Source organism: Psittacula echo, assembly GCF_963264785.1.
Source record: "Psittacula echo genome assembly, chromosome: 6".
Lineage (NCBI taxonomy): Eukaryota > Metazoa > Chordata > Aves > Psittaciformes > Psittacidae > Psittacula > Psittacula echo.
This window is the reverse complement of record NC_137743.1, coordinates 18,793,709-18,865,797: the sequence shown is the minus strand read 5'-3', so window position 1 is coordinate 18,865,797 and position 72,089 is coordinate 18,793,709. Positions and strand designations below refer to the sequence as shown.

Here is a 72,089-nt window from a genome sequence, read left to right as displayed (position 1 = left end):
CCAGATTCAGCCTTAGGACAGACCCCTAAGGTCTAGGGGTTCCTCATTAATCCATAGATCACGACTTTGTGGCCATCCAAGAGGGTTCCACAACAGTTCTTCTATAACATTAAATACTTCAAACTCACTAAATACCCAACAGTGTCAAGAGAAATTTCTAATTAGACTATAAAAAGGTCCTTGGAAGTGTTCAAGGCCAGATTGGATGGGGCTTTGAGCAACTTGGTCTAGGGGAAGGTGTCCCTGCCCATTGCATGGGGGCTGGAACTAGATGATCTTTAAGGTCCGTTCTGCCCCATATCATTCTAGGATTCTATTTGGAAACAGTTTTCTCAAGAAAACAAGAAGCTTTTTTACCCCCATCACCTTCCCTGCATACAAATTCTTCAGATCACTGAGCAGCCTATAGCAGAGTTATTTCTTTATTTCCTTCCATTAGCACTCATTTGTCATCTGTTGTATCACACAGATTGCCAGCTTCCTTTGGGTCTGACTTTTTATCCCAGTTCTGTACAACATTCAGCACAATGGATTTAGGGGCTCCAGAAACAGAGATGAATAATGCCTGTACACAACACTGCTAGCTTTTCAAGTGTAACTCTTGGGGGTGTCTACAAAAATCCAAATCAATATTGTTTTACCTCACTTTTCCCCTTTCACAGGGGCTGTAGAGTGAAATCTCTCACTTCAGAGCTGTTGTACCACTGAGCCAGTTGCCCTCTCAGTAATGCTCCTGAGAAGAATGGGCACAAAGGGAGTCTTCTGGAGTGTCACTTCTCATGGGTAGAATAAAAAACTGACAGCCACTTCCTAAATGTACCATTGTGCAGGAAAGAGATGTTACCTACTTCACATGAAAATTGTTTTCACGGAATGAGTATTGTTCACATGCATATGAAATATCGTGATTTTTTAGCTAGCTGTCTTCCTGAATAGTCTTACGTACTTCATGAAGAGTACAAAATACACAAACAACTCTTTTCAAGAAAACTCACCACTCTTAAGGCAATGCATGCACAGCCATTCTTTTATTCTGGTAGCATAGAGTCGTTATAAGCATAAACAAGTGATAAAGTAAAAAGTACTAAAAAAACCCTTCATAGCTGTCGTTCAGCACTTTACTAAAATTGCTATTTACAATATAAGAAAACAGAGGGTAACTTTTCCAGATTAATTGTTGAAGTTACAAACCTTTACCTTCGTACAGGTTTTGCACTGTTAATTTTGGGAGCGCACCTTTTAGATGCAATGACAAAGCACATCTATTTTTATAACAAATAAACAATTACTGTGTGCAAATCTAACCCTGCTGGTGTTTGCATGGTATTATATTCAGCAAGACATGCAGTTCTGTGCACTCAGCATCCCTCTTGCGCATATCAGATGTTGTCAATGTTTTGGCATGGAACTCGCTCAGTCCCACTTTGTGGATCCATGCTCATGGCCCCGAGGAGCCACATTGCTCCTATGGGCAGACAGAGCAGACAGTTGCATCAGCCAGCTCGTGCACCTGTTCTGCATCTATTTACTTTGTCTCTTCTGTGGGTGCTATACTGACACTCAGGCAAATAATGGATATTGAGTAGCTTAATAGTGATGTGTAGAGTATTTTGCAACACGGGAGTATAAAAGCACAAGTTTTAATGGTTATGACTAGAATTATTAAAATGAAAAGCAATAGAGAAGCAAAGGAACAAGTTTGATTGGTTTTTTCATAACTGGCAATTTACTAAGAAACAGATTGTTGTATAATGAAACTACTCATAAGGGTAAAATGGGCAGGAGTTGGCTTTACAGCTCTCTAAGGCTGAAATCTAATCGCTTTGGTTAGTTTGTTATTTATCTGGAGCATTTTGTTTATTACCTTATTGTCCTTCACAGGTAAATGTGTATAAATTTCTTGGCTCCCTCTTTTCTGATTGTATGACTGTAGAACCTGAATGTATGAATTTAAATAATTCAGCAGATGCCACTGTCTGTAACCACCATTTCAAACAGGGCCATGGGTATTTTTTTCTAAGAGGCTTGTCAGAACAACTCGTCTTTTCTGGGTGCTCTCTTAAACCACAGTCATTGTGTGCCACCCAGAGTTGGGATAGCAGAGGCAAGGCACAGAGTGGATTTGGATAGGAGGATGAGTCACCATGGTCCTTGTGTGTCAAGCATCCCCTCCCACTCCTCCTTAGAGACGAGTGACTTCAACCAGATAAAATATAAATGTGTCTTCCCGTGGCAAAACACGGAGGGAAATAACATCTTCAATTTCTTCATCATAGGTATGATGTGTGGCAGAAAACTGATGCTTAATATGGTGCAAATGCTTACCTATGTAAGTTTTATTTACCCATGACTCACTTCTAAACAAGTCATCTCTTATCCTGCAAGGGACAGAGTCGAGAGAGAGATAAAGAATGTGGACCCAGTCCCATCTTATCTTGCTGGCAACACAAAAAGGCTTACCTTAAATTGCTCAATGCTATATTTTCCTTCTTCTGTGGTGACTTCTACTGGGACTGACATTCCATCTCCCCTTCTGCATGTGATAACACTCTGCATTTCCAAGTGCCCAACAGTATTTTTAGCACATATTGCAATTCCTTAGATGGGAAGCAAAACCACAGTGTGGTATCTCAGTCCTGTGGTATCACTTCAGACCACTGCCAGGAGCTGGTACTTAAGTCATACATCCTTAATTATATCAGATATATACTAGGAAAGCATTCTTTCCCCTGGAAGGTTACTGTGGTATGTCATGTGACAAATCACACCACAAGCAAAAGGTATTTGATGTACCTTTTTTGGGCAGTTCTTACAAAATAGAATATATGTGCACATTCTGTGCTGTAGGCAGCTGGGCACCAGAACTGAACCTGGGCTCTGAATCTCAGGGGTGACCTGCCTGAGTGTCCCCCAGTGACTGATTTAGTTGCCCTTTCCTGTACAGCACCTACCTCAGTGTGGTGAGTTCCAGCCTTGGAGCTGGTGCCTGACCTTCAGGCGCTGCACTGAGCCACTGCTGAGCCAGGCCCTGCTGCTGGCCCTCACTGTCTTTTTATGAATTATTTGCCAACCTTTCTTGGTTTTTCCCTGATTTAAACATAACCAGCTCTCCACATGACAACACAAAACACCACAGAAGGGGAGTGGTGGGATGACAGCAGGTTGCTGGAGGGTGGGGAGGGGTGGAAAGCTTCTTTCAACATCAGAAATAGTTTATTCTACCTGAAAGCATTCAGGAAGCCACAGCACTGCTGACTAGCAAAGTATGAGTAACCTACAAAAAAAAAAAATCCAGTTTCTATTTGTCTCACTTGGAGACAAGTACAGAAGAAGCTCTTGGGAACTTGAATGCTCTGGCATCAACCATAATATGTCCTGAGCGAAAACATTACAATGCAACCTGGGGTTGAATTTGAGGCTAGAAAGAAAGAAACTGCAGTAACTAATTGAGTAATGTGAGCTTGAAACAAGTCTATGGGCAGGTATTGTCAGTTTCAAAGTTGTGCAGAAAAAGGTGACTTATACCTTGAGAACTGGATTCTGACTAAAATACTCTTTGTCCCCTTGCTAGCTCTACTGCAAAAGTAAAAGGCAATGCAAGGCTGGTTTTGGGGTTTGGTTCGGGTTCTTTTTTCTTTAAGCAATTCTTACTATGGAGTAAGGAGGTGCTTTCTAATTAAAAAAAAAAAAAAAAAGAAAGAAAAAAAAACAGGCGATCACTGAAACACAAATGGCAATTATGTATGAATGCAACAATTATGTGTAAATGATGTCTCAGGATGATAAGAACAAGTAGTGATATTACAAGGGGTAATGGCTTTAGAGGAGAAGAGGGTAGATTTAGATTAGGTATAAGGAAGAAGTTCTTCACTATGAGCATGGTGAGACATAAGAACAGGTTTCTCACAGAAGTTGTGGATGCCCCATTCCCAGAAGTGTTCAAAGTCAGCCTGGACAGGGCTTTGAGCAACCTGGTCTATTGGAAGATGTCGTGCCCATGGTAGGGGGGTTGGAACTAGATGATCTTTAAAGTCCCTTCCAACCCAAACCATCAAACCATTCTGTGATTCTATGCCGACATAGCAGCAGCAGATGATGTAAGATGTGAAGATCCCTACATTCACAGGGCTCCTAGAGATGGTCTAAGCAAAAGATGAAACAAACATTGATTCTTTTGCCTGAATTTGCTGGGATGTCTCATTTTTATGTACATTAGAAAAAAATGCAATCTCTATATTTTCATGTATCTTCTCAAAAGCCAAGGGTTTGATAAAAAACAATCCTTTGTGGTTTTGGGGTTTTATTAATTTGTAAAATTACTGTAACATTTTGAAATTATTAAAAAAGATTCAGATTTATGCCACATTGAGGCTTGTTTTATTTAACAAACATGATTTGGTTCAACCTCCAGGTTTGTAGAGTTAAGAAAACAGATCCCTGAGTTTTCCATAAATAAGCTTTTACAGAAATAATTCACAGAGCACACAATGACCAGAAAACATGTTTGCTATTTCACAAGGACAACTGTAGCAGGAGGAGAAGAGACTTCCGACCAGGTTTCCATCAAATGATGACGTGAGATATATGACCTTCCTAATAGTATACTGGAGCATCTGTTTGAATAGCAAGCTCCTGCTGGCATGATTTCAAAACCTGAGCATAAATTATTCGTCATCCACAGCTGTCTGAAAGCCAAAGAAATTAGCTTGGGTTCTTCACATTGTTTCATTCTGACAGGAAGGACTAAAACAATTGCATGTCATGAATACTGTAGGCAAGTGTTGTTAAATCTTGACTACTAAATAGATCTTGATATGGTATCATTATCTATTATTTTCCTTTTATTTATAGCTATTATACAGCTGAACATTATATAGAGTAAATTTTAGAGGAGAATTTACTGATTAAAACCTCCAGAAAAAGTGTTGAAAGTCTACCATTCCTCAGAGGAAAAAAAAAAAAAAAAGGATTGACTATTGGATATGTATTATGTCTAAGCAAATCCTTCAAGTTTATGATCTTGTGTCTGGTCTTTATTCATACATAGGTCAGGCTGGTTTCAGTGGAATGAAAGCATCTAAACTTAAAAATATTTGTCTGTAACCATTCTCTTTGTTTTACAAACAGATGGAGCATGTCTCCCAAGAGGGGTAGAATAAAGTAGTCATGCACATTAACTCATATTGGCACAAGTCCTTCTACCCCGAGTAAATTGCTCACTGGGAAAAGTATAACTATGAATTTGAAGATCATGTTACATGAGTAAGTTCAGATGAAACCTGATCACAATCTTTGCATCCTGTAAGTATTCTTAAAACTTAGAAAATTAACAAAAACCTACATATTATAATATGAGACACTATATTTAAATATGCTTGCATATAAGTATGATCGGGGGCTGGAGCACCTCCCATATGAAGGCAAGCTGAGCAAGTTGGAGCTATTCATCCTGGAGAAGAGAAGACTGCATGGAGACCTCATAGCAGCCTTCCAGTATCTGAAGGGGGCCTATAAGGATGCTGGGGAGGGACTCTTCGTTAGGGACTGTAGTGATAGGACAAGGGGTAATGGGTTAAAACTTCAACAGGGGAAGTTTAGATTGGATATAAGGAGGAAGTTCTTTACTGTTAGGGTGGTGAGGCACTGGAATGGGTTGCCCAAGGAAGTTGTGAATGCTCCATCCCTGGAGGTGTTCAAGGCCAGGTTGGACAGAACCTTGGGTGACATGGTTTAGTGTGAGGTGTCCCTGCCCATGGCAGGGGGGTTGGAACTAGATGATCTTAAGGTCCTTTCCAACCCTATTCTATGAGTCTATGTGTCTATGAGTATATATGTATATAATAAGTATATGAGGGCAGATCGTGTTTACATCAGTATGCCCTCTGCTGAAGGTGTTGGCAGGACATTCTGCAAGAAAGGTTCTGTGTTTTATAATCTCCTGGTTTTGTTTTCTAGTCTACCAGAGTGCAGGGTTATTATCAGGATATGGCAGCATGCATTTCTTTGCCTGTGCAAAATGAAGCAAATGGGATCACCTGTGGTTTGGTTTATTCCTTGGGGGCAATTTTTTACCATTCAAACAGTGTCTTGAAGATAAGTTTTCTGAATTGTGGTGCCTTAGACTTTAATATATATACTCAATAAATATCATGGTGGCTTTAGAGGTGTGCTCAGCAATAATCCCTGGGAAAAGGTTCTTGCTTGTCTAAATGGGATTGACAGGGAACCATCACAGTACTGAGGATTTTGTCTTCCCTTTCACTGTGCTGTCAAAAAATAGCTCGTCATTTGATATCATAACACTTCAGGTGTCTTCTGATTTTTTTTTCTTTATGGTGACTCAAAGAGTATAGTTTTGTTTCACCAAAAATGACTGCTACTTATGCCTGTTTTCAGGGCACACCATCTCTGGATTACTACTCCTGTGTCATTACTTGTTTTCTTACTCCTCACTGTTCAGAACTGTTATGTTGGGGAATGGAACAGGGAGGGAGGTGACACAGTAAGCTTTTGTATAGTTGAAAGAGCCAGAAAACTAAAGCATCTGCAACCACTGCATAAATAATCCATTTGACACCTTAAAAAGCTTTAACTTAGTCTATTTTTGGAATAAAACTAGCATCTGTGCTGACAGCTTATATGCCAAGTTTCAGCTTGATGCAAATTTGAAAAGTCCTGAATAAAAACTGCTAAAATTTAGGAGTGTATAAACACTACCTGATCCTAACTGACATTCAAAATAGACAGTAGTTAAGCTGCAGTATTTATATAGTACACTACTTCATATGCTGGAAAGATAGAAAGTAATCGCCTTCTTTAGAAGTGCTTTACCAAATGTACGATTGGGTCACTTGAAAGGTTATTATAAATAGAACTACTTGGCTGAATACAAATGACGATATAACTTGGCACCAATGTCTTAGGAAGGAGCCTATACTCCTGCAAAGCTTTTCTTCAGCAAATCGGACACCTCTATATTCAATAACAGCAAATTCTGCAATATCAGCTGAAAATGTGGAAGACTGTGCTATAAGCACCAGCTCAGCCCTTTGGCGGGAGCAGGGCAATCCTCACCTGGCTTCCCCTCTGCACCCTTCCAGAGCGGGCATGCCTGATTCAGGTTTTCCAGCAGGGGAAGGATCTACGCACATCTTAATGCTTCTTCTGCTGGACAGAGGGTTCACAGGAAGCTCTGTGAAGTTTTCCTCTGCCTCTCTTCTTTTTCCAGAGAGGTCAGGTGGAGCAGTGCAGGGCAGAAGACCAGGATGAGCCTATTTTGTCAGTCAGCTTGAAAAGGAAAGTAATGTCCTGCTCATGCTACCAGCACTGTCCAACAAAACCAGAAGCAGAAGGCAGTCTCACTAAAAATGCTTCCAGATTTATTGTCAGTAGACAGAGTTTTCACTTTAAACAATTGCAGTAATTTATACAGGGATCTGGTACAGCTGTTTTAATATCTCTTCTATATGAGAAGTGTTTTGTAACTATAGGATTCTCTGCTGCCTTACTATGTGTCTCAGGGACTCCAGTGAGCATGACCCTATTAGAGATTACATAGAGGTGAGGATCCTTTGCGCAAGAAAAGTACAAAAGGAAAACATGTCTTAAAAGGGAATTATTCAGGAAGAATACAGACATACCAATGCTATTATCTAGACCAATGCTATGCTTTTTATAAAGTCTCCACCACGAGAGTCAAACACTGTGGTGGGTATTTTTTTTTTTTTATACAGGGATTCTGTGTGGGGCAAGGGCAGAAAATGTTATTATTGAACACTTGGTGAACATTTCCTACGAAGATGACAGAACAGCATTATTTGATCATTTATTAAGACAATTGAGTCACCATGACATTAGTTGTGTTTGCACCAGTCTTTTTGTTCCACACGTACCAAGTGGAGTTTTTTGTGCTCTATGTTGGACAAGGAGGTTTTACTAGAATAGTTTAGGAAGGAACAAGTTATGACTGACTATGAGTATTTATGCAAAAGAAGCCAGCCAGTGCCCGTAAGACATATCCAGATCCTACTTACATTGGTGCATTTTTTTCAGAAGCCCCTGGGGGAGTACACCAGTGTGACCTGCACTGGAGCACCCTGTCTGCAGCTATACGCCAGCTGCTCAGGGTGTTCCACTGGAATCCACGCTGCACAACACAGAGATGCCTGTCTGCTTTAGACATTACAAAGGGGATACCACATACTTCATTAAAGATGTAAAATTCTCAACAGTCTTCAAACATCCAGCTCTTAATCCTGCTCAAACTGACATAGCAGATTAATTTTGACTATGCCATTTGCCATATCAGTTCCCTGGATACACATACAAATTATTGTATAAACGATCTGATCCCACATTTATTATCTCTAAAGCTCAAAATCTACGAATTTCTACGATGTCAAACATGTCTGTGAGCTAATGAGCAGTTTTCGAACGCTAGGCATCAGGAGCGCTCCCGTGCGCGGTGCCGGGCTGGCGCTGGAGGGAGCTGCAGCCCCGGCTACCGCCGCCGCCAGCACCCTCCCGCTGCCCTCGCAAGGGAAGCATCTTGGAATTACACGTTATCCTTCGCTGTCACTTCAGTCCAATAATGTTCTCTTTTTAAAGCAATTGGGCAATTTTTTTTAAGAATTACAAAGCCGTGCTAAACAGAAACATCAATTCTATCAGCGGTTTACAATTTTATGGGTCACATGATGACACAGGTACAGAAACAACTTTCTGAATTAAACATTATTGTCCTGGTTTCAGCTGGGATAGAGTTAATTTTTGTTTCTTAGTAGCTGGTACACTCCTGTGTTCGGCTGAAAACAATGCTGATAACACACCGATGTTTTAGTTGTTGCTAAGTAGTGCTTACTTAAGGACTTTCCAGTTTCTCATGCTCTGTCCTTGAGGAGGGGCACAAGAAGCCAGGAGGAAGCAGAGAGAGGCCACCTGACCCAAACTAGCCAAAGGGGTATTCCATACTACAGCACATCGTGCCCAGTATATAAACTGGGGGGAGTTACCTGGAAGACACCAATTGCTGCTTGGGGATAGGATGGGCATTGGTGAGCAGGTGATAAGCAGTTGTATTGTGCATGACTTGGTTTTCTTGGGGTTTATTCCTCTCCCTCTGTATTTCTTATTATTGTTACTGTTTACTTTATTTCAACTATTGAACAGTTCTTATCTCAACCTGCAGGTTTTACCTTTTCCCAAGTCTTCTCCCCATGCCACCAAGGGCGGGGTGGGAGGTGATAGCGAGTGAGCTAGTGGCTCTGTGATACTTAACCAGCTGGGCTTACACCATGACAGTTACATACTGCCTCCTCATTTGAACCTTCTTTAGCATGGCGTACTTGTTTCTTATTTCAGTTTGAATAGAAACTCTGTATGTAATATGTGCCTCTACCTCACTTAAAAACAATTTCCAGATCAGACATGACAAATTTAGAGGGTTATTTCCTACCCTTAACTTTTGTCCTTTGCTATATGCTGGGGCAGATCATGCTACTGATATATCTTGTAAGAGTTTCAGAGAAATTAACTGAAGTTTAAAGATTGAATAATGAACACCAACTTTTTGGAGAGAAGAAATGGAAATCTTAGTAAAAGTTGTGTGATCACTAAGTTAATTTTCTTCACTTGGTGAATTTTCCTCTTGCTGTGTCTGTCTTCCAGTTTTTGCATACACTGCATTCACAGACCACCTCACTCTGAACATCACTAAAATACCCACAGTGTTTCTAAACTAGAGTATAATGATTTCTTTTAACCCAAAGCTCCTGTTCCATGGCAAGCTTATTCAGGCAGACAAAAAAGAGCTAATTACTAACATAAAAATTAAGCTGTTGCCTAGGCATCAGTGTCCATAAGCCTCTTAAGTTACCTGGCACAGATGCTGCACTGCAGCAGTCAGCAATGACAAGGAACCCAAAGTGCAAGTATTATGACGCAGATAAGATACAACTGCTGATTACCTCTGATTTCCTTTTCTTTCTCTGTACTAGGAATGCCCAAGCAGGATGCTTCCCAGCTGATGATGTACCTTCAATCAAAAGTTTACCATTTGCCAAAGAGAAAGATGTAATTGAATATCTGCCAAGACAAAACAACAGCTGGGTAACTTGCATTTAAGTGCCTCTGGTGAATTAGCTGAGGAGTCCTTTGAACCACTTTTCTAAATGTTTATAAACTCTTTAAAAAATCAGGTTTTCCAAGTACTGGAGGATAGCCAAAGGGTAAGTATATATAGATTATATATAGAGAGCTATAGATTAATTAATCTAATGTTAGTCATAGGGGAAATAGTGTGAACCTAGCTCAGGAGAGTTTGAGTGCACCTTGCATGTGTGCTCCTGGAAAAGAGGGACATTTCCTGGACCATATGAAGGCATCTGATCCAAGGACTGAAAGACAGTGATACAAGCTCAACTTTTACGTCATTTCCTATTCCCAGCAAGAATAATAAACATAATCGGGCTAGCTTGCCAGCACTGGTAGGTGGATTCACAATCATTTGGATTCTTTGGGACAAAACTCCCCAAATCTATGCCTTAGTCCAGCTTCAAGAGAACTGGGTGGCTGTCAACAGGGGAGGTCATCCCTTACAAGCTCTGAGACTATGCATTCTAAGAACAGTCATGACTTGTGGGCAGACATGAATTTCCACCTTCCCTAATGGGTGATGTGTGCAGGTGGCACACAGAAGGGTAGAGCAGCTTGGGTGTTAGCTGACCAGGGAGTCCAGAAGTCATGCAGTCTCTGATTCACAAGTGTGGCAAGCTCTCCAACTGAGTTGGAAAAGTAAACAGGTGGATTTCAGTGGCAACTTGCCTGAGTTCTGCTAAAAGGTCATAGTAAAAGATGCTTCTTTGTAAAACATTTCCAGTTCAATGAATCAGGTCTTTCTGTGAAATTGAAATGTTTTGCTGAAAACCTGTTGTACTGGAAAACTCCCAACCATCTATCTCTCTCCTGCTCCCATAGAGAGAAAATGGATTGTCTCCAGCCATTGCTGGTTCTTTTAACATTTCAGCCATTCTGTGCTTCCCCTTGAGTCCACTGAGGGTCCATCTCACAAAAGCACACATCTGTTAAATTGCCCAAATATTTTGTACAGGGAAGTGCACAAGATCTTCAAACAGTACAAAGAGAAAGAAACAGTACTACTTGATAAAAGAGAGAGACACAGAGAGAGACACAGTGTTGCTGCATGATGAAAGTGTATCATCAACTGAACAGGAAATTCAGCCTACCTTTTCTCTAGGATACAGGTCACTTCAGTTCCTGAAAAGCCACTTGGCACAGGGATCTTTGACACTCTTTGACTGCAATCACTAGTAAAGTATCTGAGGGCCAGGGAAAAAACTGCAATAGGTCAAATCCACCCTAAATGTTACTGAATTAAACCAGGTCTGATTTTGACTATGGCTGCATTTTGACTTCTGACTGCAGAGGAACATGTGAGGTACACTCAATTATTTGTCATGAAAATACTAGCCAGGGAATTTAGCCCTTTTTATTTTTTTCCATTTGTGCATCACTCCCAAATGCCAGTCTCTGTGAGTGTATCTATTACTTGTAAGCATTTACTAATCGTTTGTGAAAAAATGTTAGCATTTGGTTTGTTTCCATCTGTCATTTCCTAGTGGCGGTCTGTGCCTGGCCACGTCATTGCACAGAGATGTGCTGCTGACTTCTTCCCCTTCCTGACAGCTCAAACTCTTTGGAATAGAAGAAACATATTTGTGAATGGTTAAAATAAGCTGTCAGGAAGGTTTTGTTCTGGATGAAAGGGTCAACACCCTGCTAAGGCAGAACTGTGCTCCCGTAAGTACAAGAAAACATGTTTAGGGTCATGTACTGCTTGCACCCCCTTCTGTAGTCATTCAGGGGTGTACTTACGCTTATCTGAGCCAGTACCGTGGCATGACAGTGAGGGGTCCAGCACAGGCTCCAAACTCATCCAGGAACCCATGTGGATGTGTAGGCCCAGGCAGCATGAGAAACAGGTTTGGGTTGAACTTCACCTTTCCCCCACTCACCAAAAAATACTGTGAAGTAGCTGGCACCATGTGATTTAAGATTTTTAAGCAGCTCAGAAGAGATTAAAAACAAAAAATAAAGGAAAGAGTCCTTGGAAGGATAAAGTAGGGAATATAGTAACAGTTGGAGATGGAAAAGCAACCACCGAGGTAAGCAAAAGCATTATTAGCCTCAAAGAAAGAACTGGAAGCATTATGAAAGGTGATGCAGACAAAAAAGCCTGCACTTTCAAAAAGGCATTGAGTGTGCATGACCCTTTATCAAAGCTCCCAGGCCATCTGGCCAAAAATAATGGTGAAGTCTTGTAAAATGGTAGTTTCATACCTGTTTAATATTTCAAAATGTTGTATATCCCACAAACCTTTTCTGTTAGAAGACAGACTATCCTGTTTTTCTGACTTCTCCATTGCCCGCTACCCTGGTTTATCACTTTGGCAACAAATGATTGCAGGGGTTATGTGCATTGCCTCATTACATGTAGCACTGCTGCACCCAGCTAGCATCCAGCTGCGCTAGCAGATTGAAAGCCAGTTTAGACATGCCTTTCCCAGCTGTGGTTACATCTTCGACTCCCTATTTTTAGCTACAAACCCTAGGCACCAGAGGCATGCTACCTTTGTCAGAAGTAGGAAAACGCATTTGCTTCTTTCAGTATGTGGTCTTTTTGCTCTCTTATAAAAATAGGAAGAAAAAAAATTAACAGCACTTTTTTGCTATTTTCATAATTGTCATGGGTCAAAATACCTGAATTAGTTAAGTTCAACATAGTACTTCTGCTTCAAATAGCACAGGACATTATGGACAGTAAAAACCGATGTCTTTGATGATGCATTAGCTTTTTGTGAAATAATCTTGGTAGAAAGGCTTTTTGATGCTATCAAAAATCCAGCCTTTATTGCTCATTGGAATTGAAAAGAAAAAAAAAAAAAAAAAAAAAAAAAAGGCAGCATTATGAATTTGTTTGAATACTTGCTTTCCTACATTTGTACTTCCCTTTGTCCCTTTGCTTCATCTCTCTCTGCAGGCTCAAGGGAGCAGATCTTTCCACGTTTCAAACTGGCACAGCTCCACCAAACAGCTGTGCCAATTACTTCCAGTTGGGGACTGCCACTGGATGTATAGCTGCTTGTACTCAAGTCATTGCAATTACTATCATTATGTTATTTCTTGGCATGGAAAGGAAAAAGATGAGTGAGTGTTTGGAGGGCTTTGTTTAAGTACAGCAGGTCACTTATTCATGCAAACCACTGAGAGCAACTGAGAAGTAAGCACAGTGAGGACTGAACTTCTTGGAAAACCAGCTCTCGTATTTAATTTGGTAAGAAGACAAAGTGATTTCTTAATGAAACCTAATAAACTCCAGGTCTGCCAGTTCCCTCAAAAAAGGAAAGCATTTTTCTATGTGTTAGATTAACTCTGCAGTACCTATTATGCCCTTGCTTTTATGCAGCTTGCAGAGATCTTTACCACAGCTCCAATCTGCAGGAGCCTACTTGTGTAATGCCAATACTGAGAAAAGCCATCATGTGGCTTTACCTCTATCTGGAAAACAATTTGGAGGTTTGTTTCAAGTGGTCTGTAATGCTATTCACTCTCCTTTGATCCTGAAGCTGGGAGGGGAATTCTTCTCCAGTCAAAAATTACAGTGGTCTGAGAGAAACTTGTTTCATCTGGCAGAGAATGGTTTAAAGGGTTTAAATCTTCTGTAGCTTAGCATACACAAGCATTGCATCCCTGACACGCAGAAGGACTCCCATACCTGTACATACCCAGCCAAGTGGTAGGTCAGTACCCACAGACAAATGCTGCATTACATCTAGTCTGGATGTTGTATTGCAACCAGTTCAATATACCTTGTGAAGATGATTTTTTAATATATATTATTACAGCAAAGCTTCAGCAAGCCTGGGCTCTGACAGTGGGTTCCCAAGACCTGTCTAAATGAAGGGCCAGGACCTGCCATCGTTGCACAAGCCCTGGCACCGCGCTGGCTTTGCCAGTGGAACAGGCAGGACTAAGGTTTTTCACTTCACGTCTATATTTTCCCTGTTAGAGCATGACTTGAAGCCGTGATGAAGGTACCACGAGGTAATGGGGCGGTGTGTCACTAATGGGGCAGTCCCTACCAGCGATGAAACACACAACCCTGGCCCAGTGTGAAGGAGGAGCAGGAGTGTCCCGCCGGTCCCCACACTGAAGTCCTTTCACCGCAGTTTTCTATTCTACTCGTGTATTTCTTACTCGTGTATTTCCTTGCTGCCATGACCGGCCTGCCCCCCTCGCCCCGCAGGAGGCCGCTCTTACGACTTCAGTGGGAAGCGGTCGATGCCGGCCGACAGAAGAACCGTTACCGGGGTGCGTGAGGTAGATGACACAGGGTGCCCCTAGCGGTGCCCGTGCCTCAACCCCGGCGAGCCCCGCGGCGCCGCGGTTGCAGCGGCTGCGCAGAGCGCGGCGGTCAACTCCCGCCGCCGTACGCCCGGCGGGCATCGCGGCTCTTCCTGCGCTACGAAGTTTCCGTAGCCGTGTCCTCCGCTGCCCCCGCGCGGCGCCCCAGGTCGCCAAGTGCGTTTCTATGAGCCGCCTATAAACAACATGGCGGCGGCGGCGGCCCCTTTTCCCGCCCGCGGTCTGTAGGTGGCGCGGTGGTTGAGGGGGCGCTGGGGCAGCCCTGTCCGGCGGCGCCGGCCGCCTCCGCTCCGTGCATCCCGCGCTCCCTCTTCTCGCCGGGCCGCGGCGGGGGCGGCAGGGCTGCGCTCCGCCCCGCCGCGCGGGGGTGTCTGAGCGCCCGGGAGCAGCGCGGCTGCTGCATTGCCGCGGCGGCCCCGAGCCGAGCGGAGCGGTGGTGCTTGGAGTGCCCGCGGGGGCTCCTCGGAGCCGGCGACCAGAGGGAGGAGAAGAAGAAGAGGGCTCGGGTGTCCGGCGGGAGTTGAGGGGCTGCCGTGAGCAGAGGGCAGCGAGGCCATGTCGCTGCAGAGCCCGCCGGCGGCCACGGCTGTCGCCGACCTACCCCCCGACCCGGGCGCGGAGCTACCGCCGGGCGCGGAGCTGAACCAGGGCAGCGAGGAGCCCCCGTCAGCCGAGGAGGGCGGCGGGGATGCGGAGGAACAGGAGGAAGAAGGGGAGAAAGAGAAAGAGCGAGAGAAACTGCTGCCCATCCCGTCGGCGTCCAGCGCGGCTGCCGGGGTAGGTCTGCGGCCGCCGGCGGGGCCGGGAGACCCGTCAGCCCCCGGGGTTGCCCCGGGCCTGGCCCCGGTGAGCGAGACCGGCTTTGCGGTCCCCGCTGGCATCTGCTGTGTTTGCCGCTTTATTCGCGGTGGTGGAAGATCATCGTGTTCCTTTTCTTGTTCTTTTCTGTCGAGAGCCTCTCATTCAAGTTTCTTAAAAATAACAAGTGCGTCTGTAACTAGTGACATAATGAAGCTATAAATTCTCCATCTACTTATAGTTCTTTAACATTTTACAACGGTCTGCTCTTTTGGGTTAGTCATGACTGAGGGTTTGCAGCTCTGTGAATGTTCGTTAAGGGTTTTCGGTGGCGGAGGGCTTCAGCTCTTGACACACTTAATGGCAAGACAGCTAACTGGAAAATACTTGTGTATTTTTAACTTTTTCTTAAGAGGTCTTTTCTGTTTTTTGCTTTGTGTTGAAACAGAGATAAGAAAACACTGATAACTGGTGAATGAGTTAACACGGGTAAAAAACTCTGAGAAGGATGTTTCCCAGAATAATCTCATTTTGGAAACCTCTTCTGAGATTTTGAATTTTACTGGAGTTATGATTTTTCTTTCTGCTGACCATACAATATTATGAAACATAAAATTTTCCTGGCATGAGCTGAGTATCTTGCATAGCTCAGTGTTAAAGCTTCCTGTAAGTTACTTCAGTTCAACAACAGCAAAAATTTTACTAATCCTGTAGTAAGTAATGCAGTTAAGAGATTTTAATTCAGCAGTTCTGATAAGTGTCCGACTCCCTAGAAATTATCATTTTACATAATTTGTATTTTAAAGATTGAGTGCCTGATGTTTGACTGTCATGGAATCATTGTAATGTTAAATGAAGTAATCATAGGCAAACTGCAAACTCCTTTGAGCAGCTCTGCCAGTTTTGTGTTTTGCCTACAACGTTCCAATTTTCTGAAAGACTCTCAGCTTTGCAAATCTGCCTGAATGCGGAAGAATGTGTTTGTTCTTGTGATTCACATACAGATTTGGTGGGAGAAGTCGGTAATGGACAAGTGCCCAGGAGTTATTTTTATCTTTGAAAATCTCCAGTTCAGATTTTGAATGGCAAATGGCAGTCCCTTAGAGTTGAGATATAAGTGCTGGCCTAAAATGTGTTAGGCTTATCTCAGCTAATGAAAATGAGTGCAAGAGGGCAGCTGTGTGAAATTCCCACTGCCTGAAAGAGTCGGGAAATCTTGTCTGTAGCTGAACATCCTTCATGTACCACTGAGCTGCTGTCCACAGACCTAAGTTGTTGAAATTGACCTTTTGCAAAGGCGCACAGGTCTGGCTAGGTTTAATTGCTTGTCTAATGCATGTGGGATCTTTAATATGCGAAGAGCTCTGTATGGGTTTTAATAGTATGTTACAGAGAGAGTTTTATGGGCAGATGTAATAGACATTTCCATAGCCCTGGATTTCTCTTTTTGTAGCAAATGCAGGTTTTGATGCAAATACACCAAAAAAGGAATGTAGGTATGCTTTTGCGAGACCTTTAGGAGTTGCTGCAAAGAAGGTGTTGGACTACTGGTCTGCTAAACCCTGGTTGTGACCAACCTACACATCCAATTTCAGAGCTTTGTAAAGTATGTTGTGTGATTCATCATATATAGCATGATCTCAACGTAAGTTCTTGTGTTAAAAGTTCTGATTGAACATCAAAAAAAGAGTGTTACTTAATCAGCTCTCAAACACTTTTAAAGTGGGAAATATGTTCTCAGCTTCCTTCTTGTTAAATTAGGGAAGAGTTTATAATATGATGACAACAGAGGGAAATTCCTATCTTTTTAAAAAAGTATCTTTGCTTATTCGTGTTTTTTTTCCCTCCTCCATTAGAATTCCTTTCCTTTAAAAATACATGCCTAGTTCAAATACAGTGATATGCCAGGTGACCTTAATTTTCGTATTCTCTCTGCCTATTATTTCTAAATGTATAGCTGTCACATGATGACTATGGTGATACAGATACTATACCCTGTTTCTATATGAAGTGAGCCTCAGATATCCTGGTCTTTGAACATCTCCCTGGGCTTTGTGTAATTGACAGTGCACTAAAGACCATAGATTTGTGCAACTGACATAGCATGACTAGACCTTCCTCAAAAGCAACATGAAGGTGTGACATATCCTTTAAGCAGTTTCCATTTTTCCACCATAGCTGTGGAAAAAGTCAGAATTTTAGTAAGTCAGTAGATAATAGTGGTAACCCTTTACTCTGAAGATCATGTGCATGAAAGATGTCTCATCTAGCTGCAAGTTGGAATAAAGGGATTGTGTGACTATTGATACTATCATTAATACTGTGGCTTTTTTGGGCCAAGGGCCATTGAGGATTGGGGGTGGGGGGTGAGGGCTTTTATTTCTAAAGAAAGTTGTGAAGATTCAATTAGTCCGTGAATAAATTAACATGATCCTCCTGCAAGGAGTTCAGAATTTTCTTATGGGCCAGATGGTGATTAGAGACAGTGGCCTAAGGGGTAATGGATTCAAGGTCAATATTCAGATTCTGAAAAGAAACTTGTAGGAAGCTAAGTAACTTGCCCACTAGTAAGCAGGGACAAGTAGAGGCTTCTGTAAAGGAAAATTGGTCCTATGTTACACCTTTCAAGACAAAAATGGAAGGGAACATCCTGTTTCTTGCATAGGCTGTTGCATTCACAGCTGCCTTTAGGTAATCTTGAGTGGCCCCCAAGTCTGCTTGCACATGAAGCCTTTTACTCCTCACTGGCCTTTGCTTGCTACCTGTAAATGGGTCTTGAGTGAGTTATGTTAGGGCTAAAGAGCAGGATTTTCAAGAAACTCTTCTGGGTGGTCTTTTGCCTTTTCCCAGAAAACTCTCTGTATGTGCTTTTTACACACAGTTTCTTGCTTTTAAGTCACTTTGCAAACAGTGACTTACTTTCACCATCAAGTTTAACTTCAATAATAGCATAGGTTTCTGAAGTATAATGCTAGTCCCTCATCAGTGTTATGGAGGGTTTAATGTTTTGGAAAACTTCCACTAAGAAGCCATCAGAGTTGAGTGTTATTAATATTAAAAGAGCATTAAAGATTACTTTGATCCACTTACTCCCTCTAAGCATACTCATTCTTCATGTGGGGGCTCGGTTTTCTGATGGCAGTATATAGAGTCTTGGGCTCTAGAGGCTCACTGACCTCCTACAAAATTTTGAAGTATGGCATAGTGCTGTACACCTGTCCTAGATTGGCCTCCCAAGAGATGTCAGAGATCCTCACTAATGAGCATGTAGCTTCCCAGTATTCCTCCAGGGCTTTCCAGTACAGCCTTTGTCCATGTGTTTGTTTAATATTGTTGGAACTGCACTTGGAGCAGGATGATGGAGGTAAATAGCATGTGCAATTTTTGTTCTTTCTGTTCTATACTATTTTGGTGGCTGGAGTAAAACCTCTAAAGTAGAGTCAGTTCAAAAGGGCTGTTACAATAAGTCTGTTTCATAAAAACTCCTTTTCTCAATTATCTATGGTAACTCTTCCCTGTTAATTATAATTAGACTAGTCTGAGCTCCAGGGGTTTTTTACCTTGGGGATACCTTTTGTGATACAGCAGACTAACCTCAGATCTGGATTTAAAAGTCCTCTTTTAGTCAATCATGTCTTGGCATGTTTATTCAGGGTCTGGTTTTCTCCAGTCATGTGCCATGTGATTTTTTTCTAAAAAGCATCTTAATGACATTTCAAAGGTTATAGAATAATAATAAAAAAAAATATGTGAAAATTATAGCAGTAATTACATTTTAATTTTGAGTGTTTGTTGCGTACAAGGAATTTGGAGCTAAAAATTGAAACTTGGGATTTTTAAAGGCAGAAGTCCTGCTGGTTGCTCTAATTTATAATTTGCAGAGTTATAAGCCATGGAAAAATAGTTGTTTGTGCCACGGTAATTTAAAATTTCTGGCAGCGTACCAGCTTGCGTACGCTGTGGTGTGGCAGGTTTATGGGCTGTGTTATTACCCTCCTGGTGGTATTTCAGGATGTTGTGGTGGAAGTGAAGTGCTTTCCTCAGAACTCTGACGGCATGTCTTAGTCTGAATTTACTACACTTAAGGGAAAAGGGAAATGTATGGATTTAAAAAAATGATAGGATATTATGTTAATTATTCTGGATTTTTTATTCTCATTTGGGGAATTACAGTTTTGATTTGCAGGAATTTTTTTTTTTTTTTTTTTTTCCCCTAGCTGGGGGCACAGATACAAGATATCAAGCAAATGAATCTTTAGGTTAATGTAAGGCTGAAAATCATGATGTGCGGGGAGAGTATGTGTATTTTCTTAAGTTGATCCGCCTTTGCCTGATATCAACTGATGACTTGGAGCTGAGGTGGAAATTGAAATCTCCATCATGTGACTTCTGTCATTTTGGGCAAGCCCCTTAACCCTCCAATGCTTAGCAAATTCTCCAGAGTAAATAACTGTATCTAATAGCACTCAGTGTCAAACAGACTGATTATCCTCTGGAAGACTGTTGTGTGATTTCACTTCTATATGCTAAACATATTAGGGCTTAGCAAAGGCTTGTGCAGACTCCTTGGTGGCAGCACACAGAGGTACTCAAACAGGTGTTTTTAGCAGTGTTCGCGAATTTTTGTTGGCTGGCCTTTCTTCAGTGAAGCTGGTGCTGCTAATTTTGAACAATTAGGGGTGTTTAAGCAGGTAGTAATAAAATTCAGTAATAAAATAAAACTATTTTATTATCAAGTTAGCTCACACAGAATTTGTGGCCCTGCATTTCAGGTCTTGGGAAATTTGTCTTAACTACTTCAGTATATTAGGGTTATTTGGGAAAAGGAGTATGTAACACTTTCATCAGTATAAACTGAGCTGGATGTAGTGAGGAATATAAAAGTGGTTAGAAATTAGTATACAGAAAGTTAGGATGCTGTTGAAAGCATTTTAACTGTATTACGTTTTCCTCACAGTAATCCAAGGATATCTTCATATCCTGCAAATTAATACTTAAGTTTTTGAATGTAGTAAAAGGGAATTTTATGCTCTTTCTCCTGATTCAATTTGAAACAAACTTGCAGAATCATTATTTATATCTTATTTAGGTATTACCACCCTGATTGTGAAATGAAAAGTGTTTAAATATTCTATGTAATACCTCATGAGTAAGATTACTCTTGTAGTCATGTATTAGTCTTTTATAGCATGCTGTCATCTTAATTACAGGGGTTGGAGAGAGGAGCCAAAAATCAGTTTTCGACTTTCAGCAATTTCATCACAACTATCAACCAAAAGAAAGAAGGCATCGGAAACAGAAATTCTCCTACGCAACTTGTTATACCCAACATCAAAAATGGTAAGAGAATAAAAGCCCTGTGTTACTTAGTTACCAGTTTAAGAAGGTGCTCGGTGTTCTGCCAATATTTGTATTGTAGTGCCAGAAAAATCTATAAATATAGATTTTATTAAAGTACGTGTGCTGTATGGTGTACAGGAAGTGATAAATGTGATAGTTCATCCTCCGTAAAGTTTATGTTACAGAGACAAGTTGGATAAGAAAAAGAAATAGACCTGCAGGATGAAATAATCATCTGAAGTTTAAAGGAAAGTTACAGATTCAGGAGTGCATCTACAGTTTGTCTAACTGCAGGCAGATGACAGTTTCCCTACGAATTGTGTCAGAAGTTTGTGAAGAAAATCTTTCTATCACATTCTGAAGGATGGCAGGGATGAGGGATGTCTAGGGCTTTTAAGTGAGACAGTTGCTGAGAATTGCTGTTTTTCCCTGAAGATGAAGGCCAGTGATGACACAAAATAAAATTCACAGGCAAAGATTGTTAATTTCTGAAGAGCTTTAAAGGCAAGAAAGAAGGTGGTTGTGGTATGATGAAGTAACGGTAATTGATGAAAAGATAGAAAGTGGAGCTGTGTAATCATTAGGAAAGGCTAGAGTCATGAAGCCTGATTAGATGACATTGTGGTTAGACCTGAATTTTTCATTAAATTTTTTGGCTAAGATATAGAATTTCAGTAACTTGGGACTTTTGATAAAAGGCTGAACAAGCATTTGTCAGGTTTGTATTGATCTTGCCTTTGAGCAGATCCCTCTCAGCCTCATTATTCTCTGGTTCTCTAAGTCTCTATAGCACTCAATGAATTTGAGGCTAGAAAGAGATGGCATTAATTAAGAGACTGTTGTGAGTTTGAAACAAAACTAAGGCCAGGTAACCTGCCTATATAGAAATAAATTATTTTACCAACAGCCCAAGGTGCACTCAAATTTATTGAGGAGATATGTGTATTTTATGGAGAAAATAATTACTGAAACAGACTTCTCGGTTAAAAATGCTGCTTCTGCTATTCTGAAATTGAGGAATGATGAGTGGTTGGTGGGGTTTATACACATGCTATCTCTCTCAATATGTGTGTATATATATGTACGTATACCGGTAATACTTTAGGCTTGAGTTCAAAGAATGTTAATTTCATTGAAAAACAAAAGTGTGGAAAAAGTAGTGCTCGTAAATACAGCATGAAAGCTAGGGTGATGTTTTTTTCCTATGCATCTGCCACAGAGATTAACTTGCTATAACAAGTCTTCTAATGCAACAATGATCTGGTATGAAATCTGTATATAAACTAGATTGATCTAGTTCTTTTATAATGTTACAAATACAAGTAAGATTTGTTTGCTTTACCTACTTTGAAAATTTCCATCTCTCAGCAGCTGTGTTGGTCACTGAAAATAACTGCTATTCTAAGTTCATTCACCCTAAATTTCTTTGTAGCAATCAATTCTGCTTTGTATCAATGAAATTTTCTTCCTCAACGTTTTTGATTGTTCCCTGAGAAGTCATGCATTGCTGAATCTTTTTAGTTGATGTAACCAGGCAAACAGCCAGCAATGATTGCTTTTTCTTGTCTTGTAATGTTGTGTTATTGCTCTTATTAGCTTAATACATGAAGTTTCAAGTTTCTCCTCAATGGAACTCAAGTGACAGATCTTAATTAACATTTCTGAATGTCAGATGAACAAATAAATCTATTTACAAATAAACCTGAATAATGGCAAAACATACTGAAGTTGTCAGTATTTATTTAACATACTATTAAAATTCCATTTTGGTCTATCTAATTTAAGCTGAATATATTTCTAAGAAAATTGCATCACTGGCAGGGTGCAAGTTACCAGCTTAACACCTGCAGCTTCAATTTACTGAAATGAGAAACGGCTTCTGTCAGCAGCTGTCTCTTCTACAGATGTGGAGAGGATATTTTCCTCATTTCAGTGTGTTCAGCTGGTTATAATTCAATGTTTAATCAATTCAAAATTGAGAAGACAGAATGAGAGCTAAATGGAAATTAGTTATGTTTTTCAGAGTATAAAAATAGAATGTAGTATTCATTTCTTTTAAGTCAGTCCATCCTGCTTTCAGATAATGAGGTGTAATAGGCAGCACTTGCATGGCAGGATTGTTTGACACTTTGGCTTGAATTAATCTAGTACCTATATGTCCACTTTGTTTTTTAAATTACTGCTCTTCTCTTTTAAATAGCTTTAAATTCCAGCTGTGAGAGTGGGCAAGGTTCCATATCTATAAGTGATGCCATACTCAGGGGATTGAGGGCAGCTCTGATCAATTATCATCTGATGAATGGTGGCTGTGTTAAGTCACAGTGACAGTATCCCTGTCATTAGCATGAGTGAAAAGAATCTGCCTTTGCGTCTGGGGATTTTGTTAGCATTTATTTCCCCACTGTGATAAATGGAGGAGGCAGGAGAGTAGTAATACAACTTTGATGTTTAGTTAATTTTAAAAAACAACTCTTGAAAAAGGCTTAGAGGCTTCTTAGAAATTCATACAGGATTTTAGTTTAGCATGTTTGACTTTTGAGGACATCTTTATTTTATATAGTGCCTTTTATCCCAAACATATGTCATAATTCATATAAATGCTTTTAAAACATGCACCATAAATCAGGCTAAAAAAGCATTTTAAGGATATTTGAGAAGACACTGTCAGTAAAAAAATGGATGTTTGTGTATACTGTATTGGAATATTTTTTCGTGGTTTTGGTGGGTTTACCTTGGCTGGCTGCTAGACACCCACCAAGCTGCTCTATCACTCCCTCTCCTAATCCGGATGTGTGGAGAAAATAAGATGAAAAAGCTCATGAACTGAGATCAGTACAGGGAGTCCATTTTCCAATTACTGTCACAGGCAAAACAGGCTTGACTTGAGGATATGAATTTATTGTCAGTTAAACAAAACTGAAAATTCCTTTTTCCCGGGCTTTAGCCCTTTGTTTCCCATTCTTTTACCTCCTTTCTGCCAAGGGGAAAGCACAAGGAGGTGAGGAAAGGGTGCTGCAGTCAGCTCATAAAATTTCATCTCTGTGACTCACTTCTCACACAGTTACCCTTATCCAGCATGGGATCTCTCCCATGGGATACAGTCTTTTACCAGACTTCTCCAACATAGGTCCTTCTCATGAGTTGCTGTTCTTCAAGAACTAGCTGCTCCAATGTGGGCCCTTTCCACAGGGTACACTCCTTTAGGAACAGACTGCTGCAGCGTTGGTTCCCTCCGTGCCACAGTTCCTGCCAGCAGCCTGTGCAGGCATGGGCTCTCCATGGGCTGCAGGTGGTTGTGTGCTCCACTGTGGTCCTCCGTCAGCTGCAGGGATACAATCTGCTTCACTGTGGTCTTCTCCACAGGAATCCCTGCTCCAGTGCCTGGAACACCTCCTCCGCTTCTCCACTGGGCTAGGTGTCTGCAGGGAGGTTTATCCCCTCTGGCCCGCCTTTCCCCCCCCAGATCCTTCCTCTCAGCTGCTGTGCGGTGTTTTTTACCCTTATTATCACGGAGGTGCTATGAGCACCACTGAAAAAAAAGGCTGAGCTGAGCCCCTCAAAGCTGAGGGCCACTGGTAGCCAAAGTGTTTGTAGCTGGCTGTGTCTCATGTAGAAGCCGCCTCATGTCCTCTCATGTAGGCCACCCCTGCAGCCACCCTGCTGCCAAAACTTTGCCACATAAACCTAAATAAACCTAATACGACATTCTTGAATCAAATAGAAAGGTGTAGAATAGAAAGATCTTTTAAAGCACTGCCATTTGTACTTAAAATAGGCAGCCAGATTTATTGAGAATTGTTTCAAGATGCTTCTGTTTCAGCTGTAATTCTCTGCAAGACAGAAAACTTACATTTCCCATTTAATTTATTGGAGAGATTCCTTTAGGAGGTTTTAGATGATCCACAGTCAGCTGTAGCTAAAATTAATATATCAGTGTAGAAAAACCTGTACCTCAGAAAATAGTTGGACTTTGGAGTGCTTGAGATTTTCATTAGATGTAGGGATCACCAGTGTTACAGTTTATATGTTACAATGTTTACAATGCATATTATAAATGCAATAATGGACAACGCTATTATTCATGAATAATAGCTATCGCTCATGGATTGCTCTGTTTGCCTTTCAAATAGCAAGCATAACAGGATCACTCTGGGTAACTCTGTAGGTCCATAACATCCTTTGACTTTTCTTTTTTTTTTTAATTATTGTAATTGTATTCTAACTTGTTTTGCTTGACTTCCTCATGTTCACAGGTAGATGTGATGTTTAGAATAGGCACTTTCTTTATGCATTTGACTTTAGAAGGCACTTGGCTTAATGTTTGGAAGGTTGAGTATCTACAGCTACAATAGATTTAATGAAAATCCTGCAGCACTCATTTCTAAAAGTGAAAGTGTACATGAGGAAAGAAACTGGGGGCTTTCTTGTGTGATAGGAATACTGCTGTATGCATACCAGTGTGTGTTACTGATATAATATCTGTGTGTCTTATGTAAGTTTATGTAAGTACAATATTTTGCTATTTTTCCAAATAATGAGTTGGAACACAGACTGCCAGCCTTCCCCTCCCCCCCCCTTTTCTTTTTGGCAGCAGCATGTCAGCAATTCAGTTGCGGAAATATGTCTTTGTTTTCTTTCTTTTTTCTTTTTTTTTTTTTTTTTTTTTTTTGCAATAAGCAAATCATTTGTTTGCAACTGAGTAGGAAAGCTCATTTGTAAAATAGTAGAGTCCCTTCTTTCAGAAGACCTTAGGTAGGAGACAGACTGGCCAATTTTCTCCACCCATTGTTCACAAAGATACAGTTACAAACTCAGGGTACAGTTTTTGTTTCAAAGTTTATATTTCCGTTCAATTAGTTGAAGTTTCCATCATGTCTGGGCTGAGCACATAGTACAAAAAGTATTTGGATGAGTCGCGGTTTAAAGTTGTAGAATTAATCAGTATGAATTTTCTTTTTTTTCCTAGTTTCTTTATATCTGTGTTTTACTAACTGCATATGATTGCATTTTATTTATTGGGTTTTTTTTTACAAGTGAGAGACCTCCCACCTATATGCCTCGATGTACGACAAAAGCAGCGCATCTCTATAGACACACTACCCCAAGAGCTGAAAGCACCAATTCCTCCTGAACGTTCCCTTCCAATCCGAACCAAAACTGTGAAGGATTTTCAGTAAGTCACACTGTGTTTCTAAAAGCATACTTTATTCCTTTGAACTTGCTTTGTGTTGTCCTGATTCATACACTACATTTTGTTAATCTCAAATGAGGAAACAGTTTAGTAAGGCTGACAGGTAGTTGGGTTGTGATGGTGGGATTGATAACTTACTGTGAAAATTACCAAAATACTTTCTGTAGTTTGAAGTGTTGTTCTGTTCAAGAAATGGCAAAGGTTGTACTTCAGAGTTAGAAATTCGGTTACTGACATTCAGAGGATGTTTAGTTTAAAAAAACCTCATGTATGGCTTATTGTGGGCTAGAAAATCCCTTTCAATCCTAATGTTTTATTTGCACTGCCAGTTGTGGTGTGTCCTGTCCGTTGAGGTACTGGGCATTCTCAGTCTTTGAAGCACTGCACATCAGTCACTTAAATGTATAACAATGTGCTTGAGGACGCAGAGTGGTGATTACATGGACTGCACTATTCATGCTTTATGTTAGAGGGTTAATTTTCAATAATAGTTTTATGGCAAAAACTTTTTTCATATATCCTTGCTGCTTTTGTGATCACATAAGCAGTGTAAGCTATTCTAGCACTTCTGAGAGTCACTATGCTTTGTCTAAGTAAAAAGTTTTAAGATTAATTTGTCTGTGTACACAATATTTATGCTGCTGCCTTATAACAGTGATTTAGCTAGAAGTAAAATTGATATGAAATAGTGTCTTGTGTTCCACTCCTGGTTTTCCAAATTAGTACAGACCCTTAATCAAAACTGTATGTGCATTAGATTTCTTTCAGCACTGTTAATGATACTCAGCAATGATGCTTGATTGGCTGAGCTGGGCTAGCATAAGTCCCCAGCGAAACCACCTGGGTTGTTCTGAACTAGTAGAGCTTGTTTCTGTGATGTCAGATGTAGACTAGAGAGTTTTGCTAGCTTTGCTTGATTTGTTGTGGATGCAAGGCAATAGGGAACTTTTTTTCTCTGTTTCACGTAAGTTCCCTAAAATTGTGATGTTGACACTGTCATTTGTGGAAATGGCATAACTTTGTGGAAAAACTGATGGCATCAAGTGTGTCTGTGCTAGGGAATCCTGCCTGCAATACATGGACATATATTGGCAGTGTTTCTTTAGTGTGGATATGTGCTTAGAGTGTTCTTAGATGGGTATTTACTAATTCATTGAAAGTATGATGTGGTTTTTTTTTTCAGCCTTAGCACCCACAGAGCAGCATTATGCTGCCGTAATACCCTCGAGTGTTTTACGGTAGAATTATCTTCATCAAGGAATGGGGAGAAGTATTCCCAGGCAGAAGCCTGATTCTTCTATTTTTTCAAACAGATGGGGACAAAAAAAAAAAAATTAAAGAAAATATCACAGTTGCTCTAAGAAGCGTATGAGCATATACTCTTTACTGCTCTTTTCCATGTTTGAAATTTTGTGCATTCAGTGAGGAAAAGGTATGCTTTTTGATTACTCAGTGTGTGTATTTGGTGGAAAAGGAAACGGGTTTCACAGCTTGACAAGAGGTGATCCCATGTTGGTATTTGAGTGATCTGAAGAGCTGATGTTTTTTCCATGTTCAGGTTTTTTGTATTGATTGACTGCTGCCTAATTAAGTAATTACCAAGAATTTTATTCTTTCAAATAAAGTATTAAAAAGTCATTAACATCTTTGGTATGTCCCACTGATATTTATTTATTTTTTAGTATCTAGTACTAAGTACCTAGTATCTAGTACTAAGTATCTAGTACTTTTAATATCTAGTATCTAGATACTAGTATCTAGTACTAAGAAATTACCTGGGGGAAATCCAGCTGGGATTTGTATCACCAGCACTGTAGATAGCTAAAAAATCTGCATTAAAGGTTGTTTGGGGTTTGTTTATTTATTTTAAATGCATGGTATTATACAAAAGTTCATATAGAGATACTTGGTTTAAGGTCCAATACTTAAAAGGACTTAAAGAGTCCCTTGGGAGATGTGTACAGTCGCATACAAAGAAGAGAAATAACATTTTGTACAAATGAGAGTTGATTTGACTACTTAAGGAGCCTTTAATAAGCTAGTTAGAAATATTATCATATCAGTGTGTTTTCAGCATAATCCTGTTCTGCTAATTATTTGTCTTGACATACTGAACTGTAACACCATGAATTAACATTTTGAATAAGAGACATTGCTCAGGTGTATCAAACACAAGCTATGCTTTTGTTCTCTCATAATACCATGATCTTAAAATGACAAGGAAGACGTTAGCAAAGTACTGATATTATACCTGTCTTTCTTCTAAGTGTGCTTAGTGAGGAAAGCTTAGACTTACAGTGCAGTGTAAAGTCTAAGTGGGAAGGTTGGAAAGATTGAACCCTTATATTATCAATATTTTAATATATCCTTTCTAGGGATGATGTTGAAAAGGCTAAGTCATCAGGAGATTGGAAAGCTGTACATGATTTTTATACTACAACATTTGATTCTTTCTTGGAGATAAACGCTGCATTTAAGGTAGAAAATAATTCATAATACTCTTTAGTACTTGCAGTGCTTTGTGTCTTTGAATTGTTTACAAAAATGTCAGTTAGAGGCTTGTAGCTACTTATTCAAGGCCACTAAGATCGTTTTGTCACGATCTCACCTATCTTTGGTAGACAATCTGTTATTGCATTGATTTATAGATTCCAGTTTAAGCAACTCTGTTTCAAGTATATGTGGAACTTTAAAATTCCAGTATGTAGTTCATTTTGTGACGGTATGGCTGTGTAGATGATTTTTACACAAACTACATTTTAAAAACATGCAGCAAATATGGAGACCCAGGCAAATCTGGAAACAGAAATTCCCTGTTGCCAAAACGCATGTGATGTGGGTTCAAGTAATATAGCTGTTCTTGTGTTGTGATGGCAGTTTTCCTTGGGAAAGATCATGTCTGAAAACTTCCTGAATTCATGCTAAATTAATGTTTCCTGCCTGTAACAGAGCAAAATACGCTTATGGTATTTAACATGGACAGTAGTGCCTGACCCTAGACAACATAACCTGTGACTTCTAGTTATTTAACAAATATTTAATGCTTTTGACTTTATTGCTCTTGTCTGATGATAGATCAACAATAAAGATGAAAGATGAAAATTTGATGTAATTCATTATTTGAAACCCTCTTACATTATTAAAATAGAATGATATGGTAACGGTGTTACATGAATATTGCCAATATGTAGGATTACTGTTGTTTAGTTACATCTTTCACATATTAATAAAATCATCTTAGATTCTTAAGGGTTTGATAAGAAAAATAATTTCATCTGTGTTTTGTTTAAACTTGCTGTTAAACTTTAATTTCTCAAAGATAGCTAAAATATTCAAAACATTTCAAAAGCAAATTGCTTCATGTATTGTCTAATTTACAGAAAGATGCCAATTCTCCATTTAATACCACTGAAGACTCTGGAATCGATGCAAATTTTGTGAATGTTGTTTATGATGCCTTATTAAATACTGTAAGTAGAAGAAAAGAATTCATGTTCTAAAACATTGTAGCAATTATTTCAGCAAAGAAATATGCTAAGAAGCAATTTATACCAGAAGTTTTTCTGAAGAATCTCTTAAAACATACTTAAAATGGTCCCATGAGAATTACCACAGAGTCATGAAAACTGCTGTAGTAAAAGGGGATATTTTTGCTACTAGTAATGCACAGTTTATACTGTGCTAGATCTCAAAGACCGCTTGCAGGATATAACATGAGTGATGGGACATGTTGGGAAATAAGGAAAAAATGAGGATAGGGTAGTAAAAGTAGGTACTGTGCCTATTGAACAAAGGATGGGAGTAATTTAGAAATTATATTTATATTTTTGAAGTTGTTTAAGTCATTGAAAGCAGTCATTGACACAACTCCAGGCCTCAGCTAATAGTCTGGAGGAAAGATACTTAAGAGTTCAGTATCATAATGCAAAGATTTCTTGGCTGGCTTGAATCACAAGCAAAACAAGCTTGCTTGTTCATACAGTACACTGTATAGCATATATATATAATTACATGAGATATGATTTTTCCTCTCCTTCTTCCATAGCCTCAAGATGTTCAGAAGTCAGTCCTAAAAGGAGTAATTAATGGTCTGCTGCAAGAATGGACAGGGTAATTATAACAAATGCTTGCATTAGTGCTGTGTCAGCACCTAAAGTTGATACACATTTTGTTTTTATTGTTTTAGCTAAAGGAATAATATGATCTGATACAACTTATTTGACTCTTAAGAACTTGTCTTCTTTTGGCAGGCAAATATGCTGAAATATATCTTGAACTCTTTAAGCTGACATTGAACCCCTGAGAGGCAGACCCACGCCCAGCCATACATTCCTCCATAAAATCTCAGCTGCCTGTTGCCAGGGCAATCTTTTGAGCATCTGAACTGTGAGATGAGTTAAGGAATTTATCTAAAGTAAAATATATTCTCCCTGCTCACCCTCCAACAGGAACTAGGTCATTTTAACATAGGTAATTCCTTGATCCAAAGTTTACATCACAATACTGTTCATGTGTGGCAACAGCATAGAAAAGGCAGTGCAGGATGCAGAAAGGGATAGCCCAAAGGCAAGTGATTTGGAGATGACAACATTTTTGCAAGAAGCAACAGAAGTGAGAATGGAGTTTGATTCATGAAAAGATATGGCAAGCGGCAGTACCTTGTTGTGACTCGCCTGTGACCCAGCCTTTGGCTGTTTCTTTCTCCATCTTATAGTGCTTTTTCTGTGCTGTTGCTGCATGTGTATTTTTGGTAATGTTAAAAGCCTTGAAACAGATAAACACCAAGAAGTACAGAGTCTGCAGTGAAAGAAGTGTATAATAATTCTGACAGGAAATATCAAGCATAGGGCAAATAAACACGTCTGTGATGTCGCTCGAGGTAGATAACAGCATGAACTTCTCTCTTTGGAACACTTCTTGCTCTTCAATTCTGACTGGGTTTAAGTGTCCTTTTCAGTTTCAGAGGGCAGTGAAGATCCTTAAATGTGGTATTCTACACATTTTGCAAAGCAAAGTTAAATTGTAGGTGCATGATTTCATGGCTCTTTGTGTATATCATGTATACATATAATTCTGCTTATTTCATTCATTCACAGGCCACGAACAAAAGATGATCTTAGAGCATACTGTATACTTCTACAGGTAAGAAAAATACAATATTTTTATTTAAGTGTATGTCTGCCTAGTGTATAATCTATAAACCAGTATACTCTGCAAAAAAAGATACTTCACATTTAATTTCCTGTTATAAGAATGCATTAAAATAGAGACGTTTAGGGTATGCATGATGGGAATGGGAGCTTGATGGAATATAGTTGATGGGGAAATGTTACACAGGTTAAAATTATGAAGTAACAGACATGTAATTGTTTCCTGTCATTTTGTGGGTTGAAAAAACAAATGTTTTAGCAGGTTATTTGTTCTTTTTTCTTTGTTCCTAGATTTGCCTTACTGTTATTCTGTAACACTGATCTTTCCAGAAAGTTTCAGTATATACACTTTCTTATATTGCTATAACTTTCTCCAGAATTGCATTATATCCAGTAGACTCTCCCCAGTCTGACTGGCTACATTGTCTGATTTCTGCCTGTGTTAGGGTATTACCTTTACTATTATACTTGATTTGCATTTGTAGCAAATTTCCCCATTAAATTTTACAAGCGTAGATAACATCTCTCCACACAAGGAGAGGTTTCTGCTGCTATTTGAGAATATTAGATGGTAATTTAATTTTTTGAGACAATAGTTTTCTGGGGTGGTATGCTAGCTGTGAATTAGAAGGAATATATCCTGCTGAAAAGTAGGAATGTGTTCATTCGTACATAAGAAAAAAATAGGTTTGGACTGATATGCAGGGAGACAGGAGCTATGAGAATCCTTATTACTTAGATGGAAAGCACATCACTCAGAGGAGTATAATTTATGTGCTATGCATTAAATGATACTCCAGAAAAATCTGTTGGGTACTGCCTTTATTACCTTTGGGTTTTCTTTTGAAACTAAAACAAGAAAAGAAAAAAAAAATCATACTTTTACAAGGTAGAAGATATGTACTTTTCATTTGAACAAGAACAAACATAAGAAAAATTCCTAATGACTTTTTTCCCTTTCTGCAGTTTATTAACCTAACACATTTTTTTAATCTTTTTCAGAATCCTCAATTTAGTAACACTTCTACTTATGTCATCTATGCTCACTTGCTAAGACAGATAGCAGCCTTAACAGAAGCTGACCATCATTTCCTAGTGCACTGGTCTAAAAAGTAAAAAAAATTAAAAAAATAAAAATAAAAATTCCATTTTTAGGATTACAATTGTTACTGTATTTCCATTGATGTTGACTGTTTTATAAATTACATGAAAGTTAATTTAATTGACTACAGAGATTGTTTTTGTTGTTTTCAAAGTACATTTGGGCATAGTCCACTAAGTGATACTGATTTATAGATGCAAACTGTATATAATGTATAAAAATTAATATCTTTATGCAAAAAAGCCTTCATTCCAAAATAACTTTTCTGTAACACGTGCAAAATACTTATGTATGTAAATTTTTTTAGGTACATGTTTAAATGGTATTATAAATACAAACATTTTTATGATCTTTGTTTAAATAAAGGTATGTCTTGGATAGTTTGCAGAAGATACTGTAACTTTACTGTGTTTTATGAAATTCACAAATCAAATCAAGTCCCTGCTTCATAGTGTAATGGAAGTGGTGAGAGAGTGTAGTTAGGGCATTATATTTTTTAATTAATTGAAGTTGAAGTAATTCTTAATAGCACCTAACTAACAAAGTCCTATGGGGTAACTACCCAAAGAGCAGCTTTTAAGAATTGGTATGCTGGTTGCCTTCGTCATAATAATTGTGCAAAAATTTCAGTGCGGTGTAAAAATGGAAAGTTTGAATGGCCATATTCACAATTCCCTGACCTTTAAGGGAATCTGTCACTAAAGGATTTTCTTACCTGCAAGGTTGGAAATTATATTCCCCTCCCACTACCCTGTAATATGTCTAGATTTGCTTAAATATGTGATAATATATTATTTCATTTGTATCAGTGTTTACAAATAATGTTTACACTCTTGATTAGGGATGCAATAGGCATATCAATATTTTTATTCTTAAAACATGTATCAGAAATCTAAACCATTAAAATAAGAGAGCTCTTATTTACAAAATCATTCTCTAATATATTTACACATGTGTATTGTTGTGATATTATGGAACTGGTGCACATAATTTAAAATGTGCACTTGTCACAAGCTTAAGTACTTTCCGTTCTTTATTCAATAGGACCAAGTGTTTCAAAACAAAAAAATTCAGAATTCTTCACTATTCAGATTATGGAGTGAAATAGCTAAGGGGTTTTGTTTTCTTTTTGTTTACTAAAAGTCAAGAACTAATGATTCTACTGCATTTGGTGGTTTTTTTTTCAAGTCACAGGCATTAAAAAGCTTAGTGGTGCACTGATGAAGAGCATTGCTGTGTATCAGTATTTAAAAGCATGCTTCTTAAACTTTATATTTGGCAGTTGCTTTTATGTATAGGGCATGTTCTTTAAAAATAAAATTGAAATCTGATAATAAAAGCCCTAGTGCGGACAGTGACCACATGAGAGTAACTGCAACACATTTGTTTTAGGATTTCACAGAAGAGGTTCAAGCAGCTGGTGGACAGGTTACTGCAATTTATTTCTTTACGCTTGTTTCCTGCAAAACCTGAAGAGTTTCCACCTATGGTGAAATGTACCTGGTGGATTCCATCAGCCGCCAAAGTCTTGGCTTTATTTAGTAGGTATTTTTCTTGAACTGTATATGCATATGTATGTGGATATATATGTACATTTCTTTGTATGTATATACATATGAGGGGGAATTGTTTATTCCTCTTCTGTTCTGGGTGAGATTGACAATGATGGTGGCACAGTACAAACTACAATAATACGCCAAAAAGTAGTAAACAACAAAAGACATCTTCTATTGGCAAGTCTTTGTACTTGTTTTCTAGTAAAGGGTAATTGCTACACATCAATTTCCTGTAGCAAGTGAACATCATTCAAACAAAAATCCATGGAAGTAACCGATGCTTAGGCTTTCCCTTGGTTTTATAAAAGAAACTGTTTTAAATGTGTAATTCCTAGAATTTCTTCTGTAAATGGCTTAGCCCCACAGAAATATTTGGCATCTAAGAGAAGCTAGGCAGTGCATATATCCAAAACTACAGCTTAAAAAAGTTCAACCATAGAACACAGAAAATGACAATTGCAAATGCAAACCCTTCTCCTCCACTCATCCCAAACAGCTTGGTGATTAGAGCATTTGCTATGGAGATGAAAGGCTTAAGGTCAGTCCGCTTTTCTTGAGAGGTAAAAGCATTTTCTTCTCTCTAAGAGAAGATGAAACCACCAAGCAAAAATTAAGATTGGAGTGAGGACATTTTCATTTCACTGTCAACTTAAAAACTGCTTAAAAGCATTCTGCACAGTCCTGCCTGTCCAGAGTGACAGCTTAGATAAAGCTCAACTGTATCTGAAATAAACGTGTGTTGCCTAGTCATCTATGAAAGAGCTTGTAATTCCATATTTCTGGGAAAAGAAATATTTAGTAATTCAAAATACACTACTTTCTGACTGATCAAAATTAATCATGTTTAAGTGAATTTACAGAAAACTTATTCAATATTTGGCATTGTATGAATGAAATGTGTTGTTATATGAATATTAAAGAATGAGATAGGCAGCTTAAATGTGAATTGGTTTTCTTGATATGGTCATTTTTGTATTGGTGAGGCTAGATGGTGTAGTAGTTACCTGAGGAAATAGGTGTATCTTTGAATACTATGTTTTATGCCACTCTCTTTCCATCTCTTTTACAAACAGGCATCAAACTCAAACAGGTAATTGTTAGCTTAAAAACATATAGATGTTATATCCATAGCTGGGTTTAAAATTAAATGGCGATAATTAAGAAATCCATCTATCAAACTACTTTTTCATTGATTTCGGCAGAAAAGAACTCTGTGCATGAAACCTTAACTTAGCTTATGTCATTAAGTGTCATTAAGCATCAAATGGAGGTTCTCTTATCATAAATTGGCTGAACTGGGTATTGTTTTCTACAACAGTTAATGTGATGTCATGTTATGCTTGTTAATCTGCAGGTAAGACTGAGACAAAGTTATTAGTATCTGGCTTGGCTTAAAGTTTTGGAGGGTACTGGTGCCCAGGATGCCTAGACAACAAATGTGCTGAATCCAGGCAGTATTTTAAAAGACTTTTGTGTTTTCTTTGTAGATGCTGCAAACTGTCTGATCAGTCCTCCTATTATTTCATATACGGATTTCTACAATTCTACGCTTGATCATATTGATCTTATGGAAGAATATCATAACTGGCAATGTTACGGAAATTCTCACAGGTAAGGGGAATTATGTGGTTGTTTCTTGTTAATTAGTATTTCAAAGCACTGTATCTACACTGTATATCATGTATATATATCTTATAACATGTATATAGTGTGTCTATATATAACCACATTAAATACTGTATTTTATTGGAAAAACATTGCATAGCTGCTACTTGATATACTTGGTATTGCATAGATGCAAGACTGAATGCAATAGATCTCATTCTGCCTTTGCAAATTGGAGAAAAGACATAAAATATAGACGATGAGTTTATTATTTACTGGCGTGGACTTCTAATTGTGTCTTACTACAAACGTATAACCTCAAATACATTCATAGAAAGTGGTGTGTGCATACTTACCACTTAATGATGAAAATATCTTTACCTGTATATATATGGCTCCAATCCTATGTGCTCCACTAAAATCAATAGTGCTATTTCTGTTATATGAAAATAACACACAAGTTAAATCTTTACAGACTCAAATCTTACAAAGGTATTTCTCTTGTAAGAGGCAGCCGGCAGTGTGATTTAGAAACATCTAGAGAAACAGGCATTTCATCTTACTGCTAAAATTTAAAATTTAGTGACATTTTCTTAATAAAAATGTTTTGTATAGCTGTATCTTTTAGCATATTAGTATGTATCACTCACTCTTTACAGCTTGAATCACAAGATCAATTAAAATTCCTCATATTTCAAGACTTTTCAGTAAGCTAATGTAAGACATCAGCCAACCAAATGTAGCTTTTTGTTTATTGCATGTGCAATTTTCCTTGTCTTTAGCAGCAGTTGAGGAAAACTTCACATAATTTGCTCCACTAAAGCAGATATTGTAGGCTAGGTTTCTGTCTGGTACCTCATATTCTGCTTGGGAAGGAATTAAAAACAAATACATGAAAGAAAAGGCAAAAAAAAGCCCCATCAATCCCCATGACACATGATAGCAGTAAATGTTCAGTAGGTTTTGCATAGTCTCAGTCAAAGTATTGGAATCTGAATACTGCTGAGCTTCAGATTTATTCTTTTTTTTTTTCCACTGGCACCATCTGGCTGTTTTGGCACCCACATCCAAACTTACAAAAGGGCTGCAAGATTTCCACCTGCTCCAGTTCTTTTCAGTTAGCTGGGACACTGGGAATTCAATGTATGTCAAAACAAAGTTTGCTTGGTACATAATTTCTGGAGTAGCTGAAATGCAGACTAGCTGTGTTATTCTTAAAGAAATTTAATTCTTTTACTTTGTTGAAGCCACACTTTATTCTAATTTTACATCTTTTAACTCTGTGTTGTTCCACTAAAAAAAACCCAGACAAAAGAACAAACCAACAAAGAATCACAATCAAGACTATATGCTTAGAATTAAGAAGGTCAAGTAAGAGCAAGTCCTGGTTTACCTTTCACATGAAATATTTTGAAATACATAATTCTTCAAACTAAGTTAACACTCCTTGGTAAAACATTTTGGATTAGGATATCCAGGAGACCAAATGAGACTATTTTGCTCATTTTCCTTTATTTCCTAGCAACATCTGAATCCAGAGCTTCTCACAGGTAGGATTCAGGGTGCACATACAGTCTGGATTTAAGATGCGCACATAGAGCCTGAAGCTCTGTGTATTTCAGTATGAACTTCTGCTAGGTGATGCAAGAGCTGAATCACCAAAAAAACCCAACTTACCAAAATAACCAATAAAAAAAACCTTTTACCTTGGTGATTTCTAAAGTTTTTGAAATTTATTTGTATTATTCGATTGTAGTGGAATATGGGATCTGATATTTTAGAAGCCCTAGATGGTTGTAACTTCAGGTTAAATCTGAAGAACCTGTGGAAAATAAGTTCCTTTGAAAGTCAGTTCTGCAGTAAACAAGCCAAATCAACATTATTTCTACTCTGTACCTAAACATGCTGCACTGAGACGGCTGCTTTTCTTGTGTTTAATAAGATATTATGATTTTCTTTAATTCAGTGTAGCAATTAAAATTTAGTATCTAAACAGATGACTCTTTATTAGGTCTGTTGATAACGATAAACAATAAGAAAGAGCTTTATTGAGAATAAGTATTATTACTGGTTATAGTTTCTAATAGTATTTGCAGATAACTGTTTGTTCTACTGAGTTGAGTATATGTGCAATGCAAAAAAAACCAGCAGCTATTTGCAAGTTACTAACAGTGGAGGGAAGTAGTTAGTGAATCATAATGCAACAATTCACTCCTGTATTCTGAAAAAGTAAATAATGTGCTAGATGCAAAAAAAGGAAATATTTTATCTTCTTTTCTCTTGTTGTTAGGTTTTCTTTCTGTCAATACCCATTTATTATTTCTATAGTGGCAAAAAAAGTTATTATTCAAAGAGACTCAGAACAACAGATGATAAGTATTGCACGGGTAAGTCATTTAGTGATAAATGTTTATGTCTCATCCAATTGGTATTTTATAAGTTTTTGTTAGATTGATATTACATGCAGCCTTTCATCACAACTTCTAGAATTTTGGACTACCCTGAAAAAAAACTTGAGCAATTTTACTATTACCAGTCTATAACTGTCCATGCTGGATTCTCTCAGCATGTTTTATTTTAATGTGCTCAGTTTCAGGATGTTTCTAAATGCCAGTGCTATGGAGAAAATGACTGTAATTATTTTTTCTTTTTTTTTTTTTTTTTTGAGAAACCAGCATAATGTTCTAGCATCTTAAATTAACAGGATAATTAAGGACGAGAAATTCCATGAGAATTTTGGACCATTACCTATATAATTCCATTAAGATACCTTGTCATAGCAAACCAAGATGTAACACTATGTCCACAAGTCACAGGAGAGGTATTGCTTCTGGCCAGCCTCTTCTGTTTTGAAAGAGACACTACCTGCCTCTTTCAGTGGTCATTTTCTTCAGGTGCTGGGTGATACTGCTTTCCTTAGTGCTGAATGTGGCAGCACCGCCACTTATTCATTCCTGTCTTGCTGAATGTGTTTTGTGAATAGGTAATTAAAGCACAAGCCAGTCTCTGAAATCCTATGGGTATATTTTTAACTATTTGTGGAGTTTTAGAGGTGGCTGCACAGTTGCCATGTTCTTGTTAAACTTTCTGATAAGTTAGTTCAAATATGGTATAAATACTAGAAAAGAAATTGCTCTCCATCTCTTAGAACATATTGAAGCAGCCATCATATTAGGATAATGTCTTTTATGCAAGATACTAAAGCCTTTTTACATTTAACAAGTGCAGCACTTTGGCTTATAAAAGAAGGTACTGCATGTGTGATGTTTCTTCTTCATTCAAATAGCAAAGCCTTGTGGATAAAGTGTCTCGCAGACAGAAACCTGACATGAACATGTTGTTCCTAAATGTGAAAGTGAGGAGGACGCACCTTGTTAGTGATTCACTTGATGAGGTAACAAAAATGTAATTAAATAGTATGTTGCCACAGAATAGCTATTGCACTTGGATTTCAGTTTGATAAGTCATATTTAAATCTTTCTGCACTAAGAGATTGGGAATATGACTATATAATGCCAAATAAAAAGAACTGCATCACTGTCACAATAACAGTGCCACAGAATAAATTGGGTCAGACATTCTTAACTTTATTTGCACCCTCACAATGCTCAATAGCTAAGCCCATAATAAACATACATGTTTGCATGCCACGCAGTATGTATTTGTGTTTGCAATTTTTGTTTTAAGAATACAGTGAATAATTATTAGGTGATGTAGGACTTGGTTCCATGATAGGAGCATGAATAGTGACTAATCACTAATGACTTAGTTCTGTTCCAATTCTTGGACCATTTTTATTCTTTTAATGAACTTCTCTCTCCTAAAAGAATTATTTTAGGCTTTCTTAAGTTCTTATCTTGATTTTAACTAATTCCTCACATTCTTGCATGTAATTTTTTTCCTCTTTTAGAAATGAAACAGATGTGTCCATTAAAGTAGGCAGTTCTTCAGTATCCACTGAATCTTGCTAATTAACATTACATAAGAAAATCTAGTTCTCTACTCTTTCACAACACTAAAACCAGCCTGATGGTATTGAAAAATAAGTCCAAGTGGTAAAAACAACACCAAACAAGTTCTGATTGCTAATCATCAGAAAACATAAATTTAAACTAATTTTTTCCTAGATTAAAGCCTATTTTGGCCTCCTCTCCTAAGTCAGAAGAAATATAAGTGGTAATACTGCTTTCTCTTGGGCATTGTAGGGGTTTTTTTACCACACTGAAATTACCAGGAGCCACTTTAAGAGCTTTGATAGCCAAAATACTCTCTTATTTATTTCTGGTACTTCCTCTGCCCATCTCAAGGATGAGTAAGAATGTATTATATCATCCATATTCTCAGAAGTGTGGAGAATGGAAGATGGGGGAAGATGTCTTATTTGTATTTCAAATTTAAAAAAAAACATTTTGCAAAGGAAAATGGCTTTAGCTAATAAATAGCTTATGACAGGTAATACAAAATACCTGTGTCATAAATTTTGTGCAACAGCGATTTTCTTGAGCAGCTAATATAAAAATTATTTTAGCACATGCATCTTCCTGACTGATGTAAACACTTTCTCTAGAGCTGGACAGTAATTAGTGGTTTAGAGAAAAATTTTGTGGGGACTTGATCTGAAGGATCACTGCTAATTGTGAAAGGCTATAATCTATTTCATTGCAAGTCTTTTGCACACCTGGTTGAAATCCTGTATCTTAGGATAAAGGAATGAAAAGAACTTGTTACCATTGTCTAAAAAATAGCTTTATTTTTTACGTATTTCCCAAACAGCTCATAATTGCTGTCAGGTATCTTAAGCTGAAAGTAAGGCAGTCCAAATACTGAAAGTTTTAGATTCCTCCTTATTTCTAAATATCTCCAAAGGGTGTCTAATTTTCTTAATTTTATTTTTTTTTTTAATCTATCATTTCTTCCTGGCAGAATGTCTTCTGCATCTAGTAGCTTAAGTCTGTTTGCACATCATTCTTTTGAAACTTAGAGAGCAGCACCATGTGCAAGGTAGTTTATGATATCAAGTAGTCATGATCATCTTGCTTCTGTAATTCAGTCATTGTTTTGATATAGTTTGGACCTATTAGTAGGAGATGATGCCAATTACTAGTTTAAACAAAGCAAGAGCGGTAGAGACAAAGATACATTCTCTGTGGCTACAGGTAGTGATAATAAGTTAAATGTCCTTTTTCTTCTTCCTTACCTATTTTGCAATAGCTAGCAAGGAAGAGAGCAGATCTGAAAAAGAAGTTGAAAGTCACATTTGTAGGGGAAGCTGGTCTTGATATGGGTGGCCTGACAAAAGAATGGTTTCTTCTTCTGATTCGCCAGATTTTTCACCCAGATTATGGTGAGTCATACATGTTCTAAAATGTAACATGAAAATATTTTTCATTGTAAAAAACCAGTGATGCATAAGAATTCTTCATTAATCTAGTATTAAGCAGACCTGTTATTAATTTATGAAAAAACAAAGCAGGCAAGTTAGAATTGCATATAGACGAGAAGTTTTAGCATAGAGGAAGGTAGAAGAGACTGGAAAGTCTTTGAAGAGCTTTGAAGATGCTGGCTTTGGACAAGGAGGTTCAAGCATTGCTGAAAAAATGAGATTTTGCTTCAGTGCTATGGCAAAATTAGGGGGTGGATAAATTTCTGATCAATTGAAGGGTTTAGAATTAGGATTCAGCTCTTCAAGACTTTAGTCATGTTAAACCTTGTTCCAGAAACCAGAAGCTCCAATGTTCATGGTTTATTAGTATCCCTAGGCTAGTAAGAATATTGGATATGAAGCAGGGGGATTTGAGACTGGCAGTAGATTTTTCCTTGAAGTTTTTCTCAAATATATGTGTGGTTACAGTGTTTCTGTCTCTATCAGAGGCAGGATCTTGATGTACCTCTGGGCAGATGGGAGAAGGCCATAATTTTATGGAGTAGGTCAAGGATAATTTTAATCTGTTTAATTCAAATGGAATCAGGACTTCGAAAGGGTTGTTTCCATTTCTCTTCTGAATAGAAGATTTGTAAAAGTTTTCTATGAGTCTTAGTGAATTGCTAGACCTAATAACAAGCTAAGAAGAATAAGCAAAATGCAAGCCACTGAATCACTGACAATTGTCTGCCCTTGCAAAATATTCTAGAATATATGTGTGAATTCGTATGTTTGGATTTAAAAATAAGTTTATTCCATTTAGCTTAATATGTTGTCTGGTTGCAATTGGAATATGATGTTCCTGTTCCAAAATAGGAGGAGACGTACAGCAGCCTTTGAAATAGATGTTTGTCATGGTTTAACCTCATCCAGAAACTAAGCCCCACACAGCCACTCACTCACTGCCCCCCCCCCTTCCCAGTGGGATGGTGGAGAGAATCACAAGTGTAAAAGTGAGAAAACTTGTGGGTTGAGATAAAGACCGTTTAATAAGTAAAGCAAAAGCCATGCATGCAAGCAAAGCAACACAAGGAATTCATTCATACTTCCAATCATCAGGCGGGTGTTCAGCAATCCCCAGAAAAGCAAGACTTAATCACATGTAAAGGTTACCTGGGAAAACAAAACACCATCACTCTGAAAACCTTCCCCTTCCTCCTACTTCCCCCAGCTTTATATGCTGAGAAGACATTATATGGCATCAAATATTCCGTTGTTAGTGGGGGCCAGCTGTCCTGACTGTGTCCTCTCCCAACTTCTTGTGCACCCCCAGCCTACTCACTGTGGGGTAGTGTGAGGAGCAGAAAAGGTCTTGACTTTGTGTAAGCACTGCTCAGCAGTAACTAAACTAAATCAACACCGTTTTCAGCACAGATACAAGACATGGCCTCATGCTAGCTACCATGAAGAAAATTAACTCTATCCCAGCCAAAAGCAGCACAATGGTTTATCAAATACTGAAGTGGAGATAAGGCTACAATTATTTGTATGCCACCTGCCATCCTTGCCTCTTTCTTCTCACACTGCATTTTCTGTTTTTACATTGCCCTCAACTGTCTTCAGATTGCTAGTTTTCCTGGTTTTTGTAAGTAGCTACAGTTGGATGCTGTTTTTGTGCTCAGTTCTGGTAGACTGCTGATTCTGGCTTCCCATGTATCAATGGTTTCCATTTGCACTGATAGTCTGCAAGTTCTAGCACTATTTCTGTGATTAGTATTGGTAGAGGTTGAACCTTTGACGAAATATATTCTGCTTGGGTATCTGTGTGGCCAGTATTCTTAAAGCAGTCTGAGATGCTCTCAGGAGAGAAAGGTCCTTCAGTCAGGTACAAGGATGGTATACGCTGATGTGAGACTGAATGAAACAGCCTGCCTCTGCTGTTACTAGGACCTGTGAGCCCATAATTAAAAAAAAAAAAAAAAAAACCACAAAGATTTTCTGAGTACGTAGGAGATGGGAAGACATGAATTAGCATTCGCAAACAAGCAGTTCAATCTTCTTGTTTTATATTGCTCTAGATGGATTTGGGTCAGGGCTTTTTCCCCACCCTAATGTTTCTCAAATGAGTCAGCTTTCCTCAGCTGCACATGGAGAAATTACTGGTGTTATAATGGGTTAAAGTGCTTCCAGGCTGGCTCTTAAATTAGAAACATTGATTTCCAGGGACTTCAGCGTAACACCTGATAGTCATTGGCAGAATGCAAGAGCTTGTCTGGCTTTTTATTGGAAGTGTTCATGTCCCTTGAATGCGTGGTACTCTGTTTATAGGACTCCTTTTAAAGGTCCAGAGCTTTAAGTCATAAATGTATTCTCAAATCTGCTGAGATCATTATTTGCCTATAACCCTTTTTCTAGTAAAAAGGTTGCTGGGTGGAGAAATGACTTTGGTGATAGCCTTCATCGGAAATAAGTTATCCTGGAGAAAGCGTTTTGTAAGTTTTACATTTCTGTTAGTAAAAACGTGTTGTCAGTAGAGCTTGGCAACTGATGAGTTTGGAAATGCTTGTGAGAAACTATTTTTTTTCACCTGCTCTGGCAGACTTCCTTGTTCTAAAGTGTAAACTCTTTCATTGATTGATGCATCTATCAGCCAAGTGTAGGAGGAGTTCAGAAATGTTCTCGTCCCTTGGAAAAGGACTGTATACTCTGCTGTCTTTAATGTTTAAGTTGCAAATAATGTATGTCAGAAGCTTGGAAGGAAAAACATAGAAAAACATCACTGTTATTACCCTTTGCAGGTTAGCTGCAGATGTAACTCCTGAAATTAAAGAACTCTCAATTAACTCACTTGTCTGCCCTCCTGTTTGTTACAGTGCTTTCTTCATCTCAGTGTGGACAATTAATAAATGGTATATGAGATCTGTTTTGTTCCAGCATCACTGCCATCTTTCAGTATATGTGAACCTTGCTGTTCCTTACATGGAACTGTTTTGTTGCTTCTCGTAAAGGCACTGTCTAAAGCTTTTATGATAAGCACCTTTTTGAGCTAAAGTTCAAAAGATAAAGTTCAGGAGAGTAGGGGAGAAGGGAATATGAAGGCAGAATTTTACCTGTAAATTTTCTTAAGATCTAGATGTCCTTGAGTCATCAGTTGGATTTTTATTCTTTTTTTTTTTTTTTTTAATAGAAAGGAGTTTGATTTTTCATTTAAATATTATTTTTTCCCAACTTCATCTTCAAACACAGATGCAGTGAGCTACTGCTTACAATATGTCCTTAGAGCTGTTCAGTTCTTTGGTTTGTACACTGACTGTGGAAACAGTAATAAACTGTTGTGCTATTCAATCCCAACAAATCAAAACCACTTATCACATTTTATCCTATCTACTTCTGCACTTCTGAAGTTAATTTCACTGTTAGCACTCACTTAACTAGAGTGTGAATTGCTTCTCTGACCAGTACATCTGGGCATCGGAAAGCTGGTATGTGGTTTCATTACATAGGTTTTTACTTTCTATCACTCTTTACATCAGAATGGTCCACAAATAGCAGTCAAACTAGTCTATAGCGATGATTTCAATAAGATGTGGCTTGTCATTTAGACAGTGAGTAGCTTTTTTAGGGTATGTGTGGTTTAATTTATTTTTTTTTTTTACTTCTCTGATATTTTTTGACAGAAAATATGAAACATACCCCTTTGCTGCTAGGGTATGTATAAGATAAACCTTTTAGAGCTTTCTGCTCTTAAGAAGGTGAAGCTTACGGTATTTGTACTATGGTGTTCATGCCAGCATTTTTAAAGATTTTCATCTGCTATTGACCCGGAAAGAGAAGAAGAAATGGTTTACACTGCAGCAAGAACATTTTTGGTTACACAATTAGCATTTCTGGCTGCACAGATGATGAAGTACAGTGAAGAAACAGACTACACAGAGACAGTGCAGAATATCACCGACTGGAGGCGCTGAAGAACTTTGGTTTCTTTCACCCCAAAGCCTGGAGGGCTTGAGCCTGCTTTGGTCTTGGCACTACCCTTCGTGGTTCTCGCCCAAGCACCTGCAGGCTCCTGCTGTGGGTGGGAAGATGGGGCTGAGAATAAGTGTGGAGATACAGGTGCTCCTAGGAGCACTCTTAAGGCTGCATGTTTGAGAAAGGTGAGGTTTTGTGTGACTTTATACTGAAGCTCAGGCTCTGCAAAGACCGCTCTTCCTGTTCTGCAGGCATGTTCACCTACCACAAGGACTCACACTGCCATTGGTTCAGCAGCTTTAAGTGCGATAACTATTCTGAATTCCGACTGGTTGGAGCTGTATCCTTTTATGTGTGCTAAACGGTGCTAAGCACACAGCCATTAAATGACTTGGTGCAGGGGAGAAATAAGGCATCAATTAAAGCTCATTCAGTTTTGTATATACAAGTGTGTTCCGTTTTAAATGTATAAAAAGTATGTTAGAAGCAAGTGAACTAAAAATAGGAAGCAAATGGTGGTATGTGGGTACGTGGTACATTTTACAGTCAGAAAATTAAGATGTATGTACTTACACCTCTTTTTTTTGTAACTGAATGGAAGCCATGTGTTATTTTGAAAGCAAGTTTATTTTATAGGTTTTCTGTTGCACTCATATCTTAAGTTCTCAGACACAAATGATTAATGATAATATATTCTTATAACTCCACCAAGATGAGATGGTGATGTCCCAGTTTTACTGATTGTAGTTGGACCAAGTGATCATTGTAGGTCTCTTCCAACCAAACCATTCTCTTCTAATCAGAAGCTGATATAATTTTTGGTTAAAAAATAATTTCAGATTTGCTTCATGAGTACACTTAAATGTGCTAGCTGATGAGCTGTAGTGCCAGTACAGGTTTGTCTTTATGCTTTTAGATTTATTTTCATAAAAATCCTATATTGAGCACTCTCTAGAATTTTGGGATAAAAAATCTGAAGTTCTGCTTAAAAGCCTTTTTCATAACAATTCTTTGAATAATTTATTCTGGAAATGCTTGTATAGAATATTATGAAAAAGATTATCAAGTGTTCTGTCAATATGCATCATTTGACCACTTCAACAACTACTTAATTATAGTACAGAACTGCATTTAAATTTATCAGTCATAAAAAATATAAGTGCAATTCCTTCTGTTTAGCATATATTAGAGTACGCTAAGTAAAATCTTAAAATATTTTTCCAAGTTAGTTAAAATATTAACTATAATAAAGATGTGTGAAGTTTGCCCTTAACGTTTGACTTGTATAGCTTATGGGACTTGCTGTGTATAATAGCATCACTTTGGATATTCGTTTTCCACCTTGCTGTTACAAGAAATTATTGAGTCCTCCCATTGTTCCCTGTGATCATAACACACTTGTAGGCATCTGTGCTGTCACATTAGATGACCTGTTTCAGATTATGCCCGTAAGTATAATGTTTTTAAGAGGCTAAAAATTACTGATTTGAAACCTGTTTTATTTATATTCAACGTTTGAATTATAATCTGTTTGAAAACATCCCTTTTTTTCCAGTGCAGGCTGATAGTCTCCTTTTCATATGAAATCCTCCATGTTTTCTAGCATAGTAGAATTTTTGTTGATCTGCTTGAAGTGAGAATACCAAAATATGATATGAGTATTCTAGACACATTTTCCATAGTAAAAGTGTGAGTTTATACTTAAATAAAAATAAATAAACAAATACCTTAATTAAGCAGTGAATTTTATTTGTGTACATATTTTGAATAGACAGCTTTTCCCAAAATAATTTCTGTATAAAGTAATGATTCTGGCACATCCTTGCAAAGTGCATCACTTAGTTTTGTAGATTTACTGAAGAGTTTTTATTCATATTGTAGGAACTGGCTCATGGACTAAGTGAACTTCTATCCTATGAAGGCAATGTTGAAGAGGATTTTTACTCAACGTTTCAGGTCATTAAATACGCAATTATAAGTGATTCTCAAACTCGGTCAGTAATTTTTACCAATGTTTCTGCAGTGGAGTGGCCTACTACTCTGTGATTGTTGATTGTTTGGAATATAATTGCATGGACATTAAAGCTTGCTTCAGGACCAGTCTAGTCCTGGAGCATCAAGGCATATAGATGCTGGTTCTCTTTAGGGGCTTTAAGGCTGTTGTCCCCTGGCAGTGCAGATTGATCTGAGTGCTGACTGCCAGGGTTGCATGGCGAGATGCTGGTGCTCTTCCAGCTCTTTGCTTGATCTGAAATCGCCTTGCAGTTGATGACCTGGTCTGTGGAATTATTTGGCTGCAAAACAGTTCCTTTCCCAAACTCAGATGCTAGTCAAAGCTTACTCTGGTTATTTTGCGTTTTTTTCCTGGAAATCTCCCTTAAACAATAGCTTGTTCAAATTACAGTAATTTTGCCTGACCTGTATGTCTAACTGCTACTTCAATCAAGAAAGCCTTTTTCATTTATTCATTGTTTTAGAACACATACTAGTTAGTAAAATTTCCTGCTGGTTTGTGAATGTTTATTGGACTAGTGTTGACCTTTTTTTTTCACCTCAACTTTGAATTATATTATTATCAGACCATATGAGAATTTTTAAGTGGGTACTTTTGAGTTCCTAGGTGAGCTGCAGTGCAACAAGTACCTTCTTAATTGTATTTGATGCTTCAAAATTGTTCTTTTCTGTTAAAAACTCTGTGGCTCCAGAGCCTGCAGGTTGGTTTGATATGGCGCTGTGTTACAGGGTCAGTTTTTTCTACTTTGAATACCAATTTCTTGAGCAATTTTTGAAAATTGTAATATTTAACTTTTAAAAACCCCACAACCCTCAGAATTACAGCATGTGCTAAAAAGAGAGGTGGAGGAAATACATATAATAATAAATACAAGCTTTGTAATTTGTGGGTATACAAATGTATTTTCCAGTATTGAACTTGCGTCCTCTTTTTCTCCAGGTTTTTCAGGAAGAATTTGGTGTTATAAAATCTTACAACTTAAAGCCAAATGGAGATAAAATTCCAGTCACAAATCAGAATAGGAAAGGTACTTCAGTACATATTAATTACACATATGTAGCAGGTTTAAGTTTGTCCTTTTTTTCCTTCTTATAAGCCTAGGTTTTCTTTAACAAAGTGCGAAAATGAAATTACTGTAGGCCCTTTCTGGTATGCCTACCAATTTTATAGTAACTAAAATGTAATGTATCCATTTTTCTTAATGCAGTATAATTTGAGAGAGCACAACAAATGATTATTTAAAATTATTATATTGTAAAACAAAATAAAATGTTTTTTCTTTTTTAGAGTATGTGCAGCTCTATGTTGATTTTCTTCTCAACAAATCAATCTACAAACAATTCGCAGCTTTCTATTACGGATTTCATAGTGTCTGTGCTTCATATGCATTACTGGTAAGAATAAAATTAAATGTAACTTTTCTGTTTCAAATATATGACAATGACATCTAAATTACAAAAATTACTCTCGATAATTTTAGGATTCATGAATAATTTTGATTAATCAACATAGTTGATTAATCCAACATAAACAGAAGAAATTAAGCAGGTAATCCACCTGTTCTGCATAGTGTTCCATTGAAAACAGATAAGTAAAGCTCCGCAGGTTAGATTTATTAGTATGCATTCGCAGACACTTCATGTGCATGTTTACAAGGATTCTCTGTATTCCCTACAGTTATAAGCAGCAGAGCAACTGTGTCTGTGCTCTTAAGTGACTCCTCTGAAAAACCATATTATTTTTTGCAGGCAGAAAACACAGTGAGGTTGAAATTAAACATTCTTCTGTATTCAGTCCTGTTTGGTGGTCGGAATGCCTTTTGTAATTTACATCATGCCCTGTGCAGTAAGAAGAGAAAGAAAATTGCAATTTCCATGAGATTTGCTTCATACCTGTGAAATTAGCCGCGTATGACACACTTTCAGCAAAGTGAAATGGGACTAACTGCAGGGAAGGTTCTGGAAGGAGAATGAAAATCCATTGAAATGCCATTACGTGTTCCCATGCAATTTGAAATGAATAAATAGATTCTGCAGGTGTACCTTTAGCCGTTATTAAACACAGTTTATTGTTATGTGTGTTTGCTTTGCGCAGCAGTGTGTACAGCTAAAAGTCAAGTTCTGTCAACCTCTACTACTAAGCAACCTACACTGGGACTTTTCAGTGTAAATGGAATAGGAGTTGTAGCTGAAATTGAGATCAAGACTCTTCATCTGAATTCCATATGTACGAACTTAATTTTCTTCCTGACCCATTTGTAATCTAATCATATAGCGATCAAGTCAGTGTGATAAAGGTTAGAATGAAACAGTGAGGAACAAAAGAAATGTATTAAAATATTATCCAGTAATTTGCTTTTTACTATATACAGTAGTAAGATTCTTGAAAGTACTGAGGAATTAATTTTTCTATAAAACAGTGTGTATCTGTTATAGATTTATATTTAATGATATTCTGTTATTTTTTTCTGTAATGCCAGAAGAAAAATTGAATCTGAGTCTCGTAGAATCATTTCTCATCTTAAAATAAAAATTTAATTCTGGCAGTTACTTCGTCCAGAAGAGGTTGAAATTCTTGTCTGTGGCAGTCCTGAGCTGGATATGTCTGCTTTACAGAGGAGTACCCAATATGAGGGCTACCAAAAAACTGATCTCACCATACGGTAGGCTTAATTTTTTTCTTTCTAATTACTGACTTTAGAAACATCATAGAATGGTAGACTAGGTTGGGAATAATCTCCTCAAGGATAATCTGAGAATGATTGAAGTTTTAAAAACTATTTCCAAATAAGACAAAGACACTATTAAATTATCAGCAAGTAGGAAGAGTTAGATCCTTAACGGTATAATGTGTTGCTGGATACCTTTAAAAGGCTATAATGGGATTGAAATGTAAATAGTTTGAAAAGAGTAGCTTCAAATCCTGCATAGTGAATTCTGGATAACAGAAATAAAACTCAGATTTCTAAAAATGCTTGTTCTCTTCCAATTCTATTTAATACTAAGGACGCTTCTATTAGTGAGTAGAAGGCGTTTGTATTTTTATAGAAAAAAGGGCTTGAGCATCATTTGACAAGAAAACATTCCAGAATTCTTAAAACATTTTACTTGTCCAGTCCTTCGGGATTCATTTAACCTTACATTTTAGTATACTAGTGATGTCCTATATATTATAATAAGTTCTCAGTAAGTGGCATTCATCATGTAGTACTTGTGGTTGTATTATCCTCATAGTGTTTTCTCATGATATTGCATCTTACACCATTTTCTTCTTCCTCTGCCCTGAACATAGATACTTTTGGGATGTAGTGCTTGGATTTTCTCTTGACCTTCAAAAGAAGCTGCTACATTTTGCTACAGGAAGTGATAGAGTACCTGTGGGAGGAATGGCTGACTTGAATTTCAAGATTTCAAAGAGTGAAACATCCACTAATTGGTAAGTAATTTTCTGGATGTTTAAATATTTTTTGTTAAATTATTTCCTTAGAACCCTTATCGCTCTTGAATGTGTTTTTAAAGAGCAGCAATCTCTGTAAGGAAGAAACTACCTGGACTTCTTTAGTTTGTCTTCAAAATGTTATTATTGATTGCATAAGTTCTGCTGGTGACCATCTATCACAATATTGATTCTCCAGTCAATGTTCACATTTGAGGCTGTGAATTCTTTATTTGTAGAGATCCCTTGCATCTTTTCAATTCGAATAAATGATTTCTTTAATTGTTCCTAACATGACAACCGAGCTAATGGAAATACACTGTGAATCACCATGAATTTTTCTGAATTCAAGTCTGTCACTATGTATAGCAGCCCTTGAAGCTGCATAAAATGCTTGCATTCTTTCTTGATGGTCTAAATAAGAGTTTTAACACGTATGGGTGAGAAGTTGTAGCATTTCTTTAGGGTCTCTGCTGAGGAAGTGTATGCCTGATACACAGGTTGCTCCAAAGAAATAGCATCAAAGCAGTCTTGTAATTCTGTTGTGAAGGTTTAATTGTTCATGCCAAGTTCTTATGGTTTTGGTAGTGTTTTATTTTGTATTGAATTGACTTGAGAAATTCCACGTACGTCCCAGGTACTATTTTCCTTCTCAAGATTCTAGAAAGTCAGTTAAAATAATTTGGAAAGCTGTATAGAAAAGCTCACTGCTAAGCAGTAATTGCTGCTAAGCAGTAATTACTGGCTTTACCTAGAGTTCTCAAACATTTAGGGCAATCAAAATACTTAAATGGAACTATATTTTTAGACAAAATTTTATTGGGTTTTCTGTGGAGAGCTGATTTAAATGCATAAGCAAAATAAATTTTGGGGTTGGTTTTAAATTTGGTTTATCTCATTACTGTGGTATTTCTAATGCTTTATTCAATGAGCTAATAACTGGTTCCAGTAACATGTTAAAGGAAAATGAATATCTAATGAAAAATAAAGAAAAATCAACCAACATTGAATCTCTTAAGTCCATTCTCCTGTAAATTGTTCTTTTTCTTAAAAATGGGAAAAAGTGTTTTGAACTAGCATGCATTTTAAAATCATGTAGGTCTGTGTTTTGCAAGATCATAGAATCATAGAATAGTTAGGGTTGGAAAGGACCTTAAGATCATCTAGTTCCAACCCCTCTGCCATGGGCAGGGACACCCCACACTAAACCATGTCACCCAACGCCTCATCCAACCTGGCCTTGAACACCGCCAAGGATGGAGCATTCACAACCTCCCTGGGAAACCCATTCCAGTGCCTCACCACCCTCTCAGTAAAGAATTTCTGCCTTATATCCAATCTAAACTTCCCCTGTTTAAGTTTTAACCTGTTACCCCTTGTCCTGTCACTACAGTCCCTGATGAATAGTCCATCCCCAGCATCCCTATAGCCCCCCTTCAGATACTGGAAGGCTGCTATGAGGTCTCCACGCAGCCTTCTCTTCTCCAGCCTGAACAGCCCCAACTTTCTCAGCCTGTCTTCATACAGGAGGTGCTCCAGTCCCCTGATCATCCTCGTGGCCCTCCTCTGCACTTGTTCCAACAGTTCCATGTCCTTTTTATGTTGAGGACACCAGAACTGCATACAATACTCCAAGTGAGGTCTCCCGAGAGCAGAGTAGGGGGGCAGGATCACCTCCTTCGACCTGCTGGTCACGCTCCTCTTGATGCAGCCCAGGATATGGTTGGCTTTCTGGGCTGGGAGCACACACTGCAGCCAGCTCATGTTCATTTTCTCATCGACCAACACCCCCAAGTCCTTCTCCGCAAGGCTGCTCTGAATCTCTTCTCTGCCCAACCTGTAGCTGTGCCTGGGATTGCTCCGACCCAGGTGTAGGACCTTGCACTTGGCATGGTTAAACTTCATAAGGTTGGCATCAGCCTACCTCACAAGCGTGTTGAGGTCCCTCTGGATGGCATCCCTTCCCTCCGGCGTATCAACCGAACCACACAGCTTGGTGTCATCGGCAAACTTGCTGAGGGCACACTCAATCCCACTGTCCGTGTCACCAACAAAGATGTTGAACAAGACCGGTCCCAACACCGATCCCTGAAGGACATCACTCGTTACTGGTCTCCAAATGGATGTTGAGGCATTGACTACAACTCTTTGCGTGCGGCCATCCAGCCAGTTCTTTATCCACTGAGTGGTCCACCCATCAAATTGATGTCTCTCCAATTTAGAGACAAGGATGTCATGTGGGACAGTGTTGAACGCTTTGCACAAGTCCAGGTAGATGACGTCAACTGCTCTACCCCTGTCCATCAGTTCTGTAGCCCCATCATAGAAGGCCACCAAATTGGTCAGGCAGGATTTCCCCTTAGTGAAGCCATGCTGGCTGTCACCAAGCACCTCCTTGTTTTTCATGTGCCTTAGCATGCCTTCCAGGAGAATCTGCTCCAAGATTTTGCCAGGCACAGAGGTGAGACTGACTGGTCTGTAATTCCCTGGGTCATCCATTTTCCCCTTCTTGAAAATGGGGGTTATATTTCTCTTTTTCCAGTTGTCGGGAACTTCACCTGACTGCCATGATTTTTCAAATATGATGGCCAGTGGCTTAGCAACTTCATTTGGCAGCTCCTTCAGGACCCGTGGATGGATTTCATCAGGTCCCATGGACTTGTGTACATTTAGGTTTTTAAGATGGTCTCGAACCAGATCCTCTCCTACAGTGGGCATAGGGTCTTCATTCTCACAGTCCCTGCGTCCACCTTCCAAGACTTGGGTGGTGCGGTCAGAGACTTTGCCAGTGAAGACCGAGACAAACAAGTCATTAAAACCTCAGCCTTCTCCAAATCCAGGGTAGCCAGTTGTCTTGATAGCTTCCGGAGGGGGCCTACGTTGTCTGTAGTCTGTCTTTTATTCACTACATACCTATAGAATCTCTTCCTGTTATCCTTAACATCCCTAGCCAAGTTCAATTCTAACTGGGCTTTAGCTTTCCTAACCTGGTCCCTAGCTTCCCGGACAACATTCCTGTATTCTTCCCAGGCCACCTGTCCCTGCTTCCACCTTCTATAAGCCTCTTTTTTCCTTTGAATTTTCCTGAGCAGCTCCCTATCCATCCAAGGAGGTCTCCTGGCCCTCCTGCTGCACTTCCTTCTAGTTGGGATGCAACACTCCTGAGCTTGGAGCAGGTGATCCTTGAATAACAACCAAGAGTCTTGGGCCCCCCTGCCCTCTAGGACTCTATCCCATGGAACATTACTAAGCAGGTTCCTGAAGAGGCCAAAGTCTGCTCTCTTGAAGTCCAGGGCAGTGAGCTTGCTGCACGCTCTTCTCACTGTCCTGAGGACCTCAAATTCGACCATCTCGTGATCGCTGCAACCAAGGCTGCCCTGGAGTGTCAGATTTCCAACAAGCCCTTCCCTGTTGGTGAGCACGAGGTCAAGCATGGCACCTCTCCTTGTTGGCTCCTCTATTACTTGCAGAAGGAAGTTGTCTTCCACACAATCGAGGAACCTCCTGCATTGCTTGTTCCAGCCTGTACCTTCACTCCGACAGATGTCAGGGTGGCTGAAGTTTCCCATGAGAACAAGGGTCTGCGAGCATGAGGCTGTTCTTATCTGCCTATAGAGCACTTCATCCACAGAGTCCTCTTGATCAGGTGGTCTGTAACAGATCCCCACAGTAATGTTCCCCCATCGCTGTTCTCCCTTTAACCCTGACCCACAAACTCTCTGTTGACTGCTCACCCGTCCCCAGACAGAGTTCCATACTCTCCAGCCTATCCCTAACACAAATAGAACTCCCCCTTCCCTGCCTGCCAGGCCTGTCTTTTCTAAAGAGCCTGTAGTCTTCCATTCCAACGCTCCAGTCGTAGGAGCCATCCCACCATGTTTCCGTGATGCCTATTATATCATACACCTGTAGTCGTGCACACATCTCTAATTCCTCTTGTTTGTTTCCCATGCTACGGGCATTTGTCTAGAAGCATCTGAGCCGAGCTCCAAATGAAGCCAATTAAAGATAATTGTTGGAGTCAGACTGCCTGTGCAGGGATGAATGTAGACATGTTGGCATTGCATTGCTGGCACAAATAGGATCAAATAACGTAACAGCAATAAGAATTGCCAAATGAATATCCGGTTTCTCAATTTTCCAAATTCTGAAGCACATGACTCCAGTCTGATAATAGGTTTTTGCTTGCTTGTTTAAGGGGCGAGGACGGGGGATGTAGATTGGGTATCCAAATCTGGGGGAATTCCACCTCCTTTCAAGAACATCTGCTAATGACTTAAGGCCAAGCTGCTGCCATTCAAAAGACTTAAGAGCTTTAATGAAAACAGAACTAGAGAGCTTTTAAGTCACCTACTAAAATTTAAGTTTTAAGTGTCCAAGTTTTAGAAATTGTTCAGTGTTGAGTTAATTCCAAATGTCAGGTTGAGCTCCAGCTCACTGTCTTTCTCCTCTCTCACCACAAGTAATCAGTTGTAGGACAAGGACATATCCTCAGTGTTGTTCTGCATGTCACTTGAGAATATAAAGGGCAAGAAGATCACATATGTTATTGCCTGTAGCTATGAAGCAGGATGTTAGTGGCATCTCATACTGATGGCAAAACCAATGCTTCTGCTAGTGAAGAACAGTTCTCATCAAGCTAATCCATTCTAGTGAGTGTAGTTTCTAGTGTTTGTCAGGCAATCCTCAGAGGTATCTGCAATATATATTCAAACTCAGCTCTCAGAAAAAACTCACAGCTGAAGGTGTTGGTATGGCTAAGACGAAAATTTATGAACTGTTGTTTTTCCAGGGCTTTAATCAGCTCCTCAGTGCTTTGCACTGAGACGTGTGTCTGTAGGGAAGTGTTTTACCAAGCTGAACTTGGAGTTTCATATCCCTGTTTCATCTAGGTGCCTTTATTCCTACTGCAGGACCCACCTTCTTTCTTCATGTTGTGGGTTCTGATTATACTCAGATTTTGTGTTTAGAGAGAAAACTGATTTTGAAGTCATGTGGTACCAGAAGTTTCCAAAACCTTGAAGGAGATGTTGCTGACTTACAAAAAAAAGAAAGGCAAGCAGGCAGTTCCAGGCAAACAAATTCACCTGAGATGTGTATGGCCACCAGCTGTGTTATTTGTGTTCAACAGAACTTGAACCAACAACGTGAGGATAAATGTTCCTTTTACAGGGTTTCTTACTTGAGTCATGTTTAACTGAAAATGTGTAGGCAGTTGGCATTATTCTGCTACTGTTGTATTATTATTATATCTGTTTTATTGGGGTTTGTTTTAATGATCTTAGGTTACCTGTGGCCCATACCTGCTTCAACCAGCTTTGTCTCCCTCCTTACAAGAACAAGAAGGAACTGAAGCAAAAGTTGATCATTGGAATTTCAAATGCAGAGGGGTTTGGTCTAGAATAAAATGAAATACTTCAAGAACAGCATTTTTATGTAGCATTGACTCTTCTCATTGTGCCTTTAAGCTTTTTGTTGTTATGTTTCTTGATACTGTGCCAGTCTTACCCAGTGTAGATTTTTTTCTTTTAATTAGATATGAAGTGTATTTTTTTCCTGAATGGCAATACATTTACTGCTTGCTTTGTCACAGAAAGTAGCTTTCTTTGTACAAAAAGCTAGTCTATTTGATAAATGAAACCTGACTAAGACAATTTCTAAGTTATAGTTCATTTCTGGTTTTATTTAATAGCACTTTATCATTAATCATAATTGCTTTATATTGCAGGTATCCTACTGGGATATAGTATACAGAATATTTCTTTATTAGCTAATCCCAGTGGTAGAATGTTTTCAATTAACATGAATAATAGGAAAAAATATACAGCATGTAGCCATATTTTCACAAAGGCAAATAGGAATTTTAGTCTTTATAAAATGTATGCAGTTTTAATAATCTGGTTTTCCTTCTCAACGAAACAGGCTATCTAAGAAGCATGTAAATAACTACCTGTGAAAAAATAGGGGTTTGATAGTGCCATTTACTGCTAAAAATTTATTTTTTATGAATAAGAGGTTTTAGATGTCCTATATTCAGCTTTTACACTTGACTGTATGAGAGTGTTAAAAGTGAAAACTTTTTTCAGTTTGAGGGGATTCAGATCCAAACTACAGGTGTTAAGCAGCTTGTATGTTCATTCTTTGACAGCAAACTAACCAGATCTACTGTAGCGTTATAGTAAACAGAACTAGATATTTAAAATACATTCTACATATGGTGAAATATTTCAGGAAAAGACTTAAATCTACAACACATGGAAAACTGAAAGTGTATCATGCTATCATTTTTTTCAGCAACTTTCTTTAAAGTCTTAAGTAAGCTGTGACAAAAGTGAGTACAATAACATTTCTGAAGGATGTTGAAGCTTTCATTAACTTGAAGGCCAGCGTTTAAAGACAATGTTTTGTGGTTTTCACTGCACAAACTACATGAAAAGAATTCTTGGTGTGCCTGCTCCAAGTTAGTAATTAGGAGCTGGGAAAAAACCTGGTTCTAAAATGCAGATGTAATTATAAGTCTGGGTTTTATTCATTAAATGGAAAGAATTTATCCGCATGCAGTACAGTACTTTCTTAAATATGAATAGCTGCTGTGTGTTCTACAGATTTTTCTTTTAGCTGAATGAGGCCCAGAACATTCAAGACACTTTGGCATCTGTCAGCTATCCGCATTGACCTTCTGAGGCATGGATGCTTAAATATCTTGCGGAGTCTGTACTCAATTACTTATTTGCAATAAGAGTAAAATATCTTATTATTCTTGTTTTCCCTTTCTGTATTATTTGCATACAACCAACATATTTATATATGATGAACAAATTAATCTTCCTAATTCATATTTTCAAAGCCATTGTGGATTTTCTGCAATAGCTAAGTGTAAATTTTATTCTTTTTTGTAGAGAAGGTGCTGGTGATTTTACTGTTTTATTAAATTATAAATAGTAGGATATTTTAAAATATTTGTCACTGCATTCATTGTGCTCTCCTTGAAGCTGATAAGAAAGTTTCCATTGACTTTAGCCTGGAAGAAAACTAGGTTAGCATGGAAGGTGTTAAAAGCAGCACTTTGAACTTGTGCATTTTACATTGCTTTCCCAAATGTAGATTTTTTAATAAATTTTGATTCACCAGATGTCAGATGTTAAGAAATAAATGAAACTTTCACCATTGACTGAATGAACTAGATATCTTCAAGCAGTGTTAAATTTTTAACAGCAGAATGTGGAAGTAGGTAAGAAATCTGGAAACAAAGGCATGCTCCCCTTCCCCTCTCTGTAGAATTGGATTCATGGGCGTTTGGCTTATGAACAAATAGCTATACAGTTTATCTGAAAACATGGCAAATTAGCCAAAATATTTTTTTATGGCATAAGCCCACTTTTAATAACTATTTATGTATTATTGTTAAAATAAAATAAAGTTTTGTCTTCTTATTTTCACTGAATTGCACTTTGCCTTGGGTTTAGTTTTATTTATCGAAGCTTTTTTGATTTACTGTGTAATATTACCTCAAAATTCTAAAAAGGCTATTGTATTTGCATCAGTTTTTAAATAAGATTGTCATTCAATGACATTTTATATATTTCCTGATGTTGATAAATTAAATAGTAAATTTTGTATTTGTTAAATGAAAGCATCACACTGTATTTATGAAATAAGCTCTGATCATTTAAAAACTTTCCTTCAATGATGTTTTGCTGTTCTTGTCTTGCCCTGTAATCCAGCAAATCTTTTTTTATCTCCATCATTGTTTTGTACCGTACAAAAGAAATCTGGTTTGTATAAACTTGTTCATTACTGAGTATCTATTTTTATGTATTAGAATTGTGCAGTCATTAAATAAAATATTTAAATTTCTGGCCTCACTTGTTTAATTTCAGACTTCCATAATTCATCATAATGGATTTAGAAACAAGATCAACTTATTTGCTTTTGTCTTATCTTTCTTATGCACAGTTTTCTTCACAGTAGCAGTTTTGCTAAAATATTGCATATCCCGCTGAAAAAGATAGTTTCAGCTACCAGACATACACCCAGTAATATTTATAGTCCATATTTATAGTCAAAACTACAGGTGTTCCAGCGCATACCATGGTGTAATAGTGCTGTAAAATAGCATGGATGCTCAGCTTGATTTTTCTTCTTTATTTTTTTATTTCTTCAGTTGCAAAGTTACTTTGAGGTACAAGGAGAGACAAAGCCAAGTTCTTATATGTTTTCTCTTTTTCTGACTAATTTTAACATTAACATCGGGAAGGACAGGTAACAGGACCACCATGCTTTCTTATGGACACAGGTCCTGATCACAGGGCTAATACCTGACCCCATTAAAACTTGCTTCTTGTCTCCTTTGTACCACTCCAAGTTACCTACAGATGGCAGCAAAGATGAGGATTGAAACCACTTAATTAGATGCCAGACTGTCCTTGGAGGAGACAGCTTGTATATCACAAATAATTGCAGATTCACAAAATCAGTAGATACAAATTGCCTTCTAGCAAATGGATATGGAGGAGGGAGAAGCAGTTCGTTTTATCTGTTGGGTTTTAAAAATGTTTTCTTTTTCCATGAAGACTTCCCTAATGTCTTGTTATTGTCAAACAGAGACTCTGCCAAAGCTTCAGGGAGAGGAGGCTTATTGTTACTGATCTCTAAACAGTCAATAGCCTCAAGACTGATAATTAGAAAGTGGTTATAAAACCTAGACTGCTTTGTCCTGTTCCATCTAGGGATCTGATGGATGGGGCTTAAATTTGATTATTTTGGCCAGAAGTGGTGAGGTTCCTTCTCTGTAGTTGTAGATGGTGGTGGTACTGGTTGACTTGCTCCAAAAGGAAATGCTATATCTGTTGTTACTTTTCATAGCTCTGGTATTTAATATTCTTTCAGGACCCTTCCCTGAAAAAACTGAAATATTTTAAAGGTCCCTCAAAGCTTCTGTTTCTGTGTCCTGACTTACTGACTGTAAAAGCTTGTGTTTTACCTTCTAGAACACCTAGTTCTCCTTCAAGAAGATCTCTTTTTCATTTGGATCAAGTAATTTTCAATTCTGTTTGAACTTGTTTTGCTGAAGGATCAGTGCTGTTGCATTTGTTGTTGAAGTTACTTGCATTTTTAAAGATTCATACTGTCTAGGAAAATGATAATGGGATGGTTTCAACTACCGCAGCTATTTTTCTTGTGTTAGAAATGTTCTAATTCATAGTCTGGTGGATTTTGTTGTTAAATTAATCAGCCAAAAAATGGGCCCTCAAAGAACTGCACCTTTCAAATTATTAAATTCTTATTAAAGTCTTTAAATGTCAATAGCTTTATGTAACAGGGGAACAGGTATGGCAAGGGTTAATATAGTTTGGTATTGTTAGTGCATTCATAACTATGCAGTGGATATTTGATTCAAAAATAGCTTTTTCAACAAACTACATATAGAAAGAACTCTGAGGTCAAAGAAGATGGGGAGAGATTTTGTCACTGAGGATCTGATAGAGTACTTACATGTTAAACTCTGAAACGGTGGGAGAAATTCATGTAAATCAGGCAGCACCTAACATAAGTTCATTTCCGAACTCTTCTGCAGTACTAATGTTAAATAACATTTATATGAGTAAGAATAGGATAGATACATTAATGGTTTTACTGCATGTTTCAGGAGTTTTATGTTCTGCCACAGCGAGGTTTCATTTACCGTATTTCTCTTTGGTATCAACTTTTATGATTTTGTATGTATAGAATGATGAACAGACTTTTTCATGCAGCGTTTTCTTCCCATGAGAGTTGTCCTAGATTATGTAGCTGTATGATGCTCAGGTTTAATTTATGGGGTTTGTGTTTATACGGTGTTTTGACTGTATAGCATGCTTTCATATAAACCATGAGAAATGCATCTCTTCTTACAGAGTCCTTAATATCTTTACACTAGCATCTCTGATGGCTACCACACTATGGATAATAGCAATCCAGGCTTTGCTGGTCTCTGTAGGCAAGAGACAAGGCATTATCAGAGAAGAACTATTCATAACTATGTGTAAATTATTCCAACTCATCTTGTCAATGAGTGAGTTTACTCAATGTACATTCAGTCTCTTTGTTCTAGCAGAAAGATAGACTATTCATTTATTTCGCTATTCATTTTGTGTCAGCAGCAATACTGTGAGAGGCAGGAACTGTGTTTTGTCCGCTGGAAAATCAGTCTAGCTAGATATAAAGTAACCAAAGTACAGTCATTTTGAAAACAGTCTGGTTTTGGTTGCCTTCTTGATTTTCAGTAACCTCGCACACCTTACTTTCAAGCACTGTGGTGGCAGCATGTATACTGCTTGGGGGGGTTGATGGTTGTCCTTGATGAGTAGAAAGGAATGAGTAGATGGGCCAGTAACATGCCACAGTGAGCAGAGAAGGCACTTAATTTTGTCATTGCACTCATCTACTTTATAGAGGGATCTTTGCCCAGATCTGTCTGGATTCCAAGGCGGAGGAGTATCCTACTCAGATTTTAAAATTCTCTGACAAAAACATGTTCTGTGATACTAAATGCATCATATTAATTCTTAAATGTTTCACTTCATTCATAGAATTAATCATGACAAATAAATGTGACCTTTGTAAAATAAAGATGAACATAGCGAAGATTTGGTCAGTTGCAAAAGAAAAGTCTACTTTCTTATACAGTAGTTCTTTAAAATTGCTTTTGAGTTGCAGAAATCTAATTCCCTTAACTGGTGAAGTTTAATTTTTTCTAGTGATTAATATCTTGGAGTAAGAACTGAAATTATTTTTCTTTAGTTCAATTACCATGTAAGATAAAGCTAAAACTGGAGTAAACTGTAACATTTTCCCATGTGCATCACTGTAGAGTGCTTACTGCATTGTTCAATTTAAATCAATAAAATGTTCTGCATCACTTTTCTTTCAGAATTCTAAAATTTCTGGTAATGTTAGAATTTCTTTTACAATGAAAGAAAAGCTTTCCCAAGCACAGAAAGCATTTGCTAGTCATTCAAACTGCAGCTTTTGAAGTAATAACATACGTTTTTCCTGTTGCATATAAACAGCCTCATCTCTTTCTGTTTTAGGTGGTTTTGTTTTAGGATTCAGAATCTATTCAATATCCTATTTGTGCATATTGGTTGGAATGTGTTAAGCTATTACCCCAAATGGCACATTCTGGAAGATGAAAACTTGTTCCAGTAGCCAGATTTTTTACTGAAAATCTGTGAAAAGGATCCAAGTTAATATTTTCTTACTTTGCTCTGTTAGTTGCCAGACAGGGGCTGAAATCTCCTAAGGTATGACAACCGAGCTGTATTTGAATTGCCTTGGAGATGTTTGGTTTTGTCCTGTTGATCATCTCCAAGCACATGCTTGCCCAGTTTCTACTGGTGATGGGTTTCACATGCTGACAGATTTTTTTAATGTGTTTCTTACACTGAAATATTCAATACCCATGAATTCTTCCTTTCAAAAAGTGAACCCAGTTTCTTCAACAGTCTATGATGTTGGCCACGAACTCACAGGTACAGAAATAAGTTCTCCATGAAATGAGGTTAGAAGACCCAGTTTTGTTTTCCTGTGCTTGATTTTGGGAGTTTAACATCATCCTATAATCAAAGCTGATCAGGCAGCACCTACTCAGCTATTCTGAGAGCTGTTTCTTCTGTTTCTCATTCCATGTTTTTTTGTTTAAACTACTGTTGGCATGTAACCAAAATGTAAGAGATGCAATAGGAGGGAGTATTTATATTAAAGTGATAGTGCTGGAATTTGAGCTCTTTGCTTAAATTCTCATCCCCATTTGCTAGCTGTAGTTGTGTTTTTCATTAGTATCTGTTTACAATGGGTACCCTGCAACCGTGAATCTGAAGGTGTAACTGCTTGTGTTGTGTTTCATATCATTAGTATTTCTGAAGAAAAAATGAGCTTCCTGGGTTTCCCTTCCTTGTATCTGAGGCACCAACTGATTGCGTTGATTCTTCAACATTTTATGGTGCAAAGGTACTCCCAGTTTCTCTTTTGCCCTTGAATTTCTTCTCAATTTATTTGTTGCTAACTTTATTAGTAGAGCTTATTAATTATGTATGACATAAGCACAGCTGGTATGCTTAATCATGAATTCAGTTAGCATTTTCATACTTGTAGGTGTACTGTGAAGAAAAAATTACTGCTTTCACACAGCACAATCAATCCCTGGATAATTTCTCCTGTCATTACTTACAGCAACAATCTGCATTCTTTGCATAGTGATGTAGCCTTTCGATATGCTCAAGACCTACTGCCGTTCAGAATAAAACATATAGGTAATTGTAGAATGATAAGAAATGTAAGCTTTCATGTTGAATTTCCCTGGATTACAAAATTATTCATCCCTCTGGCTATTTGTGACAGATTTCACACACACACTTTTTTTTCTTAACCAGACCTCATTTTTATTTTATATTTTATACAGACATAGGATAACTTAGGGGAACTTTCACAGAAATTTTTGAACTGAGTTGTCACTTACTTAGATGTATTATTTGGCTACATCTCTTGGCAGGCCTTATCCTAGCTACATGCAAAGTCAATCCTATTTGCAGCACATTTTCATAAATCAAAGTTATTCTAATATTAATGAAGAAAACACAGATAAAGCTGCCAAGAAAGGATAACGAGGTGTTGTGTGTTAAGGGTGCAACTTGTAAATGTGTCTTCGACTCAAAAAAACCAAGGACTGGTTAAATGGTTCAAGGTAGTGGCAGGGGGAAGCACAAAGAATTCCTATGCTTCGTCTCTCACTTCTGAGGAGCTACACAGGGGTTCCATACTGAAGACAACCTTTCTGGGAGAAAAATCCCAATGGGATAACACTATACATTTCAGATCAGTCATTGCAAATTGATCTTCTCTTCCTTTTTCTTGCAGTTAGCTGCTTATTTGAATTACCTTGGAGATGTTTGCCTTTTTTCCTGTTGATCTTGTCATAGCGATGCTTACTTAATTTCCACTAATGATGGCTTTCACATGCATTCAGATCGTCAGGAATCAGATTCAAATTGAGCTCCACTTACAAGAAATCAGCCAAGACTTGTCTTGGGCCATATGAAATCCTGCTCTATTTGACAATATTTAGAAAGCTAAAGAGTTAGCAGTGTCTATCACAAGTCTGTCTAGATGGACCACTGTTTAACCAAGTCTGATCCCAGTGCTACTGGGAGATCTTGGTCTTTCCTCAGTGAGTGCCACAGACTGCTGCTGCTGTAGCCATGGCGCAGGCTGCTGGCATTTAGCAGAGCTGTGCCAGGGCAAAGCAAGCTGGCTATCTCTTTGCAGAGGCTGCAGCCCTTCGCTTCAGCTCTCTAAAAGCTTCTCGGCCATTTCACTTTGGAGTTGTTACCACTTGTGTTAGCCAGTGAACGCAGGCTTGATCACTGCTGAACCTCAATTAATATCTTGCCACTGTATTCCATGGTTGATTTCCCAACCTTGTTCCACACATTGTGGTAGAAATTGGTAAGTGGATGTTAGCAAATAAACTTGAAATGTCAGTTTATTACCAAATTGGTAGGATTGGTAGGTCAAATATCGTCATTTCTTTTGAAGAAAATAATTATGGAAAAAAGATAATCAATCTGCCTTTTTTAGATTTCAGTTTTCGTGCTTTTTAGCATATAGACATACAGCTGTCCCGAGAATGTAGTAGATGCAAAATCCTGATGTGCTAAATTTCTGCAATTAGCATTTTTCCTTAATTGGGTGCATACAGGTATCTCTGTGATAACTTCACACAATTTGCACCCCAGTGTCTTTTTGGCTTGGGGTTCAAAGGAGAAAACCAGGTAGCAGAAAACTTGTATTTTGGGCAGATCTGATGCCATTCCAAGTTGTCAGTCAGGTGATGACTTTTTTTAAGCTTTTTCAATCAAGGCAGTTTTGGAAATGTGCAGTGTTGAGATCATAGCTTTGTTTTAAATATAGCAGATTAAAAGACAACAGCAAACACTCTCTTGGAGCTTTTTGTTAGTTAAGAGTTTTTCACATAGCTTATCAATCCTAAAAGCAGTGATACAAAAAGAATGTGGAAATGTATTGCTTAGATCAGAGCTTCATCACAATTACTGAATATTACTAGTCCAAAGCAGCTAAATAAATGTCACATATTATCCTAACATTTAGGATGTTAGGATATGCCCTAATGAGCATTATATGTCCATTGTATCTTGTAAAACTGAGTAACAGCCTTTCCAGTCTCCCTCAACTACCTTTTTAGCATAGGTGGATGGTAAAGACAGAACCACAGAAAATGCTGAACCACATATTGGCAACTTGCTCATAGCGAAAAAAGGCTCGTTTATTTTTGTGTCTTGAAGGCAGCAGATGGATTTGTTTTGTTTTGGTGGTTTTATTGGTGGGGTTCCCAGACTGCCCACAAGCAGAGCCCAGGATGGCTTTGGCTGAAGGGAAATAAAAAACAAGAGGTAACTCCAGGGCAATGTTCTAGTTTGCAGCTACCCCCTACCTTCGGTATACGTAGTGTAAGTGCTTATTTCACTAGTGGCTTAGCTTTATAGAAAATGTGTCTGATTTTTGCAGCAAGATAAGCTAACATACATAAATATATATATACTTGATAAATAGAGTGTCCATAAAATACAGCTACATACTTACATACTCATATACTTACAGTTATTCAAACCTTTAGCAATCCTCCGTTGCATCTTCAGAACCTACCTGAGATTTTGTTTGTTCCAAATTGCAGGTAAAATTTAACAGCTACTTTCAACTCATGAGCTTTGTGGGGAGAAATATTTGATTCACTTAAGTGAGGGAGGTGTCATGGCTTTCCATCCTTTCCATTCAGCACTCAGGTGGTCAGAGCATTTACCGGCACGGGGGAACTGGCATTCAAGTCTTCTGAGGGCAGGATTTGAGCTTGTGTTGCTCAAAGCCATAAGCTCCTAAATCTGTGGTTTGCATCAGGCAGAGGGAGCTTGACCCTTTCCTATTCCAGGTAAGCACACTGAAGTCAGTGTGAACTGGGGCCTTCTGCTTCCTCTCCTCAGGAAAATAAACCATAGAATCATAGAATGGTTAGTGTTGGAAGGGACCTTAAAGCTCTTCCAGTTCCAACCCTCTGCCATGGGGAACTCAAAGCCCAGTTCAACCTGGCCTTGAACACTTCCAGGGATGGGGCAGCCACAGCTTCTCTGGGTAACTGTTCCAGTGTCTCACCATCCTCACAGGGAAGAGCTTCTTCCTAATATCTGATCTAAATCAACTTTCTTTCAGTTAAAGCCATTCCACCTTGTGCTGTCACTAGATGCCTTTGTAAAAAGTCTCTCTCAAGATTTCTTGTAGGCCCCTTTATGTACTGAGAAGCTGGTCTAAGGTCCCCCTGGAACCTTCTCTTCTCCAGGCTGAACAAGTCCAGCTCTCTCAGCCTGTCTCCATAGCAGAGGTGCTCCAGCCCTCAGTCATCTTTGTGGCCTCCTCTGGACTCACTCCAACAGGTCTTTGTCCTTCTTATGTTGTGGTCCCCAGAGATGAACACAGTACTGCAAGTGGCTCCCACAAAAGCAGAGTAGAGGGGCAAAAATTACCTTCCTCAACCTGCTTATCCTTTGGATGCAGCCCACCTATGGTTGCCTTTCTGGGCTGCAAGCCCACACTAGGTCATGTTAAGCTTCTCATTGACCAATACCCCAAGTCCTCCTCAGGGCTGCTCTCAATCCAGTCTCCCCCAGCCTGTATTTGTGCTTGGGATGGCCCTGACCCACATGCAGGACCTTGCATTCGGCATTGGATGGGGCTTGGCTAATGGGGGTTGTGTTTCCCCTTTTCCAGTCAGTAGGAACATCACCAATGGGCTGCCATGACTTCTCAGATATGATGGATAATGCCTTGGCAACTTCATCTGCCAGTTCCCTCAGGACACGCTGATGCACCTCATCAGGTCCCATGGACCTGTGCACCTTCAGGTTCCTTAGATGGTCTCAAACCTGATTTTCTCTTACAGCAGGTAGTTCTCCATTGCCCCTTAAAACAGCCCCAACTGCTTTTTTATCTTGATTTGATCTCAATCTTTGTTTTCTGAAAATGTGGCTTGGTGGCTAAAACAAAATTCTGATCATGTTCAGGAGTCGTGCCTGAAAACCTCCCTCCTGCTTGCAAGGCAGTCCTGACCTAAGAGGACAGAAGGGGCTGAGAATGGGAAAGCATTCTGTAAAGTGTGATAAGTCAAATAACTGAAGTACCATCATTCTTCGTGTCTCAGTATGACATTTTCCCCAGCAATGTGCCAAAATAACAAGCCAGAAAGAACTTACTGGCTGAAAATACAGAGAACACTGTGAAAGCCATCATGGTAAATTGTGTAGTTATTGCATAGCACTAACTTTTTTTTTATTATCAAACTCAGAAAATGTCATGGCTTACTGTATTATTAACACTATATTCTTTGGGCTGTATTTAGCTGTTTTATTTAACATCATAAACCTTCAAATAAGGCCTGGCCTGGCCTCTAGACCATCAAAGGGCTTTTTTTCTCTGGGGATGCTGCCTTCTCTCTGGGGAGGACTGAGCAGAGTCAGGCTTTGAGCTGGAGAGCCACTAAGCGGAACAGGCAGGCAACATCTGTTTCCCAGGCTCAACTGCCCTTCACATCACGTGTGGGGTTTATCTCCTCATGCCAGCTTATTTGCAAGCATTTTCTTGTGTGAGAGCAAGAGACCTTATCACCAGTTCTTACATGCTGCTACTTTTCAATATCCCGGTCTGCATCCCGCACAGTGTGTAGTAAGTCTGTGTAAGCAAGTGCAATTAAAGGCATCCTAAAATTTCCCCTTCTATAGCATATGGAGACATTTGTAAATGTAATTGTTTAGTGGGTGTTTGCAGAAGCCATGCAAATCAAAGGATGCTTATGAATGCTTTCTAGGCCATTTTTTGTCTGCAAAATTCTCCTCTGGATTGCAGATATTTAAAGAAAGAAGTTTAATTGTTCAGTTTGATGAATGTTTTTTGCAGATTTTTGTTAGCAGAAAAAACTTTGCACTTCAAGTGCTGGAGGAGAGATGTCTATGGCATTCTGAAATTATTGAACAGAATCACAAACAGGATTGAACCCAGCCTGGATTTCCTGACTTCTGGTTCTCTGTTCTACCTGTTAGCTGGTTTTAGGTTGGTTTGTTGGGGTTTTTTTTCATATAGATAAATGAAATATAGACAGTTTTGAAGAATAATGCGTTGAAAAATATGCATTTGGAGTCTTCATGAAACTCTGAATTTTTAACAAGCTTCCTAAGCTGAAACTAATCCATTTTGATTATAAAGCTTGAAGCACTTTTGCAGAGGATAGGTGTTGAGAACACTGTGTCATTTGCATTATGAAGCATAGCATGTCCTATTGAAGCCCATGAAAATGCTCACTGATTTCAGCAGGCTTTGGATGAATCCTGTGTTTGCCAACTTGTAAAAATGTGTCAATATACAACTAGAGTTTTGACTGCAGAAATTCCAGTTTGACAACCTGGTTGGCAAAGACTTTAATACAACTATTTATGTGCTCACTAGTTTACAAAATATGTGCCCCAAATTTAACAACTTGATCATTTATTCTTCCCTTATTTTTGAAAATCATAACTTTGTCTACAGAATTGCAATCTGCACAATGAAAAGACATTTCTGAAGCTTTAATTTCTAATATTTTCTCCCTTTATCATGCTTGGATGTTTTGTGTTTATACCCAAAACACAGAGCACACCAGAAACACATAAAGCCATTACTCCTCTGAATATTCCTAAATGACCTTATTATTGTTACTCTTAGGATACCCTTGAAACACAAATACCCTCCATTTTAATTGAGGAGGTGGGTTTTTTCAGATATCAGAATGTAAAAAGTGCTTCTGTAGATTTTCCTCCCTGCCTTGAAGTACTACTACACCAAATATTATGCATCTTTTTCAAGGGACTTCTCATTCTTTAATGAACCGTTTTTTATCAAGACAAGTAAAATAGATTGAAATGCTCTTATAACTCTGCAGTCTGAGGGAGGGATCATAATCAGCTTCAAGAACACTGTGATTCTGAGTATACTGAGGAGAAACATCATCAAAACAGAAAAAAGAAAATCAGCATGAGCAATTGTGCATCTGTTTCCTGTGCGTATATATGCAGTGTGTATTTAAACTTTTTTACATATATCCTATTCAGTAAGAATTAATAGTACCGTAAATTAGCTGCTGCAGTTCTATGTTAGGGCTGAATTGTGCCTAATCCCTTTCTGATATAACTCCCCTGGGTGCAGATGAAATTCTGCCTGAGGTGAATTTGAGCATTTCTTAACACCAACATTACATGACTGTCTTCCTTGCAATCACCCTGAGGATATGGCTGCTGCAGAGTGTACGGACCCAGTCACTAATCTGCAGGCAATAAACCTGCATATGAGCACTACCTTCCAAAACTGTCTACTTTTGAGTGTTTCAAGTTTTGAATGATCAGTCTGAATTGATCAAGTAAATCAATGTCCAGAACATGCAACCTTCGCAGTTTCAGCAGGTACGTGTTTGCATTAGTATCTGAATTAACCCCCTTTGACTTCATCAAAACCATATTTTGTAAATACTTCTAATACTAAAAGACTTTTTTATTTATTCTGATCTTTTTTGGCCACTAATCACTCAGTCTGTTGCTCTTTTCCCCTGCTTTCTTAATAGGAGATTAAGTGTTGGCCAGTTGTCCTCTAAACTTGTTGAAGAACTTTGATTCTGTCCAAGGCAAGAAATTCTTGGTAGGTTGATACGGAAATTATGTTCATTGCTCAGGTCATGTATATTGTCAGCAGCAAAAGCTGTGATTCACAGCATTAGCAGAAAGACAGCTATTTAAAAAAGCAGAGCCATCCTAAAGGTGTGAGTTCATGCTGGGCAAGAATCTGCCCAAAGCTTTTACCTCCACATTAAACCCTCATTCTAATGTGAAAGAGTGTTTGCTCAGAGGAGCGTTGACAGTTAAATAAAAATAAATCTGCTCTTAAAAGCTCCTGAAAGGATTTCATCTATGGAAACATACGTAGTCTTGCATTATGCATTTTTAAATCACTGTGAAATGTTTTCTATTCCATTTTCTAAGGCCAATTCACCACCTAATTACCTCACCTTGTAAGTATAATTAGTGCATTCTTGAAACACAGTAGAGATTCCACTTAATATTGGGATTTATGCATTATGGACATCAGACTCTGGCACCCACTATATAAAGATGGGTTGTTGGGCTCTGCCTCCCCTGTCCCATCAGGTCCATCAGCAGAAGCTTTCTTCTGGCAGAGGGCTGCATCTTCAGTCCCCATCCCAGGGGTTGCTTCCTTGGCAGCACTGCTGCACTCCTCCAAGTCTTCTGGCAACAATCTGCAGGGAAGAGATGGAGGTGACCCACCATGGCTGCTCCAGGATGGGGCCAAAGCCTCTTTGTGAGCTGGATTGGTTTTGCAGCTTAAGGTGCAGGCTCTGGTGTCAGTCTGCCCTCTTGGTAAAAGGCTCTGCCAGCACTGTTTGTGTGACTTGGCAATCACTGGGCACACTTTAGGCAGGTGAAAATGCAATTTCAGACTTTCTTGAAGCACCTTTCTAATATTCTCACTCTCACAGCTTACTGCAGGTGCTTCTCTTAAAGGCTAGCATGCAAACAGCTTACAAAGAGGTGGAGAATGAAGTGAAACAAACCAGATTTTACTTTCTTTTTACATAAAATGTCTTGCTCTGTGAATTTAGATTCACATTAGGTCCTGACTCTGACAGTGACTACTCCCGAGCCTTCTGTGAGCAAAGTGTATTTGGCTGAGCCCCCTTACATGCTTTTTCTCTCTGCAGCAGCAGAACTTCCTGAGCAAGCATAGACAAACCAGGCGGAAAATGGCAGGCAAGGTAAAATACCCTTTTCTTTCCTTGTGCGTTCCCAGGTCCTGTATTGTTACCAGTTCAGTAAGATCACCGCACATGATCACAGGATTCAGAAGGCAACAAAAAAACAACTCATCTATCAGGTGCCAAGAAAATGAAAAACAACCCAGCAAATGGAAATGGCTAATCTGACACATCAGCCACGGCAGAGAGTAGAAGCCTGCTCATTCCTCTGCTGCCAATTTACCACTGAAGAGCAAAGCATCAGCATCTTGAGTGGCCTATGGCAAGAGGCAGCATTTCATGCAAATTGTGAGGTCTTCGATATAGCAATAACTATGCAAGAACTTCATTAGCAAGTCCTGTCCTGTTTCCCTAAGGCCAGTTGTCACAGCAGACTTGCTAAATCTGATCTGAAAGCTATGTGTCTGATGCTAACTTATCTTTTCCTAAGCCCTTTTCCAACCTCCACAAACTTTCTGCAAAACCCAGATGGAGATCTCACCGCTGTTCTGCTTTTTCAAGCTTGCCTCCGAAATAGTATTACAAAATCGAAGAGGAAGGTAATGAAAATACATCTTCCTGGGAGGGTACATGCACTGGGGGAAAGTCAGTTAATGCAGAGATTAAATGCAAAACTGATGCGTGAATGATAAGTCTGGATAATACAATTTGCAAAATGATACCGTACTTCAGATGCAGGCTCTGATACATTTTGTGTGTCTGCCTTCCATAGGGGAGAAGTCTCTTGTGGGCCATTGAAATGCCAAATTTCTTCTTTCCAGCAACCACACACAGTCTGTGGCTATGTCAACCAAAGCTGGTAAAGCATCTAATTATTTAATGCCCACCTAGTAGGCTATGAAATTCACTGGTATTCTGGGACTGACAATTGGTTACTAATGTCCCTAATGCTTCCACTGCAGCTGGCATTTATATGAATTAAGATACAAATCTGGCTCTGAATTTTACTCATTTCATACCATAAGCAAAAAACATGTTTGTGGGAACTTAGTATGACAGTGTGCATTCACATTACATGATATATCAGTTATTCAGGTATCCTGGGAAAAAAATATTTTCAGGTGTGTTTAATGGGCACACATCTAAAGATACAAAGATAGTAATCTTTGTTATCTTGCAGTACTTCACTGAAGTGCACTTAAAAGGTAGAAAAAGAGTATGTTTCATAGAACTGTTCAATTACAACAATAATAGTGGACTTTATTAAAGGTGAATTCTAGTTCAAGTATGAAATTGCTGATTTGCAGAAGGAAATAATTTCCCTGGCAATCTTTATGTAAAGTCCAAATGATAATTTAATGCTTTGTAAGTAGGCTTTTCAAGGCTTGGTGCAGAACTCTCCAGCAGGAATACAGGTCAGAATGAAAAGAATGAGTAATAATTCCTGGTAAAATTCTGCAGACATTATCATTTCTGTGGGACTGTTTCTATAAAATGACGGCTTCTTTTTTGTATTCTGAGAGATTTTTTCATAAAGTAATCACAGTTTCTAAGTTTCTTTCTTTTCTTTTTTTTTATTGTTCACAGCCGTAAGTACACCTTGGAGAGCAAGTGCGAGTGGTTTGACAAGAAATGAAGCATTTCAGTGATGAAGTCACTGGCCTGAAACTCTGGAGATCTGGAATCAGCACCCGGCTCTGTACCAGACCTTTTGTGTGACTTAGAGCAGGCAGCAGCTGGCACTCAGGCACAGCCCTGCAGGGCACGCAGAGCAGACAGGACATGTCAGACATGGAGTGGGGCTCTGGGCAAGGCTCTGTGGCTCCACTTTACCCCTCCTGCCAGCCGGGAGATGCAGCAGCAGCCCAGTCAAGCCCAGAGATGGAGCTGTGCCAGGCAGGACCACCACTGATGTTAACCCTGATTTAGGCAGCCTCACCAGCATTCCACTGACCTGTCCCAGCTCCTGTTTAGCTGGTGAGCAGACCCACACTCCTCACGTAGGACACCCCCAGGAGCAACAGACCCCCACACAGCAGCACCCACCCACTCTCCGTGGGGGCCCCTTTAGCTCTGTCCCTCCCCCCGGAATTCATCCCAACTGCAGCAATATTCCCATCACTCTCCCATAGCCTTTCCCAAAGCTCCAGTAATGCCCTTCTCATTTCAAAGCACATTTCATTGCAGCTCTGAGCGAAGCCCTCCAGATAACACCTGCATTAAGGGAGGTAGCCACACATCTCTCTGTAATAAGGTAAAGAGGATTATTTTGCTTTCAGGCTTAGTAT

At 38.6% G+C, this 72,089-nt stretch overlaps 1 protein-coding gene across 1 annotated transcript; it reads left to right on the top strand.

Moving 5' to 3' along the window:
- Window positions 1-14,997: 14,997 nt before the first annotated feature.
- On the top strand, window positions 14,998-55,370 carry HECTD2 (HECT domain E3 ubiquitin protein ligase 2; the record flags this gene model as incomplete). Its single annotated transcript, XM_080621775.1, has 21 exons — window positions 14,998-15,219; window positions 20,451-20,580; window positions 25,615-25,753; window positions 28,147-28,249; window positions 29,152-29,241; window positions 29,817-29,881; window positions 30,868-30,913; window positions 31,924-32,033; window positions 33,416-33,564; window positions 35,067-35,190; window positions 37,475-37,571; window positions 38,471-38,578; window positions 40,396-40,528; window positions 44,767-44,855; window positions 45,805-45,963; window positions 46,397-46,471; window positions 47,469-47,556; window positions 47,817-47,923; window positions 49,076-49,191; window positions 49,821-49,964; window positions 55,250-55,370. 21 exons carry the CDS (start codon window positions 14,998-15,000, stop codon window positions 55,368-55,370), a joined length of 2,415 nt encoding a protein of 804 aa, XP_080477901.1.
- Window positions 55,371-72,089: the final 16,719 nt, after the last annotated feature.